The sequence below is a fragment of the Hyaena hyaena genome, unplaced genomic scaffold (genome assembly GCF_003009895.1).
Source record: "Hyaena hyaena isolate Hyena2069 unplaced genomic scaffold, ASM300989v1 scaffold_2018, whole genome shotgun sequence".
Classification (NCBI taxonomy): Eukaryota; Metazoa; Chordata; class Mammalia; order Carnivora; family Hyaenidae; genus Hyaena; species Hyaena hyaena.
In genome coordinates, this window is record NW_024082651.1 from 57,116 (window position 1) to 128,873 (window position 71,758).

The following is a 71,758-nucleotide window of genomic DNA, read 5'->3' on the forward strand; positions in this document are numbered from 1 at the left end:
CCCACACCCCAGGCCATGAAGATCAACAGGTTGCACCTCTGCCGGTTCATGATGACCAGGTAGTGCAGGGGCTTGACAATGGCAACATAGCGGTCAAAAGCCATGGACACCAAGATGAATATCTCCACACCTGCCAGCAAGTGGGCAGTGAAGAGCTGGGTCATACAGTTGTTATAGGAAATGTTCTTTCTTGCTGCACCCAAGTCCCTGATTAGCCTGGGGACCACGGTGGAGGTGTAGCAGAGATCCATGAGGGAAAGGTGGCAGAGAAAATAGTACATCGGCTGTTCGATTAGATGGCTGCAGGTGATTGTGAGTAGGATGATGAAGTTTCCCATTAAGATTGCCAGGTAACAGAGCAGGAACAAGAAAAAGAACAGTAGCTCCATTTGCTTATTTCCCCACAGACCCATGAAAACAAATTCTGTGACATTGTTCTGATTTTCCATGAGGTCGAGGTGAGTCCAGAGTTCAAAAAGAAAGTTAATTCATCTGAAATGATACAGAACATATGACTATTTTTAACAGCACTTTTTAAGTTTTGGAGTATTTATACATTAAAAAGATGTAGGTTATAGTTGAAACAATGCTCAGTGTCTCTCATCATCAGGAAAATACAAATCAAAACCACACTGAGATACCACCTCACGCTGGTCAGAGTGGCTAAAATGAACAAATCAGGAGACTCTAGATGCTGGCGAGGATGTGGAGAAACAAGCACCCTCCTACACTTTTGGTGGGAATGTAAACTGGTTCAGACACTCTGGAAAACAGTGTGGAGGTTCCTCAAAAAATTAACAATAGAACTCCCCTATGACTCAGCAATAGCACTGCAAAGGATTTACCAAAAGGATACAGGAGTGCTGATGCCTAGGGGCACATGTACCCCAATGTTCATAGTAGCACTCTCAACAATAGCCAAATCATGGAAAGAGCCTAAATGTCCATAAGTTGCTGAATAGATCAAGAAGATGTGGTCTATGTATACAATGGAATACTGCATGGCAATGAGAAAGAATGAAATCTGGCCATTTGTAGCAACGTGGATGGAACTCAAGGGTGTTATGCTTGTGAGATAAGTCAGGCAGAGAAGGACAGATACCATATGTTTTCACTCATAAGTGGAACAGGAGAAACTTAACAGAGGACCATGGAGGAGGGGAAGGGGAAAAATTAGTTGGGAAGAGGGAGGGAGGCAAACCATGAGAGACTCTTGAATACTGAGAACAAACTCAGGGTTGATGGGAGTGGGGGAGAGGAGAAGAGGGGTGATGGGCTTGGAGAAGAGCACTTGTTGGGTTGAGCACTGGATGTTATATGGAAACCAACTTGACAATAAACTATAAAAGAAAAAATAAATAAATAAATAACAAGATGTAGGTTATAGAGAATTTGTCATAGACTTAATCTTTTAAATCCTTTTAGGTTAAGGGTGTCATTATACTTCAAATGATACTATTTATGTTTTTCGTTCTTCAAATTTTTATTTACACTCCAATTAGTTAACATATAGTTAACTAATATGTATATATACCACATCTTCTTTATCCATTCATCAGTCAATGAACATTTAGGCTCTTTCCATAATTTGGCTATTGTTGATAAAGGTGCTATACACATCAGGGTACATGTGTTCCTTCAAATCTATATTTCTGTATCCTTAGGCTAAATACTTAGTAGTACAATTGCTGGGTTGTAGAATAGTTCTGTTTTTAACTTCTTGAGAAACCTCCATACTGTTTTTCAGAGTGACTATACCAGTAGGGATTTTAAATGATATTTAATGAAAGCATATTTTGTGTTTGAAACTATTATAAACACTTTGCAATGTTTGCAAAGCCCAATGGTTACTATGCTGATACTCATTTTACATAAGTGGAAACAGAAAAGTAGGTGGATTCAGTTAATCCCACCAAATCATTAAAGTATAAAGTAGCAACCAAAGATATGAACCTGTTTCAGATGCCATTTTCATGCTCTTAACATCTATGACACATTACCCACTGACCAAAAGGATTTCCAGCTGTTTTCCAACTCCTTAAAAGGTATGGGTTTTACTCTATCTCTGCCATTTACTACCTATGTAACTTTAAACAAATCCCTACATACAATTATGCTACAAATATGCTGCATACAATTTATATATAATATCCCAATCACACACAAACATTTCATGTATCCAGTAACTAAAGATATATTCTTGAAATAAGAACAAAATCAAGGCTCTTAATCATAGCAGAAAAAGGTCCTTAATTAGTTGATAATAGTTTCAATGATTCTCCTTTTTAACAGGATTGGTCAAGATTTAGAACAGGGAATGCAGGGAATAGGGAATTGGAAACACAACTGTGCATCTGAAAATAGGAACACGGTTTATATAGAATCATTCTAAAGACACTTATTAGAGGTTGCTGTTAACATGTTAGAAACACTGTGGAGAGGTAGTTGTTTCCTGTTGCCATATTGAAGAACCCAGTGTGATTAAAGAATGCCCTGCGTATTTAACGATGCATTTAGAAAAATGCAACCACTTAGATGCAGTAGAATCAGGAGCAGAAAGTGAACATGTTGAAACATCACCTTTTACCCATAACTAAGTGTCCTCCACAGCAAAATCATGATTTGCCCAAAAGAATATTAATGTCTATGAATTATTTTAATGGTACCAACGGGGGAAGAATATGATGTAGTGGACAGATCATTCATCTTATGATCACGAAGATGAGCATCCAGAATCCCATGTCTTGTCAATTTTTTTTTTGTTCACATAAGCAATTCATTCTCTCTGCTCCTACTCTTTCAGCTGGCAAGTGGAATTTAGAAAACTAGATCCATTTGCCTTATGCCAAGAGCAATATGAAGTTCATTAAAGAATATTCAATAGAAGGCCCTACGGTTCTAATTTGTCAAGTCCCAGATATGTTTTCAGGGAAACAAACTGTTGTATAAAAAATAGATATCACCACTTTTGTTAGCTCATTGGATTATCTGTGGATTTTCTTTATTTGGCTACAGTAGGATGGGTTGAAGAACTCATATTAGACATACATTAAATACAAGGGAAAAACTAGTGTTGGTATTTATTTGTTCCACGTTCAGAACAACAGAGCTACATAAAATATTTATTTTTGTATAAATTGCGAATATCCAAACTTAGCCCTTGTTTGTGGAAGACTATGATCAGTTTAAGGGCATAAACGCATCTATTGATAATTTTTCATAAAACTGTAGAATGGACCCATAGGAAGTTCAGCCCTTGGTTTAGAATATGTCCTGAACAAGACTCAACTTGCATTCTTATGCGAGACTCAACATCTCTCAACATTTGGTTCATTGTTGCTTAGACAATGATTGAACATCAGTTGGGAAAACACAGGCCCATATAGAAAATATTCTTCAAAGAAGAATATACATATATAATGTACGCTTAAATGCACAGCGGTTTTGGAGCAAAGAATTTTGAGTCCACCTTTTTACATACCTTTTATTGAAAGAATTTATTTCAAGAATATCTTCTTAAGTTACTTGAGAAAAATCTCTGTGAGGAATTGCTTGCAAAGACAAAACTATAGGTTGAAAGGGAAAAAAAAGTTTCATAACATGATTTTGAAGATGGACTAAAGGACATGAGAGGCTGTGGATAATGTAAACATCCACCAAAGACAACCTGACAGGATTTTTCTGGCTTTTAAAAACCGTTTATCACATCCATGGGGCACTTGGGTGGCTCAGTTTGTTAAGCATTCGACTCTTGATTTCGGCTTAGTTCATGATCTTACAGTTCATGGGTTTGAGACCTGCATAGGGCTCTGCACTGACAATGTGGAACTTGCTTGGGATTCTCTCTCTCCATGTTTCTCTGCACCCCCCCCAAAAAATATATAAATTTTAAAACATCACATCTACAATAAAGGAAAATATGTGAAATAGAAAGTTAGGGTCTTAACCGTGTGATGTATAGACTAAAATGTTTAGACGCCAAATATTCTAGGCACTTTAGTAACCATTTTTCACTTAACAACCATTTCATCTACAGTATGACCTGATTAGGTATATTATTATACTACTGTCCCCATTTGGCAAATAAGGAAACTTCAACTCAAGATTATACAAGTACTAAAGGGAAGTCTATGTAAACCTTTCCCGTAAGACTTAGAAGTTCATATTTCTTCATTTTGCTTATACCCTCTCACAAATACACATAAAAGCTTTAAAACCTTAATTTTCCCTCAAATTATCCAGATTTTATCCTGAATATCCTGAATGCCCTCTCTTGCAAATAACCACAAAGAAAATGTATTTCAGAAGAGTTTAAACTTAAAAATAGGATCGCTTTTTGGCCTTTTGGCTAAGATCAAGTGTAGTAAACTTAAAAATAGGAATTTCATAAGATCAAATTTTTATATAATATGAATTATTGTGAAAAATCCCATTCATTTTCCTTCAATTTAACTATATGTATTTATATAACATGAATATATTAAATACACACACACACACACACACAACATTCAGGATGCTTACTTCCACCGGATTTTACCTCTCTTTGGAATGTGAAGATGATCCTTCAGGCTGTTTTGTTTTGTTTTGTTTTGTTTTACTTTCTCTTTTATAGCCTGAACTATAAAACTGCAAACAGATGTGGAATGCCTCTGACTTTCCTGTGAAATTTCTATCCCAAAGAACCTTTCAGGAAAGCATTGTTGGGAATTTCTTGATGTAAAAGCCCAAGAGGGACCTGAAGTGAAAACTCCCATAGGCATTGTACAGTGGCCAATGGACGTGTGGTTATAATTTGAGAAACAAAGCCTATATTTTTATAAGGTCATATAGATGGGCTTGAGGCTTATTTCATTTATCTCTTGAGAGTTATTACCTAAGTGATTCAATACTTCTGTAATGTTATAACACTGATGTAATATTATGGGTATTTGTTTCTCTCCCTCTCCTCTCCTCAAATAATTTCCTTGAAGACTGAAGTCTCTATTGTTTATCATGATTCACAATAATTTAATAAATGTTGAATTATTTATCATTCTAAATATAATCCTTTCGTGTTACGGGATATACCCTACTTAGGATACTGGCTAGAATTTGGAAATGTCACAATGCACATTTCCTCCCCTTGTTTTGGTTTGTTTTTGTTTTGCTTTGTTTTGTCTCCCTCCCACCTTGGGTGAGAGAGAAACAGAGTGTCAGTGGAACCTAATGGGAACAGACTGAATAAATCATAGTCTTTAGTTCATAGCAGATGATCCTCATAGGTCCCTGCAAGGTCCAGCTGAAGTTTTATTACATAACATATGTTTCCTTTCTGCATTACTCTTCTCCACCTCTGCTCGTCCCTTCTGTGCACCCACTATACCCTAACACACTCAAATCCACTAACCTCAGGCATCGCACATTCCTTGGGTTCTCCTATAGCCGTCCACAACATGAAAATTACCACTTACAAACTGCCCTTAAATTACAGCATTTGTCTTCTCCTTGCTGCATGACCATGACTAATACATGCACTTAATAATACAGTCTCAGAAGGCATGAAACAAAATTGAGTCCATATGAAAAAATATGAATCTACCTTCACAGTGGAAGATTTCAATGCTTCTTTTCATGTTATTGATGAGCAAAGAAGGCAATATGTCAGAAAAGATCTAAACAATGCAGTTTCGGGGCACATGGGTGTCGCAGTAGATTAAGCAACTGAGTCTTGATTTCAGCTCAGGTCATGATCTCATGGTACATGAGATGGAGCCCCACATTGGGCTCTGTGCTGACACTATGTAGCTTGCTTGGGATTCTCTCTATCTCCCTCCCTTTCTCTCTGCCCCTCCCTTACTTGTGCACATACACTCCCTCTCTCAAAATAAATGAATAAAGATTTTCAAAAAGACAATTCAAATTAAAAGTATGTAGATGCATATATAAAATTATGCAAATAACAAAGAATACACATTATTTGCCTGTAGCAATGGAAGATTTACACAATTAAGTATTAGATCATTAAAAAAAAAAAGCCTCAACATATTGTGAAGAAGTGACATTACACAAAAGTCTGAGGGCAACCAAAGATGAATCTAGACCTATGTTATCATCATTTTTGTGTGAATTGTTCAAAGATGTCTCTGTCAAACAACTAGCTAACCACTAAGCTAATAGAAGTTACAGTTCAGGGTGCTTAGATGGTTCAGTTGGTTAAGTGTTCGACTCTTGATCTCAGCTCAGGTCTTGATATTAGGGTCATGAGTTCAAGCCCTGAATTGTGTTTCACCGTGCATGTGAAACCTACATAAAAAAGAGACAGAGACAAACAGAGAGAGAGAGAGAGAGAGAGTTCCATAACCACACATATCAAAGAATATAGATTTTAGAAAAATAATTTAGACAAATCACTAAGTAAACAACCACATCCCACAAAATATTTCTCTCACAAAGTCAGAACAGTACCAGGATGCTCACTCCCACTCCTTATATTCAATATTTTACTAAAGATTACTACTAGAGAGAGGGATGTGTGGGTGGCTCAGTTGGTTAAGCAAATAACTTTTAATCTCAGCTCAGGTCTTGATCACAGCGTCATGAGTTCAAGTTATGCATTGGGCTCCATGCACAGTGAGGGGGGAAAAAATCCATGTCATTTGCAGATATCTCTTCCAATCCCATATGCTGCCTTTTAGTTTTGTTGATTGCTTCCTTTGCTGTGCAGAAGCTTTCTTTCTTGGTGAAGTCCCAATAGATATGTTTTCTTTCATTTCCCTTGCTACCAGAATCGTGTCTGGTGAGAAGACCTTGCTCTGGGCAAGGTCAAAGAGGTTGGTGCATGTGTTTCCCGCTATGATTTTTATAGTTTCTTGTTTCCCATTCAGGTCTTTCATCCGTTTTGAATTTATTTTTGTGTATTGTGTAAAAAAAAAGTGGTCCAGTTTCATTCTTCTGCATGTTGCTGCCCAGTTTTCCCAACACCCATTTGTTGAAGAGACTGTCTTTTTTCCATGGATATTCTTTCCTCCTTTGTTGAAGATTAGTTGACCATTGAGTTGTAGGCCCATTTCTGGGTTTTCTATTCTGTTCCATTGATCTATGTGTCTGTTTTTGTGGCAGAACCATAGTGTCTTGATGACTACAGTTTTATAACATATTTGATAAAGGTGTAGTATCCAAAATATATAAAGAATTCATTAAACTCAATTCCCAAAAAGCAAATTACCAAATTAAGAAATGGGCAGAAGACATGAATAAACACTTTTCCAAAGAAGACACCCAGATGGCTAGTAGATACATGAAAACATGCTCAATATCACTTATCATTAAGGAGATACAAATCAAAACCACAGTGAGATACTATCTCACATCTGTCAGAATGGCTAAAATTAACAACACAAGAGACAACAACTACTGGTGAGGATGAGGAGAAAGAAGAAGACTCTGGTTCTGTTGGTGGGAGTGCAAACAGATGTAACCACTCTGAAAAAGAGTATGAGGTCCCTCAAATGACTTAAAATAGAATTACCCTATGACACAACAATTGCACTGTTAAGTCTTTACCCAAAGGATACAAAAATACGGATTCGAAGGTGTACAAACATCCCAACGTTTATAACAACATTAGCAATATCCAAACTATGTAGTGTGCCCAAATGTCCATCAATTGATGAATGGATAAAGGAATTGGATAATATACACAATGGAATATTAGTCAGCCATCAAAAGAAATGGAATATTGCCATTTGCAATGCAATGATGAGGATGGAGCTAGAGAGGATTATGCTAAGCAAAATAAGTCAGTCAGAGAAAGACAGATAGCATATGATTTCACTCATATGTGGAATTTAAGAAACAGAGCAAATGAACATTCAGGAAGAGGGGGGGAAGGACACTGGGAACCAAACCACAAGAGTCGCTTAGCGATAGAGAACAGCCTGAGGTTTGATAGAGGGAGGTGAGTGGGAGTGGAGTTAGAAGGGTGATGGCTATTAAGGAGGGCACTTGTGGTGAGCACTGGATGTCGTATGTAAGTGATGAATCACTGAATTCCATTCCTGAAAATGGTATGCTAACTAAATAAAGTTTAAGTTAAAAATAAGTAAGTAAATAAATAAATACATATCTTTAAAAAATTTTAAGAGAAATTGGGTTTAAAAATAAATAAAAGGAATTCTATTGAGAAAGGAAGAAATAAAGAAGTTTCAAAACATTTTTGAAAGACATTAAAGAAGCCCTATGATAAAAAATAATCTCATATTCACGGATTAGAAGATTAGTATAATTAAGACATCAAGACCTCTCAAAGTGTTCTACAGATTTAGTGTAAATTCTATCAAACTATCAATAGCCTTTATTGGTAGAAAGAGAAAGTTGATCATAAAATTCTTCATAGTGTCTCTCAGAAATAGAGGAAAGAGCACTAAACCCATTATTTTATGAAGTAGTACTGCCTAACTTCCAAGTCACATTACAAGAAAGAAATTGGCAAACAAATATCTCTTCAAACATGTACAAAGATTTTAAACACCATATTAGTAAATGAAATGTTGTATTTTTAAAAATAATAATAATTTACCATGACCACGTAGAGTTTCTGCCAGGAATAAGACATCTAACATTCAGAAATAAGGAAAAGAATGACATGATCAATTTATTTATTTTTTTATTATTATTTTTTTTTTACAAATAGTTTATTGTCAAGTTGGTTTCCATATAACACCCAGTGCTCATCCCCACAAGGCCTTCATCCATACCCATCTCCCCCATCCCGCCCCACACCCATCAGTCCTCAGTTTGTTTTAGCATTCAAGAATCTCTCATGATTTGCCTCTCTCCCTCTCCCCCACTATTTCCCCCTTCTTCTCACCCATGGTCCTCCGTTAAGTTCCTCCTAATCCTCCTATACATGCAAACATATGATATTCGTCCTTCTCTGCCTGACTTATTTCGCTCAGCATAACACCCTCAAGGTGCATCCATGTTGCTACACATGGCCAGATTTCATTCTTTCTCATTGCCGTGTAGTATTCCATCATATAGATAAGCCACATCTTCTTGATCCATTCGTCTGTTGATGGACACTTAGGCTCTTTTCCTGTTTTGGCTATTGTTGAGAGTGCTGCTATGAACATTAGGGTACATGTGTTCCTATGCATCAGCACTCCTATATCCCTTGGGTAAATTCCCTGCAGTGATAATGCTGGGTCATAGGGGAGTTCTATTGTTAATTTCTTGAGGAACCTCCACACTGTCTTCCAGAGGGGCTGCACCAGTTTGCATTCCCACCAACAGTGTAGGAGGGTGCCCGTTTCTCCACATCCTCATCAGCATCTAGAGTCCTCTGATTTGCTCATTTTAGCCACTCTGACTGATGTGAGGTGGTATCTCAGTGTGTTTTTGATTTGTATTTCCCTGATGAGGAGGGATGCTGAGCATCGTTTCATGATATGATCATTTTAATAGATGCATATAAAATGACAAATTAAAGTTTAGATAGATGATTTTTAAAAAATATTTTAGCACATAAAGAATAAAAAGGAACTTGCTCAATATGATAAAAGTATCTGTTTAAAATCCACAACTTCCATAATACTTTATGGTGGATACTAAAGTTGGAAGCAGGGGCGCCTGGGTGGCTCAGTTAGTTAAGTGTCCAACTTTGGCTCAGGTCATGATCTCACAGCTATAGATTTGAGCCCCACGTTGGGCTCTGTGCTGACAGCTACCTCAGAGCCTGGAGCCTGTTTCAGATTCTGTGCTCTCTCTCTCTCTCTCTCTGATCTTCCCCTGCTCATGATGTCTGTCTGTCTGTCTGTCTGTCTCTCACTCTCAGAAATAAATAAAACATTAAAATAAACAAACAAATAAATAGATAAATAAAGCTCGAAGCAAGGGTCTTTCCACTCCTCATTTCATTTCTGCATTGTACCCTAGGCTCCACCCCTTGAAATAAGATAAAGAAAGGAAATAAAGGACACACAGGTTAGAAAGAAAAATATTGAAATTGTAAAAATAATATGTATGTGCAGAGTACATGATTGTATAAGTAAAAATGTTAAGTGCTCTACAAAAACACATAATAGATCAAATTGGTTAACAAGGTTATAAAATACAGTGCCAAACAAAATATGAAATGAATTTTATAACAATTATAAATAAAATGCTATATAAAATACTATTAATATCATGACATTTGAAAATTACATTTTCAAAATATATTCAAGACCTGTATAGGAAAATCAGAAACACTACTGTGTGAACGTAAATAGACGAATAAATAAATAAATAAATATGACATATTAATGGATTCAAAGACTTGATATGTTTACTACATTAATTTCATAAGTTTAATAGAATTCCAGTAAAAATCCTGACAGAATACTTGGAAAAACTGGCAATCTTAATCTGAAATTATATTCTATTGTGTAGAAATATACAATATTAAAGGAATCTAAAATAACAAATCAATCTCAATAAAAAGAACACAGGTGGAGAGCTTATCCAATCTAAATAGAGACTTTAACTACTGGGGCACCTGGGTGACTTAGTCGTTTAAGCGTCTGACTTCGGCTCAGGTTATGATCTCACACCTTGTGAGTTCGAGCCCAGCGTCGGACTCTGTGCAGGCAGCTCAGAGCCTGGAGCCTGCTTCAGATTCTGTGTCTCCCTTTCTCTCTGTTCCTCCCCCACTATGCTCTGTCTCTGTCTCTCAAAAATAAAAAAATTAAAAAAGACTTTATTAAGCTCCCATAAAAACAACACCGTGGTATTAATATAAAGATGCACATATAGATCATTGGAACAAACGAGACTGTCCATAAATACACCAAAATGTGTTAAATTTTTTACAAACATATCAAGCTAATTCATTGGCAAAAGAACAGACTTTTTTCCAAAAAATTATGCTGGGTCAATTGGATATCCATCTGAGAAAAATCCAGCCTCAACTACTCTCTCACACTACACACAAATATTAACTCAAAATGAGTCACAGTCCAGGTGTTAAAAGCTAAACATCTAAAAATACTAGAAAACTTATTTTTAACATGAGGGTGGATCAATATTTATCAAATATCACACAATAAGCATGAACTATAAGAAAAACTGAAAGGTGAAACATTAATGTTTTAACTCTTCTACTCATTAGATGTCATCTTTTTAAAAACGAAAAGGCAATCCATGGACTAGGAGAACACTATATAAGTATATTTATGTATAAATATTTTATATTATGCTCAACTTATATACATGACCTAATATATAAATTATATATAAATATATCTGTGTATATGTATATATTTAAATGTTTTTATTTATTTCTGAGAGAGAAGGAGAGACATCATGAGTTCGGGAGGGTCAGAGAGAGAGGGAGACACAGAATCTGAAACAGGCTCCAGGCTCTGAGCTGTCAGCACAGAGCCCCATGCAGGGCTCAAACCCATGAACTGTGGGAACATGACCTGAGCCGAAGTCGGATGCTTAACCAACGGAGCCACCCAGGTGCCCCTATAAATGTATATTTTTAATATATAATTTATTGTCAAGTTGGCTAACATACAGTGTATACAGTGTGCCCTTGGTTTTGAGTGTAGATTCCCATGATGCATCTCTTACATACCACACCCAGTGCTCATCCCAACAATTGCCCACCTCAATACACATCACCTATTTCCCCCTCTCCAGCCCCCCATCAAATCTCAGTTTGTTCTCTCTGTTTAAGAGTCTCTTATGGGAGGGAGACAAACTATAAATATATTTTTATATTTATTTTTTATGTATAAATAGATATGAAAACAGATCTATACCTAGAATATAGAAAGAACATTTGTAGTCATAGAAAGCCTACAAATACCTTTTTAAATTGTACAAAGGACTTATACATATTTTTAAACAGATGTACAAATGGTCAATAATAACATGAAAAAATTGCTCAGCCTCATTAGTCATCAGGAAAAGCAAATTAAAACCACAATAATATAACACTATAACCCCCCAACCCAAGACTGACTAAAAGGAATATAACTAACAATAGTAAGTAACAAGAATGTGGAACAATTCTGGTGATTAAAATTAGAACTTTCTACTTGTGTTTTGATATCACTCCACAATTTTAAAGTTGCCTAGTATTCCTTACTGACCAGATCATAAGTCCCAGCAACTATTAACTGGGAAGACATGGAATTTCTGTTTACTTTCCATAGCCCTCTGAGGAATGTGTCCAACAGCTTTTGGAGTCCAGTTTTTAATGGCTGCCATTCCATTGATTTTATGCCCTCACTGCTCTAGCTCTCAGGCAATCAGGACAAGTTTCCAGAAAAGTTGTAATATTGCTACAAAGGCAAAAGTTCTATCTGTGACATGAGGCAACAGATTAACTACGTCACAGGTCCTCACTCTGGACTTAAGTCATTTTCCTATTCACGTGATATTCAGCTTTCTTAGAAGCCCAGGTTTACATAGAGAAAGGGAATTCTTGAATGTTTTGGTTCCGAGTAGAGGGAATGCAATTCCCTATTCGAAATTGGATGTTTCTCAAACATGTCTCTTCAGGATACCTGCTTCTAAGACACATCCTTTCTGTCATAGGGGATAATTAATTCCAGAGAGAGAAACCAGCAGCTAAAAGACAAGGTCCTTGAGCCTTTATGAAAACCTCTTTAAATATCCATGCAGTGCAGGGTGAAAATGTTTTGGTGATGTTACATATCCAGAGCAAGTTTCATTATGGTACCAATGAATCATTTGAAAGAGTTTCCTCCACACTCCCTGCCCTGTCCCTATAGGACCAGAGACACCTCTAGGTCACTTTTCCATAGTTTTTCAAAAGAATTCATTCTAAATTCAAATTCCAGATTTTCTATGAAAACTGTTGGGGCTTTAGGCTAGAAGGAAAGATTTAGACTTCTAGAAACACTTTCTCAACAACTGTTGATATGTTACTGAATTACCTAAGTAGTTTTGGTCTGAGGGTGCTATATCTGTCATATTGTAAATTACTTATCCAAGAAGAGGTCAGTTGGAAGACGGGATTATTTCTGAAAATCCCCAAACATCATTAAGATCATCTAAGGCTACAAAGTAAGTTTTTCAATAGCGTTGAAGCATCTTAAAATTGTTTTTTTATCTTCTCTATATAGTAATCATGATGTTTCAATACTTTTAAGTATAGTAATATTAGTTATCCTCACCCCAGTTCTTAAGAAGTTCTCACCCTATCTTCTTAAGAAGATAGTTGGTAAATGTCATTAACCTAACTTGGCAAATGAGTAATCTGGCTCATAGAGATTATGAAATTTTGTAGGAGCCAGCTCTGTGATACCAAGCACTTTCTATTGCATAAGACAACTCCTTTAAGATTCAAGAAATCATGAGCATGAAAATCAAATTTAAATATACCCCACACACAGAAAAGACACACATATGAGTAGTAAATGAAATAAATCATCCATCACTTTGCTCAAGCATGAACAGAGACAGCTCTCCCTGAAATTAACTGCTATGGATAATTGGGTCTCTGTGGCTTCCTGAAAAGTAAAATTAGAGATTAATCTTCCTGAGCTTGTTGCATGGTCAAATGTTTTTCTGTACTTCGCTCAAAATACCAATTCTTCCTATCTCCTAGGTGCAGGCACAGTCACAAAAATAAGTGAAAGTTTTTTGTGTGCCCACAGCAATGTGATGGCTATGTTCATGTATGTTCCCTCAATCAATTTTAAGAACACCCGGGACATGGATATTATCATTCTCACTTTATACATGAGGAAACAAGGATGTGGGGTGCCAAGAAATGTATCCTGGGTAAAAGAAGTTTCAGGTGGAAAAGACTAGATTCCAATCTGGTCTCTCTGGTTCTCAAACCAATATAGTACACTTAATAACTGTGATAGTCATTTTCAACACTGCAGAAAAGTCCGAGGATCCATGCTTGTAAACAGATTGGGAAGGGAGGAAATGGAGCTGCGTAAGAGTTCAAGGTCAGAGGGATATTCAATAAAAGCAGAATCACATTTTTGTTAATATTTAGTGATTCTGGTGTGTGTGTGTGTGTGTGTGTGTGTGTGTGTGTGTGTGTGTTGATGAAATTGCTTCATGTACGCTTGCCTCCAAAAAAGTATTAAAGTCGTTACAATTAGAGGCACCTGGGTGGCTCAGTCAGTTGAGCATCTGAGTTTAGCTAAGGTCATGATCTTGCGGTTTGTGAGTTCAAGCCCCATGTTGGGCTCTGTGCTGACAGCTCAGAGCCTGGAGGCTGCTTTGGATTCTGTCCCTCTCTCTCTCTCTCTCTCTCCCCCCACCTCTATCTGTCTCTCTCTCTCTCCATCTCTCTCTCTCTCCCTGTCTCAAAAATAAATAAAAGCATTAAAAAATAAATAAGAATAAAAATAAAGTCATTATAGTTATTATGGTCATATCAAAAGGAGATTGGTAGTTCAACATTGTTTTTGATAACATAACAATGTAGACAACAGATTAAAAATTTGGAGGAAAAAAATTAACAAGTTACTGTATTATAATCTTGGCTCTGTCCTTCAATCTCTGCTTGATCTTGGACAAGACCCTTAACTTCTCTATATTGTATTGCCTACATTATAAGTATAAAATTATAGTAGTAATCATCTTGTAGGTTTTTGGTTTGTTTGTGAGAGAGAGAGAATGAGCAGTAGATGTTCACGTAGAGAGGGAAACTCAAGCAAGGATCCCCGCCCAGTGTGGAACCCGACATGGGCCTCGATCTCACAACTGCCAGACCATGACCTGAGATGAAACCAAGGGTTGGATGCTGAACCAACTGAGACACCGAGGCTCTCCATCATCTCATAGGTTTGTAGTGCGGATTAAACAATCACGTTTCTACCAAAACTGAACACAGCAAGTATCCAGTAGTTTTAGCTTATATTATCATTATTATTGTCATTATTCAGTCTCTGAGATTGCTTCTTCATTTGCAATTGGATGAAATAATGCTAACCACACAGATTAATACCATGCCATGCACATAGCAGTGAATCATTTAAAAATATATTTGTCAGCTATTAGAATGTTATTGGATTTTGACAACAAGTATTAGCAGTTATTTTGTAGTAGCTCCTGGGCCCTTTATTACATTCTAATGAGAAATACCCTGTTACACTTTTTGTCAACTATTTTAAATAGTCAGATACTGGGCTTTCTTTTTCTGACCTCCATCCCCTTACTGAACCTCAGCCAACTTCATTCAAGACACGCAAAGACCTTGACCAGAGTTATATCCAAGATTCACCCTTCCTCCAACTTCACTTCATCCTTTCATTCATATTCTCAATTACCTTCCATTGTTCTCCATCTCCTAAAATAAAGGGAAAATCCCTAGCTTTACATTCAAAGCCTTTACATCTATTTCCTACCACTCTTTTCAAACTTAGCTGCAATATGACAACTTCAAGATAGGGTGTAAATCATCTCAAGTGAAGAGGTGTGCACAGGTGATCTCCTGCCTGTGTGTTGACAAAGTTCCTCATGTCTATACTCTTAACAGAATCTTCACCCATGAGGTAATGTAAGTAATCTTCCAGAACTCAGATATTAGTTTCTTTTTCAAAAAAGAAAGAAAACTCCATGAGAATCCACAACTCTATAGAATCTAGTCCTTTATTATTTACTAGATGAAGAGACTTAAAAATTCAAGGTTGCATTAATCAAAAAGGATTTTTTTTTTCAGGTAATGTAATGAACCATAGTATGGATTAATGGAGAACAGGAAAAATGTGACAGAGTTTGTCCTACTAGGACTCACAGAGAATCCAAAGATGCAGAAAGTCATATTTCTTCTTTTTTTGGTCATTTACATCGTCTCTGTGGTAGGAAATGTGTTAACTCTGGTCACTATCACTGCCAGCCCATTACTGAGGTCCCCCATGTACTTTTTCCTGGCCTATATCTCCTTCATTGATGCCTGCTATTCCTCCGTCAATACCCCTACACTGATTGTAGATTCACTCCGTGAAAAGAAAACCATACTATTCGGTGTATGTATTACCCAAATCTTTGGGGAACATTTCTTTGGAGGTGCTGATGTCATCCTGCTTACTGTGATGGCCTATGACCGCTACGTGGCCATCTGCAAGCCATTGCACTACACGACAACCATGAGTCAGCGAGTGTGTGGCCTGCTAATGGAAATGGTGTGGGTGGGAGGCTTTCTTCATGCAATGATACAGATCCTCTTTATCATCCCATTACCCTTCTGTGGCCCTAACGTCATAGACCACTTTATGTGTGATCTGAACCCTTTGCTCAATCTTGCCTGCACTGATACCCACACTCTAGGGCTCTTCGTTGCTGCCAACAGTGGTTTCATCTGTGTCTTAAACTTCCTTCTCTTGATGGTCTCCTATGTGGTCATTCTGCACTCCCTAAGGAACCACACTTTGGAGGCAAGGCGCAAAGCCCTCTCCACCTGTGTCTCCCACATCACAGTGGTCGTCTTATTCTTTGTGCCCTGCATATTTGTGTACATGAGACCCACAGCTACTTTATCTATTGATAAAGCAGTGGCAGTGTTCTACACTATGATAACTCCCATGTTAAATCCCTTAATCTATACCTTGAGAAATGACCAGATGAAAAATGCCATTAGGAAATTGTGTAGTGGGAAAGCTATTTCAGGGGAGAAATAAATATTCCTGGAGGACAACATTGATTCAACTGAAGCAAGGATCTAAAGGACATTTTGGATGATCTCAGCAAGGAATACCTACCAAATTAAAAAACCCACTATGAATTATAGATTCTGCATTGAGTGGAACAGGAACATGTGCAAGAGAGAGAAGCCATAAACATGGACTATACTATATATATGTATGTATTTACCTATAAACTCCTGCATATTCTTATTAATAATTCTCTTATTTTTATATGTCTGGGTGGACAGTAATAGTGTGTCTATAACATTATGTCAAAAAACTACCATAGGGTTTTATAAGCAAAGGGCCATTTAACCCCTGGGGGGTAACAAAGATCACCCCAACTTTCCATTTTCCTTGCATGTTGGGAGTCATTCTGGGCCCACTAGTTGAGAAAACTCCTGGTGAGGTTAAAGCAAGTTTGCATGGTCTCTTGCCAATCAGATGACGACCAATATCCACCCCCACTCAATTATTTCTGTTTGAGCACCAACCCCCTAAGGTACTTTGTTGATTAATATCAGGAGTGACTTGTCCCCTTATTCTGAACCTGGTATGATGATTGCACCTTGTGAAGGAACTTATTGTGGGAACTTCTTCTTTCGATTATGGAAACAGACATCGTGTCTCCAGCAGGCCCTGTTTCCCTTGAACTATGATCAGACTAATGACCCTTACTCATGAAAGACTGACCTTTACATGCACAATTCTGTTTCTATGGTTGCGTTAGTCCAAGATGTTCATATAGTTCAACATGTAAATCAACTAACCAAACATGTCTCTCATGCCCTAGCTATTCTAGAAATCATATGGTCCCAACACCATTTGTTGGGTGCTAGAATCATATTCTAGAAATCAAAAGTCCCAACACCCATTTGTTGAAGAGCCTGTCTTTGTTCCATTGGATATTCTTTCCTCCTTTGTTGAAGATTAATTGACCATTGATTTGTAGGACCATTTCTGAGTTTTCTATTCTGTTCCACTGATCTATGTGTCTGTTTCAGTGGCAGAACCATAGTGTCTTGATGACTACAGTTTTATAACATATTTGATAAAGGTGTAGTATCCAAAATAAATAAAGAATTCATTACATTCAATTCCCAAAAAGCAAATTACCAAATTAAGAAATGGCAGAAGACATGAATAAACACTTTTCCAAAGAAGACACCCAGATGGCTAGTAGATACATGAAAACATGCTCAATATCACTCATCAGTAAGGAGATACAAATCAAAACCACAGTGAGATACTATCTCACATCTGTCAGAATGGCTAAAATTAACAACACAAGAGACAACAGGTGCTGGTGAGGATGAGGAGAAAGGAGAAGACATTGGTACTGTTGGTGGGAGTGCAAAGTAGTGTAGCCACTCTGAAAAACTGTATGAGGTCCCTCAAAAGTATGAAAATAGAACTACCCAATGACACAACAATTGCACTGTTAAGTCTTTACCCAAAGGACACAAAAATACGGATTCGAAGGTATACATACATCCCAACGTTTATAACAACATTAACAATATCCAAACTATGTAGTGTGCCCAAATGTCCATCAATTGATGAATGGATAAGGAAATTGGATAATATATGCAATGGAATATTAGTCAGCCGTCAAAAGGAACAGAATATTGCCATTTACAATTCAATGATGAGGATGGAGCTAGAGAGGATTATGCTAAGCAAAATAAGTCAAGCAGAGAAAGACAGATAGCATATGAAATCACTCATGTGTGGAATTTAAGAAACAGAGCAAATGAACATACAGGAAGGGAGGGGGGGAGAGGACAGTGGGAACCAAACTACAAGAGTCGCTTAGCGATAGAGAACAGCCTGAGGTTTGATAGAGGGAGGTGAGTGGGAGTGGAGTTAGAAGGGTGATGGCTATTAAGGAGGGCACTTGTGGTGAGCACTGGATGTTGTATGTAAGTGATGAATCACTGAATTCCGTTCCTGAAAATGGTATGCTAACTAAATAAAGTTTAAGTTAAAAATAAATAAGTAAATAAATAAATAAATAAATAAATAAATATGTTTAAAGACTTTTACCAGAGAAATTGGGTTTAAAACATAAATAAAAGGAATTCTATTGAGAAAGGAAGAAATAAAGAAGTTTCAAAACATTTTTGAAAGAAATTAAAGAAGCCTTATGATAAAAAATAATCTCATATTCACGGATTAGAAGATTAGTATAATTAAGACATCAAGACCTCTCAAAGTGTTCTACAGATTTAGTGTAAATTCTATCAAACTATCAATAGCCTTTATTGGTAGAAAGAGAAAATTGACCATAAAATTCTTCATAGTGTCTCTCAGAAATAGAGGAAAGAGCACTAAGCCCATTATTTTATGAAGTAGTACTGCCTAACTGCCAAGTCACATTACAGGAAAGAAATTGGCAAACAAATATCTCTTCAAACATATGCACAAAGATTTTAAACACCATATTAGTAAATGAAATGTGCTATTTTTCTAAATAATAATTTACCATGACCATGTAGAGTTTCTGCCAGGAATAAAACATCCAACATTCAAAAATAAATCAGTGAGTTTCACTAAATTACTAGAATAAAAGAGAAGAATGACATGATCCTTTTAATAGATGCATATAAAATGATAAATTACAGTTTAGGTTGATGATTTTTAAAAAATATTTTCGCAAATAAAGAATAATAAGGAACTTGCTCAACCTGATAAAAGCATCTGTATAAAACCCACAACTTCCATCATACTTTATGGTGGATACCAAAGTTGAAAGCAGGGGCACCTGGGTGGCTCAGTCGGTTAAGCATCCAACTTTGGCTCAGGTCATGGTGTCACAGCTGTAAGTTTGAGCCCCACGTTGGGCTCTGTGCTGACAGCTAGATCAGAGCCTAGAGCCTGTTTCAGATTCTGTGTGTGTCTCTCTCTCTGACCCTCCTCTGCTCATGCTGTCTGTCTGTCTGTCTGTCTCTCTCAGAAATCAATAAAACATTAAAACAAATAAATAAAATTAGAAGCAAAGGTCTTTCCACTCGTCATTTCATTTCTGCATTGTACCGCAGGTTCTACCCCTTGAAATAAAATAAAGAAAAGAAATAAAAGACTCACAGTTTGGAAAGAAAAATATTGAAATTGTAAAAAAAATATGTATGTACAGAGGACATGATTGTAATAGTAGAAATATTAAGTGCTCTACAAAAACAAATAATAGATCAAATCAGTTAATTTAACAAGGTTATAAAATAAAATGCCAAACAAAATATGAAATGTATTTTATAATAACAATTAGAAATAAGATGCTATATGAAATACATTAATATCATGATATTTGAAAATTACATTTTCAAAATATATTCAAGACCTGTATAGGAAAATCAGAAAACACTACAGTGTGAAAGTAAATACACGACTAAATAAATAAATATGACATGTTAATGGATTCGAAGACTTGGTATGTTTACTACATTAATTTCATAAGTTTAATAGAATTCCAGTAAAAATCCTGACAGACTACTTGGAAAAACTGGCAATCTTAATCTGAAATTATATTCTATTGTGTAGAAATATACAATATTAAAGGAATCTAAAATAACAAATCAATCTCAATAAAAAGAACACAGGTGGAGAGCTTATCCTATCTAAATAAAAGCCTTTAACTACTGGACTTAATATATAAATTATATATAAATATACATGTATTTATATATATATTAAATGTTTTTATTTATTTCTGAGAGAGAAGGAGGAACAGCATAAGGTGGGGACGGTCAGAGAGAGAGGGAGTCACAGAATCCAAAACAGGGTCCAGGCTCTGAACTGTCAGCACAGAGCCCAACGCCGGGCTCGAACTCATGAACTGTGGGAACATGACCTGAGCCTAAGTTGGACAATTAACCAACTCAGCCACACAGGCGACCCTATAAGTATATATTTTAATATATAATTTATTGTCAAGTTAGCTACCATACAGTGTATACAGTGTGCACTTGGTTTTGAGGGTAGATTCCCATGATGCATCTCTTACATACCCCACCCAGTACTCATCCCAACAAGTGGCCACCTCAATACACATCACCTATTTTCCCCTCTCCCAGACCCCCATCAAACCTCAGTTTGTTTTTTCTGTTTAAGACTCTATTATGGGAGGGAGGCAAACTACAAATATATTTTTATATTTATTTTTATGTATAAATAGATATGAAGAAAGATCTACATCTAGAATATAGAAAGAACATTTGTAGTCATATAAAGCCTACAACTACCATTTTTAAATTGTACAAAGGACTTATACATATTTTTAAACAGATGTACAAATGATCAATAATAACATGTAAAAAATTGCTCAACCTCATTAGTCATCAGGAAAAGCAAATTAAAACCACAATAATACAACACTATAACCCTCCTAGACTGACTAGAAGGAAAATAACTAACAATAGCAAGTAAAAAGAATGTGGAACAATTCTGGTGGTTAAAATTAGAACTTTCTACTTGTGTTTTGATATCACTCCACAATTTTAAAGTTGCCTAGTATTCCTTACTAACCAGACCATAAGTCCCAGCAACTATTAACTGGGAAGACATGGAATTTCTGTTTACTTTCCATAGCCCTCTGAGGAATGTGTCCAACAGCTTTTGGAGTCCAGTTCTTTAATGGCTGCCATTCCATTGATTTTATGCCCTCACTGCTCTAGCTCTCAGGCAATCAGGACAAGTTTCCAGAAAAGTTGTAATATTGCTACAAAGGCAAAAGTTCTATCTGTGACATGAGGCAACAGATTAACTACGTCACAGGTCCTCACTCTGGACTTAAGTCATTTTCCTATTCACGTGATATTCAGCTTTCTTAGAAGCCCAGGTTTACATAGAGAAAGGGAATTCTTGAATGTTTTGGTTCCGAGTAGAGGGAATGCAATTCCCTATTCAAAATTGGATGTTTCTCAAACATGTCTCTTCAGAATACCTGCTTCTAAGACACATCCTTTCTGTCATAGGGGATAATTAATTCCAGAGAGAGAAACCAGCAGCTAAAAGACAAGGTCATTGAACCTTTATGAAAAACTCTTTAAATATCCATGCAGTGCAGGGTGAAAATGTTTTAGTGATGTTACATATCCAGAGCAAGTTTCATTATGGTACCAATGAATAATTTGAAAGAGTTTCCTCCACACTCCCTGCCCTGTACCTATAGGACCAGAGAAACCTATAGGTCAATTTTCCATAGTTTTTCAAAAGAATTCATTCTAAATTCAAATTCCAGATTTTCTATGAAAACTGTTGGGGCTTTAGGCTAGAAGGAAAGATTTAGACTTCTAGAAACACTTTCTCCACAACTTTTGATATGTTACTGAATTACCTAAGTAGTTTTGGTCTGAGGGTGCTATATCTTTCATAATGTAAGTTACTTATCCAAGAAGAGATCAGTTGGAAGATGGGATTATTTCTGAAAATCCCTGAACATCATTAAGATCATCTAAGGCTACAAGGTAAGTTTTTCAATAGCGTTGAAGCATCTTAAAGATTGTTTGTTATCTTCTCTATATAGTAATCATTATGTTTCAATACTTTTAAGTATAGTAATATGTTACCCTCACCCCAGTTCTTCAGAAAATAGTTGGTAAATGTCATTAACCTAACTTGGCAAATGAGTAATCTGGCTCATAGAGATTATTAAATTTTGTAGGAGCCAGCTCTGTGATACCAAGCACTTTCTATTGCATAAGACAACTCCTTTAAGATTCAAGAAATCATGAGCATGAAAATCAAATTTAAATATACCCAACACACAGAAAAGACACACATATGAGTAGTAAATGAAATAAATCATCCATCACTTTGCTCAAGCATGAACAGAGACAGCTCTCCCTGAAATTAACTGCTATGGATAATTGGGTCTCAATGGCTTCATGAAAAGTAAAATTAGAGATTAATATTCCTGAGCTTGTTGCATGGTCAAATGTTTTTCTGTACTTCGCTCAAAATACCAATTCTTCCTATCTCCTAGGTGCAGGCACAGTCACAAAAATAAGTGAAAGTTTTTTGTGTGCCCACAGCAATGTGATGGCTATGTTCATGTATGTTCCCTCAATCAATTTTAAGAACACCCGGGACATGGATATTATCATTCTCACTTTATACATGAGGAAACAAGGATGTGGGGTACCAAGAAATGTACCCTGGGTAAAAGAAGTTTCAGGTGGAAAAGGCTAGATTCCAATCTGGTCTCTCTGGTTCTCAAACCAATATATACACTTAATAACTGTGATAGTCGTTTTCAACATTTTGCAGAAAAGTCAGGGGATCCATGCTTGTAAACAGATTGGGAAGGGAGGAAATTGGGCTGCATAAGAGTTCAAGGTCATAGGGATATTCAATGAAAGCAGCATCACATTTTTGTTCATATGTAGTGATTCTGGTGTGTGTGTGTGTGTGTGTGTCTGTGTGTGTGTTGATGAAATTGCTTCATATACACTTGCCTCCAAAAGAGTATTAATATCATTATAATTAGAGGCACCTGGGTGGCTCAGACAGTTGAGCATCTGACTTCAGCTTAGGTCATGATCTTGCGGTTTGTGAGTTCAAGCCCCATGTTGGGCTCTGTGCTGACAGCTCAGAGCCTGGAGGCTGCTTTGGATTCTGTCTCTCTCTCTGCCGCTGCCTCTCTCTCTCTCTCTCTCAAAAATAAATAAAAACATTAAAAAATAAATAAAAATAAATAAAGTCATTATAGTTTTTATGGTCATATCAAAAAGAGATTGGTAGTTCAACATTGTTTATGATAACATAACAATGTAGACAACGGATTAAAAATTTGGAGGAAATGAGTTAACAAGTATATTGTGATATAATCTTGGCTCTGTCCTTCATTCTCTGCTTGATCTTGGACAAGACCCTTAACTTCTTTATATTGTATTGCCTACAATATAAGTATAAAATTATAGTGGTAATCATCTTGTAGGTTTTTTGTTTGTTTGTGAGAGAGAGAGATTGAGCAGTAGAGGTTCACGTAGAGAGGGAAACTCAAGCAAGGATCCACGCCCAGCGTGGAACCCGACATGAGGCTCAATCTCACAACTGCCAGACCATGACCTGAGGTGAAACCAAGGGTCAGATGCTTAACCAACTGAGACACCGAGGCTCTCCATCATCTCATAGGTTTGTAGTGAGGATTAAACAATCACATTCCTGTCAAAACAGAACACAGGAAGTATCCAGTAGTTTTAGTTAATATTATCATTATTGTTGTCATTAATCAGTCTCTGAGATTGCATCTTCATTGCAAATTGGATGAAATAATGCTAACCACACAGGTTAATACCATGCCATGCACATAGCAGTGAATCATTAAAAAATATATTTATCAGCTATTTTAATGTTATTGGATTTTGACAACAAGTATTAGCAGTTATTTTGTAGTAGTTCCTGGACCCTTTATTACATTCTAATAAGAAATACCCTGTGACGCTTTTTGTCAACTATTTTAAATAGTCAGATACTGGGCTTTTTTTTTTTTTTTTTCTGACCTCCATCCCCTTACTGAACCTCAGCCAACTTCATTCAAGACACGCAAAGATCTTGACCAGAGTTATATCCAAGATTCACCCTTCCTCCAACTTCACTTCATCCTTCCATTCATATTCTCAATTACGTTCCATTGTTCTCCATCTCCTAAAATAAAGGGAAAATCCCTAGCTTTACATTCATAGCCTTTACATCCATTTCCTACCATTCTTTTCAAACTTAGATGCAATATGACAATTTCTAGATAGGTCTAGATCATCTCAAGTAAAGAGGTGTGCACAGGTGATCTCCTGCCTGTGTGTTGACAAAGTTCCTCATGTCTATACTCTTAACAGAATCTTCACCCATGAAGTAATTTAAGTAATCTTCAAGAACTCAGATATTATTTTCTTTCTCAAAAAAGAAAGAAAACTTCATGTGAATCCACAACTCTATAGAATCTAGTCCTTTATTATTTACTAGATGAAGAGACTTAAAAATTCAAGGTTGCATTAATCAAAAAGGATTTTTTTTTTCAGGTAATGTAATGAACCATAGTATGGATTAATGGAGAACAGGAAAAATGTGACAGAGTTTGTCCTACTAGGACTCACAGAGAATCCAAAGATGCAGAAAGTCGTATTTCTTCTTTTTTTGGTCATCTACGTCGTCTCTGTGGTAGGAAATGGGCTTACTGTGGTCACTATCACTGCCAGCCCATTATTGGGGTCCCCCATGTACTTTTTCCTGGCCTATCTCTCCTTCATTGATGCCTGCTATTCCTCCGTCAATACCCCTACACTGATTGTAGATTCACTCCGTGAAAAGAAAACCATACTATTCGGTGTATGTATTACCCAAATCTTTGGGGAACATTTCTTTGGAGGTGCTGATGTCATCCTGCTTACTGTGATGGCCTATGACCGCTACGTGGCCATTTGCAAGCCTTTGCACTACACGACAACCATGAATCAGCAAGTATGTAGCCTGATAATGGAAATGGTGTGGGTGGGAGGCTTTCTTCATGCAACGATACAGATCCTTTTTATCATCCCATTACCCTTCTGTGGCCCTAACGTCATAGACCACTTTATGTGTGATCTGAACCCTTTGCTCAATCTTGCCTGCACTGATACCCACACTCTAGGGCTCTTCGTTGCTGCCAACAGTGGTTTCATCTGTGTCTTAAACTTCCTTCTCTTGATGGTCTCCTATGTGGTCATTCTGCGCTCCCTAAGGAACCACACTTTGGAGGCAAGGCGCAAAGCCCTCTCCACCTGTGTCTCCCACATCACAGTGGTCGTCTTATTCTTTGTGCCCTGCATATTTGTGTACATGAGACCCGCAGCTACTTTATCTATTGATAAAGCAGTGGCAGTGTTCTACACTACGATAACTCCCATGTTAAATCCCTTAATCTATACCTTGAGAAATGACCAGATGAAAAATGCCATTAGGAAATTGTGTAGAGGGAAAGCTATTTCAGGGGAGAAATAAATATTCCTGGAGCACAACATTGATTCAACCGAAGCAAGGATCTAAAGGACATTTTGGATGATTTCAGCAAGGAATACCTATAGAACAAAGAAAAAAAAATGACTGGTATGAATCATAGATTTGCATTGAAAAGAGCAGAAATGGGTGATAGAAACAGACAAAAAAACCTAACCCAGGATCACTCTTTGTGTATTTGGACAATTCTACCAAATTGGGACTTAGTTTTACTATCTTCACTTATGTGTATGGATTCATAAACTTTCATTATAATTTAAGAAACTAAAAATTATATTCTAATTTAAAATTAATTTGGTATTGAGCACCAATCTCTATAATAATCCAAAGTAGGCACTATTATTTTGCCCACTTTATAGGTGACAAAACAGAAGGGGGAAGTATCACAATAGGTATATGAAGAGTCAGTCATCAGAATCTACCTGATTTATAAGACCATGCTCTTAAATGCTTGATACAGCACCAGGCAAAGATGTTAGAAAGATAATTATAATAGTTGCCATTTATTGAACAAGGGGATATGCTAGATGCCACATATGTAATATGTAATATATGGTAGACATATGCATGTTATATTGTTATATACATATATATCATAATTATACAGTTATGCATATTATTGCATATGATATTTATATTAATTCATTACCTATAACTAAATTCTAAGAACTTTTTATTAATAACTCTGCTCAATTTTACATATAACTATAACATAGTTTATGATAATAAGTTCACTGTAATATTGTGGTATGTACCCATTTAACCTCTAAGAGCTAAGTGAAGAATATTATACCATGTGTCCAAATTTCCTTGTAGGCTTCAGAATCATTTTGTATTGTTCACGTCACCCATCTTATGCTGATAAGCCATAGAAAATTCAATGACTCAAATAAAAGATTATTTTAATGTCATACAAGAATTCTTATTTATACTCCATAAAGCACTTTCCTGCTCACTAAGAATAGTTTCTACACGTAGAACAATGTATAGTGAATGACAAATAGTGAATAAAAAAAAGTCTAAAAGAAGGTGAATAAAGTCAATAAAATGTAGAGAAAAAATACTGATGGGTAGGCTATAATTTTCCTGCTTTTATCTGATTCAGACTCGGAATTCTAGCTAGGTCTCATAGAGAAACCACAATTTGTCTTTTTACTTCTGCTTAAACTGTGTAGTGAGAAAAAAATGAAACTGAAATTCTCAGTGAGAGAATAACTTACCTTGACATTCTCCCTGTTGTCAGCAAGATTCATCATCTTATGAATGTGAGCTGTTTGTTATTTTTCTCTGTCAATTACAGTACTTTTTTTAACGTTTCATTATGAAAAGGTGTTTTAAAAATATGTGGCTCTCCCTACACACAAATAAATTTCAGGATAAATATATTCCATTTATTCACTTCATCCCTCACTCATTAATGAACAGTTATTTCTTGAGCCCAAAGAATAGATCAAATAGATCAATAGTTACTGGGGCTTCAATGGTGAATAGAGAGGAACCCGGGTATTCCTTCACAGAGCTTATGATCCACTGAGAGACACCCAGAGGGGAGCAAAAAGTTACAGCACCATGTTATAAATGATAAGATAGTGGCAACACATGGTGCTATGAAAGCATATTTGAGGGACACACGACAAAGACTCAGGGGTTCAAGAAAGGTCCCAAGATGAAAGGACATAAGAAATGGAACCTCAACTTGAAGTCATGTTTGCAGTATGAATATTTATGCTTCAGTGGGGGTGGAAGCATTCCTACCAAGGAGAATATATAACAAGGGCCAGGGGGAGAAAATCAGAATGCAGGGAACCTCATCTATTCAGATTCATCTCTTCATTCAACAATTATTTATTGAACTCTTACCATGTGCCAGACAATGTGCTGGACAATGAGCTTATAAATATTAAATGAATGAATGGTATGAACCTGTATAGACAGGATTAGAGAGGATGAAGACTGGTCTCATAATCATGTTAAATCTTACTGCTAAATACCAGGGGGTTAATACTGGAAGACCTTTTAAACCAAGGAGCAATGCAGTTAATATGAGTTTGAGATAACTCCAGTGTAGGAAAATAGGGGGAACAAGAGTGGCTGCAGAAGAGAAGTTAGGATGTTGCTGTAATAATTTGAGTGTGAAAGGATGGAGGCCTGAACTCTGGTGGTGCCAGTGGGAATACAGAATGTGGCGGGCACTGCTGTGTCCATCTCCATTTCTCTTCAATCTTCCAGTGCCCCAGCTGTTGTGTTTCTGGGCTACTAACAGCTCAGAGCTCAGAGCCCCATATTTTCTGTACATTTGCACCAGAGAAAATTGTAGGCTATGCCCCCCATCCCAGAACCCAGCAGTGGCCAATGAATGATAAGAACAAGGGTGAAAAAGGCAGGTTCCTTTGACTCAAGGTGGAACTGATCCTGTATTACAACATATACTTCAGAGCTCTCATGGCTCAAGGCTGGAGCCAAGCTCCAGTTGGGACCACAAACTTCTTCTTCTATAATCAGCTTCCCTCCCCCCTTCTCCTTATTAGTTATTTTTATAAAACTCTCCATCTCAGAGTCTGCATTTAGGGTGACCCAAACTGACACTGAAAGATAGAAAAGAGTTTAAGAAATATTTAAGAGTATAAACAAAAGAACTTGGTACAGAATGAAGATCTGATGGATGAAATCCAGATTCTGCCTGAGATTACTGGGAGCATGAGGGAACAGAGAAGGTGGGTCTTTTTTTCTAGTTGAAGTGGCTTCTTCCTCTTAGTCTAAAGGATTAACTGGGCATTTTCTGAAGAAACTGTAATGTCCCCCCGCCCCGAGGCAGTTTCTCTGAAAGAAGTGACTGTTTCTCCTCAGGACCCGCCCCACCACCCTCTTTGTTTCTAGACCTATAACCAGACTTGACTCCTTGCAGGCCTCTGAAGGTGCGGGACAAAATGTCATCCATGAGGAGCACACTACACCCCAAAATAACAACTTGAGTTTTCTAATTTTTAGACAGAAATTTGTGGAATACCTGTGGGAATGGATAATAAATATATAGGATGGGGCGCCTGGGTGGCTCAGTGGGTGAGCATCTGACACTTGATTTTAGCTAAGGTGATCCCAGGGTCATGGGATCTAGCCCCATGCTGGGTCCCACACTGGACTCCACGCTGGGTGTGAGGCCTGCTTACGGTTCTCTCTCTCACTCTGCCTCTCTCCCCTGCTCTCGCTTTTTCTAAAGAAAAAAAAATATATAGGATAATCATGGGAGAAACAAAGTTCAATCAAGCCAAATTTATTTGTTTGTTTATAGACAGAGCAGTAGAGTGAGAGAGAAACAATCTTAAGCAGGCTCCACACCCAGCACAGAGCCCCACAGAGGACAAGACACAGGACTTGTTCTCACAAATTGTGAGATCATGACCTGAGTCAAAATCAAGAGCTGGACGCTGAACTGACAGAGCCACCCAGGTGCCCCAAACCAAATTCACTGATATGGGTTCACTAACTAGAGATTCTTCATTTAATGTTGCAGCTGGAGGACTGAGGGAAAGCTGACAGCTTTTCAACATGGTGACTAAAACATGAACCAAAAGGTGGCCCACAGTAAGCAAATTAGAAACCCAGATCTGCCTTGGCTTAGTGTAGAGGGAGAGATTTAAAGGTATAGAAAAGGGGCGTCTGGGTGGGGTGGCTCAGTCGGTTAAGCGTCCTACTCTTGATAAAGGTTTGAGTCATGATCTCACGATTCATGAGATTGAGCCCTATCGGGGCTCTGTGTTGACTGTGCAGAGCCTCCTTGTGATTCTCTCTCTCCCATTCTCTCTTCCCTACTCCATGATCTCTCTCTCAAAATAAAATAAATACACATTTAAAATTATAAATGATAGGTTGGAGGCAAGATGGCGGAGAAGTAAGGAGCTCCGTACATTTCGCCTGCACCCATCTCTCAAACAGAGAAGGCCTGAAGTCGTAGGACACTGAGCCACAGGAGTTTGGGAAGAGAAAGACACAGAGTACACTGGGAAGGAAACCTCACAAGTGCGTGAGTGCGAACTGGGGAAGATAAAAGCGGGTTGGGACCCAGAGATACGGAGGGAGGGGAGGGACCCCGGCTTGCGTGCAGCTGCGGTGAGTGAGAAACCGGCGAGTGGGGGCGAGCTGCCGCGAGTCCAGGGGAAAGGAAAGCAAAGCTGAGATGGCTCATAGAACCGTCCCTGGAGAAGAGAAAAAGCCTCGGCTGGGAAAGAGTGTTTTGTAGCTCTGGCTGCGGTGCTGACTTTAAACTAGGTGCCCTGGTCCCAGAAGGCGCCAGGAAAAACTGAACTGCCTTACGACGGGCACCATCCAGGGTGGTGGCGGCCCCGGTGAACCAGGAGCAACGCCTGCGGAGGCGGTCCCGGCGCCGGGTGAAGCGGCAGCAGCGAGCAACAGCGGCCTGCTGAAGCGGCGGCGGTGGCAGCGACCCTGTTAAGCAGTGCCAGCGCCCAGTAAAGCGGCAGTGGCGCACTCGGGTTGTATCCCTGCTTGACCCCAGCGGATCAGAGGCTGCGACACTTCCCCCACCCCCCACTCAACCCCCAGGCAACAGGGAAACAGCGACCTGCGGGACTATTCAGGGCAGTGTAACAAAGCCCGCGGACTGGGACCTGGAAACAGGCGGGGTGTGGGGCATAGAACTCAGCTCACCTTGGCTACATCCTCAGCACAGGGAGATCGGACCAAAGAAGTGAACTGCAACGCTTGGTTGAGAAGGGACTGGGGCAATGCCATTCTTCTCCCCACAACCACCAAGGAGGGGCCTCAGGGAGACCAGCGGACACAGTGGAGACGAGACCTGCCTACACCACACCACTCCCATCCCCTCCAGAGAGCTGTTTTGTTGTTGTTGTAGCTGTTTTTACCTGAGCCTGGGTTTCCGTGTTTATTGGTTTTGTCTGTGCGTTTGTGTACCTGTGTTCCCTCTGTGGTTGTCTGTTATCTTTTTCCAGGGTTGCCTCAAGGAACAAGTCAAACTACACATAGTGGAGAGTCCCAAATACCACTACCAGTAGGGAAAAAAATAACCAAATGCTCAACAAAGGAAACCAAGACACACCATCCAAAGAACACTTCCTGAACAGACAGGCCCTGAACAGTCAAAAGAGCCCTCTCTAATTCAGCAGAACTCACAGGGGCCGTGTGTACAACAAGCTTTTAAAATTAACAAGAGATAGAAAACTAACCAAAATGATGAAACAGAAGAACTCTCCTCCAAAGAAACTCCAGGAAGAAATGACAGCTAGAGAACTGCTCAAAACCGATATAAGCAACATAACTAAACAAGAATTTAGAACAGTAATCATAAAATTAATCTCCAGGCTTGAAAAAAGCATGGAGGACATCAGAGAAGCAATGGCTACAAACAATATGGAGCTTAAAAATAGTTACGGTGAATTAAAAAATGGAATAAATAAGATACATAATAAACTGGATGCATCCAATGCACGGATTGAAGAGGCAGAAAGGAGAATAAGTGATTTAGAAGACGCTATTAGAGAAAAAGAAGAAACTGAGAAAAAGAGAGATAAACTGATCCAGGAACATGAAAGAAGAGTTTGAGAGCTCAGGGATACAATCAAACGGAACAATATCCGTATCATAGGAATTCCAGAAGAGGAAGAGAGAAGGAAAGGTGCTAAAGGAGTCCTGGAACAAATTATAGCAGAGAACTTCCCCAACCTGGAGAGGGAAGTAGGAGTTGAAATTCAAGAAGAACAGAGAACTCCCTTCAGACGTAACTTGAATCGATCATCGGCACGACATATCATAGTGAAACTGGCAAAATATAAGGACAAAGAGAGAATTCTGAAAGCAGCTTGGGAGAAAAGGTTCCTAACATACAAAGGGAAACCTATCAGAGTGGTGACAGACCTATCAAATGAAACTTAGCAGGCCAGAAAGGAAAGGCAGGAGATCTTCAATGTGATGAACGTAAAACACATGCAGCCAATAATCCTCTATCCAGCGAACCTGTAATTCAGAATAGAAGGAGAGATAAAAGTCTTTCCAAATAAACAAAAATTGAAAGAATTTGCCACCACTAAGCCAGCCCTACAAGAAATCCTGAGGGGGACTCTCTGAGGAAAGTGTTGGAAGGAATGCAAAATACCAGAGACGCCACCAGAAGCATGAATGCCACAAAGGACACAATGACTCTAAACCCACATATTTCCATAATAACACTGAATGTAAATGGGCTGAATGCTCCCATCAAAAGACATAGGGTAGCAGAATGGAAAAAAAACAAAATCCATCTATTTGCTGTCTCCAAGAAATGCATTTTAGACTGGAAGATACTTTTGATTAAAAGTAAGGGGATGGAGAAATATATATCATGCTACAGGAAGTAAAAAAAAAAAGCTGGAGTAGCTATACTTATATCAGACAAACTGGAATTTAAATTAAAGACAATAACAAGGGATGAAGAAGGGCATTATATAATAATTACAGGGTCTATCCATCAAGAAGAACTAACAATTATAAGTGTCTACGCACCAAATATGGAAGCACCTAAATATTTAAAACAATTAATCACAAACAGAAACAATCTTATAGATAAAAATGTGCTTATAGTAGGGGACTTTAATACTCCACTTACAGCAATGGATAGATGAACCAGACAGAAAATCACTAAAGAAACAATAGACTTGAATTACACATTGGACCAGATGGATCTGACAGATATATTCAGGACTCTACATCCTGAGGCCAGGGAATTCACTTTCTTCTCAAGTGCGGATGGCACATTCCCCAAGATAGATCACATACTGGGACATAATGCAGGCCTCAAAAAATATAAATGAATTGAGATCATACCATGCACCCTTTCAGATCATAATGCTTTGAAACTTGAAATCAATTACAGGAAGAAGTCTGGAAAACCTCCAAAAACATGGAGGTTAAAGAACACCCTACTAAAGAATGAATGGGCCAATCAGGCAATTAGAGATGAAATTTAAAAAAATATGGAAACAAATGAAAATGAAAATACAATAATCCAAACTCTATGGGATACGGCAAAGGCAGTCCTAAGAGGAAAGTACATTGCACTCCAGGCCTATTTCAAGAAATTAGAAAAAGTGCAAGTGTAAAATCTAACAGCTCGCCTAAAGGAACTAGAGGCAGAGAAACAAGAGCACCCCAAACCCAGTAGAAGAAGAGAGATAGTAAAAATCAGAGCAGAAATAAACAACATAGAGACCAAAGAAATAATTGAACAGATCAATGAAACCAAGAGTTGGTTTTTTGAAAAAATAAACAAAATTGACAAACCTCTAGCCAGGCTTATCAAAAAGAAAAGAGAGAGCACCCAAATAGACAAAATCGTGAATGAAAATGGACTTATTACAACCAACCCCTCAGAAATACAAGCAATGATCAGGAAATACTATGAAAAATTATATGCCAACAAATTGGACAACTTAGAAGAAATAGACAAATTCCTAAACACACACCCACTACCAAAATTCACACGGGAAGAGATAGAAAATCTGAACAGACCCATAACTAGTGATGAAATCGAATCAGTGATCAAAAATCTCCCAACAAATAAGAGCCCTGTACCTGATGGCTTCCCTGGGGAATTCTACCAGACATTTAAAACAGAATTAATACCCATTCTTCTAGAGCTATTCCAAAACAATAGAAATCGAAGGAAAACTTCCAGACTCATTTAATGAAGCCAGCATCACTCTGATTCCCAAGCCAGACACAGATCCAGCAAAAAAAGAGAACTACAGGCTAATATCCTTGATGACTAAAAATGCAAAAATCCTCAACAAGATACTTGCAAATCAAATCCAACAGCACATAAAAAGAATTATCCAAAAAGATCAAGTGGGATTCATTCCTGGGTTACAGGGTGGTTCAATATTCGCAAACCAATCAATGTGATCCATCACGTCAACAAAAGAAAAGATAAAAATCATATGATCCTGTCAATAGATACAGAAAAAGCATTTGACAAAATATAGCATCCCTTCTTAATACTCTTGAGAAAGGATAGAAGGAACCTACTTAAACGTCATAAAGCCACCTATAAGAAGCCCTTAGCTAACATCATCCTCAATGGGGAAAAATTGAGAGCTTTCCCCCTGAGATCACGAACACGATAGGAATGTCCACTCTCACCACTGTTGTTTAACATAGTGCTGGAAGTCCTAGCATCAGCCATCAGACAACAAAAGGAAATAAAAGACATCAGAATTGGCAAAGAAGAAGTCAAACTTTCACTTTTCGAAGACGACATAATACTCTACATAGAAAACCCGACAGACTCCACCAGAAGCCTACTAGAACTGAACCAAGAATTCAGCCAAGTTGCAGGGTACAAAATCAACGTGCAGAAATCAGTTGCATTCTTATAAACCAAAAATAAAGCAACAGAAAGAGAAATCAAGAAACAGATCCCATTCACAATTGCACAAAAAACCATAAAGTACCTAGGAATAAACCTAACCAAGGATATAAGAGATCTGTATGATGAAACTATAGAAAACTTACGAAGGAAATTGAAGAAGACATAAAGAAATGGAAAAACATTCCATGGTCATGGATTGGAAGAATAAATATAGTTAAAATGTCGTTACTACCCAAAGCAATATACACATTCAATGCAATCCCAATCAAAATTGCACCAGCATACTTCTGAAAACTAGAACAAACTATCCTCAAATTTGTATGGAACCACAAAAGACCCCGAATAGCCAAAGTAATATTGAAGAATAAAACCAAGATGGGAGGTATCACCGTCCCAGACTTTAGCCTCTACTACAAAGCTGTCATCCTCAAGACAATATGGTATTGGCACAAAAACAGACACATAGACCAAATGAATAGAATTGAGAACTCAGAATTGGACCCAAAAATATACAGCCAACTAATCTTTGACAAAGCCAGAAAGAGTATCCAATGGAAAAATGACAGGCTCTTTAACAGATGGTGCTGGGAGAACTGGACAGCAACATGCAGAAGAATGAAACTAGATCATTTTCTCACACCATGCACAAAAATAAACTCCAAATGGATAAAGGACCTGAACGTGAGACAGAAAACCATCAAAACCCTAGAGGAGAAAGCAGGAAACAACCTCCTTGACCTCAACCGCAGCAATTTCTTACTTGACACATCCCCAAAAGCAAAAGAATCAAGAGCAAAAATGAACTATTGGGACCTCATCAAGATTAAAAGCTTCTGCAAGGCAAAGGAGACAATCCATAAAACTAATAGACAACTGATGGAATAGGAAAAGATAGTTGCAAATGACATATCAGATAAAGGGTTAATATCCAAAATCTATAAGGAACTCACCAAACTCCACACCAGAAAAACAAACAACCCAGTGAAGAAATGGGCAGAAGATATGAACAGACACTTCTCCAAAGAGGACATCCAGATGGTCAACAGACACATGAAACGATGCTCAGCATCCCTTCTTATCTGGGAAATACAAATCAAAACCACACTGAGATACCACCTCACACCGGCCAGAGTGGCTAAAATAAGCAAGTCACAGAACTCTAGATGCTGGCGAGGATGTGGAGAAACGGGCACCCTCCTACACTGTTGGTGGGAATGAAAACTGGTGCAGCACCTCTGGGAAACAGGGTGGAAGTTCCTCAAAAAATTAACAATAGAGCACCCCTATGACCCAGCATAGGACTGCTAGGAACTTACCCAAGAGATATAGGAGTGCTGATGCATAGGGGCACATGGACCCCAATGTTCATAGCAGCACTCTCAACAATAGCCAAAACATGGAAAGAGCCTAAGTGTCCATCAATGGACCAATGGATCAAGAAGACGTGATTTATCTATACGATTGAATACTACATGGTAATGAGAAACAATGAAATCTGGCCATGTGTAGCCACATGGATGGACCTTGAGGGTGTTATGCTGAGCGAAATAAGTCAGGCAGAGAAGGACAAATATCATATGTTTGCACGTGTAGGAGGATTAGGAGGAACTTAATGGAGGACCATAGGGGAGAAGAAGGGGGAAAATAGTGGGGGAGAGGAAGAGAGGCAAAGCATGAGAGACTCTTGAATGCTGAGAACAAACTGAGGACTGATGGGTGTGTGTTTTTTTTGGGGGGGGAGATGGGCATGGAGGAGGGCACTTGTGAGGATGAGCACTGGGTGTTATATGGAAACCAACTTGACAATAAACTATTTGTAATAAATAAATAAATAAGTAAATAAATAATAGGGAAATTGGAATGTTAGAATAGATTTGTCATTTAAGATACTCAGTCACCCTGGGAGTGCCCGGAAGATACATCTTTCATCATGACCATAAGAAATAAATTTGTCAAGTGAGTGTCAGCATCCTTTAAAAGCTCTGCAGCCACTGCTTTCTAAAAGTCAAAACTCTAGTGGGAGTTCAGGTCACTGAACTGGGAAATTCCAATGCAGGGGAAATATTTTGATCCCAGGTAACCATGGCCAAGTGGTAACACTCAAACTTCTTATTTTTTAAAAAAATTTTAAAGTTATTTATTTATTTATTTATTCATTCATTCATTCATTCATTCATTCATTCTGAGAGAGACAGAGAGAGAGCATGAGAGTCAGAGGAGCAGAGACAGGGAGAGACAGAGTCCCAAACAGGCTCCATGCTGCCAGCACAGAGCCCAATACGGGACTCAGACTCATGAACTCTGTGAGATCACAGAATGGTCCAAGCAGGAACTGAAGGCATAGTTACATGAAATAATAGCCAAATGTTACGGTCCCCACTTTTGCTACAATGCCTTCTCTCTCCCAGCTTTCACCCAATGCCTTATGGGGTGGAGGGGTTCACTACGATCAATTGACAGAAGGTCAATAGACTTAGGCCTAGTATACATAAAATTTTGCAGTGATATGTGGGCACAGCTCAAAAATGAACAGATGCTGCACTACAGCCCCATTATGAAAATCCCTGAAGATCAAGGGCATAGGGAGATTCTTTCAAAGAGTAGAATTTCAATGAATGTATCTGGTTCTTCACTTTCATAGAAGGAGAAATGGTCAGATGTGCAATATATACCTATTTATAGGTTTTGACCAATGGTTTGGCTAAATGGTCAGGGATTTACAAGAAATATTATTAGGAAATTGGTAACAAGAAAATTTGAGGAAGTGGCATATTTATATACCAATATGAATGAGCAAAAACACATGAAGTTATTTACATCCCTTGTGAATCCTTACCAAACACTGACCAGCAAGGGAGGATTTTAATAATCAAGTGGATAGGATAACCATTTTGTGAATATCAGTCAGTCTCTTTCCTCAGCCTCTTCCAACATATCCCAATGGGCTTATGAACAAAGTGACCATGGTAGCAGGGTTGGAGGTTATACATGAGCTCAACAACATGGACTTCTACCCACAAAAGCTAGCCTGGCCATGACCACTGCTAAGTGTCCACCAGCAATAGAAACAACATTGAGTTTTCAATATGGCACCATTTCCCAACATGATCAGCCTGGTTGCAGGTTGATTACATTGAACTGCTTCCATCATGGAAGGCTAATATTTTGTTCTTGCTGGGATAGACACTTCATTTGGATATGGATTTTCCTTCCCTGCATACAATGCTTCTGTCAAAACTACCATCCATGCACTTAGAGAATTTTTTATCCACCATCATAGTATTAAATACAGCATTGCTTCTCATCAATGATTTCACTTCACAGCAGATGAAGTGCCACAACAGACGCATGCTCATGGGATTCACTGGTCTTACCATATTTCCCACTATCTTGAAGCAATTGTCCTGATAAAATGGTGGAATGACCCTTTGCAGAATTAGTTACAGTACCAGCCTCGTGGCAATACCTTGCAGGGATGGAGCAAGAGTCTTCAGTTCTCTGGAAGGCCATGTATGTTCTGAATCAGCACCCTTTATATACTGTTGTTCCTCCTATAGCCAGGTCCTGTAATCAAAGGATAGAAATAGGAGAGGCATCATGCCTTATTACCCTTAGTGACCCACTAGCAAAAATTTTGCTTCCTGTTCCTGTTAACGTAGGCTCTTCTTGCTTCAAAGTCTTAATTCCAAAGGGAGAAAGGCTTCCAGCAGAAGACACAAGATTCTATTGAACTGAGAGTTAAGATTGCTGGCTGACAACTTCAGGCTGCTCATGTCTCTGGATCAATAGGCAAAGTAATAAGTTGCTGTGCTGGCTAGGATGGTTGATCCTGGCAAACAAGGGGGAAGCTGGACTATTACTCCACATGGAGACAAGCAAGAGTATACCTGAAAGATAAGAGATCCAGTAGGACCTCTCTTAGTATCACTATGCCCTGTGACTAAGGTCAATGGAAAACTACAACCCAGTCCAGGAAGAACTACTAATGACCCAGACCTTTCAGTAATGAAAGTCTAGGTCATCCCTCCAACTAAAAACTCATACCAGCTTTGGTGCTTACTGGTGGTACATTGAACACAGCACGAGGGGTGCGTGAAAGGGTCAGCTGGTTAAGCCTTTGACTCTTTATTTCAGCTCAGGTCTTGATCTTGCATTTCATGGGATCAAGCCCGACTTCAGGCTCTGTGCTGACAACCCAGAGCCTGCTTAGGATTCTCTCTCTCCCTTTCTATATTTTCCACCTCTGCTCACACTTTCTCTCTCTCTCTCTCTCTCAAGAAATAAATGTCCACATTTTTAAAAATAATACAAAACAGAAGAAAACAGTTATAAATATCAACCATGACCATGTGACTGTTACACAAATGAAGACCATAATTATTGTATTTACTCCTTATATTCTGTTTAGATGTTTTTATTTACTTATTTATTTATTTATTTATAATATTTTTAATGTTTTATTTATTTCTGAGAGACACACACAGCATGAGCAGGGGAGGGTCAGAGAGAGAGGGAGACACAGAATCTGAAACAGGCTCCAGGCTCTGAGCTGGCTGTCAGCACAGAGCCCTACGCGGGGCTTGAACCCATGAACTGTGAGGTCATGACATGAGCTGAAGTCAGATGTTCAATTGACTGAGCCACCCAGGCACCCCTATATTCTGAATACTTTTACATGTGTGAACTTCCCTTTCTTATTACCTTATCATGTAACAAGCTATGTTGGCTTTCTATAATGCCATTTTAGTATTTCCTATTTTCCATCACAGTATTTAACTTACTGATTATCAAGAAGAAAATAAAAATCACCCCAAAACTTTACATTCCCTTCTCGTGGAGGGTTTAGTGGATTTTCAGTTGTATGTAGGACAGTTGTATAATGTTAGGTGGAATGATGACCTTGTGTTGTCTTTCTTTAGAGATTAAGTACGGCTTAAGGAGATGTGTATAGGTGCTGGGATGATAAACAATGGACTTGTGTTGGCTAATTTTATATGTTAACTTGCCTGGGCCACAGGGTGCACAAATATTTGACTACTGTTTTGTGCCATGATTACGAGGTTTTTCTGGCTGTTATTAACACTCGAATTAGTAGACTTAATAAAGCAAATTGCTCTCAGTGATGCAGGGTCCTCATCCAATCAAGTGAAGGCCTGAAAATTACAAAAGGTTGATCACCCTGAGTAAGAAGGATGTTTCCAGCCTATGAGCCTTTGAACTGAACCATTACCTTTTTGTCTGATGGCTGGCACACTGACACATTAGTCTTCCTCATTCTACAGCAGCCTCCAGCCTATGGACCCAAACTGGGACATCAGCTCTTACTGGTTTATAGCAGTTTCTGGTCTTCAGACTCAAAATGGGACATTGGGTTTACAGCTTTTGCACTTGCTTGCTCCCATACACACTAAAGCCACATCTTGATAATAAATCTCTTCGTGTGTGTGTGTGTGTGTGTGTGTGTACTCTGAAAAATAATCACATTTTCATCGATCAGGAGATTCAATATTGTTTAAATGTCAGTAACATCTAAAACAATACATATTTAATACAGCCCCTATAAAACCCTAATGATAAGTTTTACAGATATAGAAAAATTAGCTGATTCATATAGAATCTCAAGCGATCTTTAGCTTAAAAAATTTCTTGAAAATAAAAAGTTGTAGGCCTCACATCTCTTGATTTTAAATCTTATTATAAAGCTACAATAGTCAAAACAGTGTGGTACTGGCATAAATACAGGCGCATAGACAAATGGAATAGATTAGAGAGTCCATAAATACACCATCATAAGTATGGTGAAATGACAAGGGTGCCAAGATTATCCAAGGGGAAAAGGATAATTTTTTCAACAAATGGTTTTGGAAAAACTAGATATTCACTTGCAAAAGAATGAAGGTAGATACTAAACTTATATCCAAAATAAACTCAAAACAGATCAAGACCTAAATATAAGAGCTAAAACTATAAAATGTTTAGAAAAGAATATAAATGAAAAAAGTTTTAGGATGTTAGCTTACACAATAATTTCTTGAATAAGACACCAAAAATACAGGCTCAGAAGAAACAAACTAATTAATTAAACTGCCTCAAAATTAAAAATTTCTATGCATCAAAGACCATAATCAACAGAGTGAAACAACAACTGGTGGAATTCTGACACCTCAGTATCAACTTGAATAAATATTTCTCAAAAAATATGTGTATATATAAATGGGTAAAGAGCATATGCAAAGATACTCAACATCAGTAATAAATTGTGCACATTATTTATCAGAATATAAAAATGGTGCAACCACTGTGAAACACACTATGACATTCTTCAGAAAGTTAAAAATAGAATGACCATGCGATCCAGCATTTCCACTCCTGGCTTATAACAAAAGAATTGAAAGCGGGGACTGGAAGAGATATTTGTAAACTCATATCCATTTCAGCATTATTCACAATAGCCAAAATGTGGAAGCTGTCGAAGTGTCCATCAATATATGAATAAACAAAATGTGGTGTACATACAATGGAATATTATCCAGCATTGAAAAGGAAGAAATTTCTGAGCCATGCTAAAACACAAATAAACTTTGATGATGTTTTAAATGAAATAAGCTGTTTATTTTTAATAAACTTTATATGTTATAAAAGGTTTACATTTACATGGAAATTATGCAAATGATACAGAGAATTCCCATATATCCTGCACTCAGTTTCCCTTATTGTCATCTTATATAGTATGGTACATTTGTCACAACTAATTCACTTGATGTGAACACATTCTTTTTAACTAATATCCATACGTTATTCAGGTTACAGTAAAACCTTGGTTTGTGAGCATAATTCATTACCAGAAACATGCTTATAATCCAAAGCACTTGTATATCAAAGCAAATTTCCCCATAGGAAATAATGGAGGGGTGCCTGAGTGTCTCAGTCGGTTGAGCGTCTGACTTCGGCTCAGGTCATGATCTCACAGTTCATGGGTTTGGGCCCCCCTCGGGCTCTGTGCTGACAGCTTGCTCAGAGCCTGGAGCCCGTTTCAGATTCTGTGTCTCCCTCTCTCTGACCCTCCCCTGCTCACGCTCTGTCTTACTCTGTCTCTCATAAATAAATAAAATGTAAAAAACATTTTTTAAAGAAATAATGGAAACTCAGATGATTCATACCACAAACCAAAAATATTCATATAAAATGATTACTGTACTGAAATATAATGTGAAATAATTAAGAAAACACAAAATATAAGAAAAATAAACAAATTAACTTGCACTTACCTTTGGAAATCTTCATGGCTGTGTGAGGGTGATCAGAGAGTGGAGAATTATTGTGTAGGACAACTTTCAGTGTCAATAACAAAGTCCCTGCTATCTATTGGCTCAGTGGAATCTTCTCCTGCATCTTTCACTAGCACAGATGTTGACTATACAGTACAGTATTAATAAACACTTGTCATATACTGTATTTACTGTAACTGTCAAAAAGACATCAGAGGAAAGGGTCTATATCTACAGGCAGCCTGACCTAGAATGAAACCGCATTCCTAAACTTATTCTTGTATGGAAAAGTAAAGGACTGACCATAGATGCTCTGAAGTGACAAACATACACTAGTGCTAGTTGTAAGCATCTTCCAACCTTCTGAAAAATCACTGATTTCTCCCAAACACCATGGCCTGAGACCAAGCATCGGAGCATGGGAGACAATCACCCACAATCCCACAGTGAGAGAGAGAGAGAGAGAGAGAAGAACCATTGGCTCAGTTGTGATCATGTGATGTTCAGAGTGATGTAGTACTCATATTGCAAGGCATGGCTCGTTTATCAAATTAAAATTTATTAGAAATATTTGCCTATCTTGCAGAACACTCACAGAACAAGTTACTCGCAATCCAAGGTTTTATTGTACTTTTTTTTTAAAATTTTTTTAAAATGTTTTATTTATTTCTAGGAGATAGAGAGAGAGACAGCATGAGCAGGGGAGGGTCAGAGAGAGAGGGAGTCACAGACTGAAACAGGCTCCAGGCTCTGAGCCGGCAGTCAGCACAGAGCCTGATGCGGGGCTAGAACCCACGAACCGCGAGATCACGACCCAAGCGAAAGTCGGACGCCCAACCGACTAAGCCACCCAGGCGCCCCTATTGTACTTTGTTTTTAACTAATGCCATTTTTCTTCTCTAGGATGTCATCCAGCATAACCCATTACACTCCATTGTCATGTCTTCTACAGCACCTCCAGACATTGACAGTTTCTCTGACTGTTCTTTTATTTATTTATTTATTTCAAATATAACTAACATTCGGTTTCATACTCTATTATATATTAGTTTCAGGTGTATAATATAGCGATTCGACAATTCTATAACTTCCTCAGTGCTGATCATGGTATGTGTATGCTTAACTTTTCTTGTTTCTGGTGAACTTGACAGTTTTGAGAACTAGCCAGACATTTCTTTATTTTTTTTTTTCCTCTGAGAGAGAGAGAGAGAGCGCATGATCAGGGGAGGGTCAGAGAGAGAGGGAGACACAGAATCAGAAACAGGCTCCAGGCTCTGAGCTGGCTATCAGCACAGAGCCTGACGCGGGGCTCGAACCCACCAACAGAGATCATGACCTGAACTGAAGTCGGACGCTTAACCGACTGAGCCACCCAGGCACCCCCAGACATTTCATATAAAACTTTCATTTGGGGTTTGTCTGATATTTTACTCAAGATTAGACTGGGGTTGTGGGTTATTGGGAGAAAAGCCACAGAGGCAAAGTGCCACATCATACCACTGAGTCTATACTTTAAATGTGACTCATCACCATTGATGTTAACCTTGATCATCTAGTTGAGCTAGTGTTTGTAACATTTCTTCTCCTCTGTAAATTTATTCCCCCACCCTGCCCCATTCCACAATGTGCCTTTTGGAAGGAACTCTCTTATGTACAGCCCATAAATAACAGATTGAGAGTTATTCTATGACTCTTTGAGAGCAAAGTACCTACATAATCATTAGGAATTCTTTTTCATGGGAAATTTGTCTATGATCCCCTATTTATTAGTTATTTATTTAATTGTCTATATCATTGTGAACTCATAGATTTTTAATAGTATTAGTTATGTCCCAATTCAGTGTCATTTATTTTGTTGCTCAATTTTTTTCCAGCTCTTGGCACTGGGGGTGCTTTTGGTAGGCTCCTGTGTCCCTTTGGCATATTTTCATCACAGTGTGAGTGGACATGTGTGTATACATTAGCACTTCCCTACCTTCTAACATTACAAGGTGTTCCAGTTAATCTTGTACATTCCCTGCCTCAGACCTAGAATCATCCATTTCTTTAAGAAGTCCTAATTCATTTTCTTGGATAATGGTTTCAGGAACCAAATTTTGGACACTAGATCATAGATAATATTTTTTATTCTAGTCAAAAGATGACACTTGTGGTTCAAATGAATAGCTTCAACTGCAAGAATATATTACCTTTTTGTCATAACCTAATCATATATATTGAAGATGAAGTTCTTTATCACATCTAGCTCATGCTTCTTAATTAAAAGGGAAGGGACACTTTAGGGAATGACCTTCCCCAGGCTCCTATATTTTGCATCATTCATATTTAAATACCACCACAGGAAAAGCAAAAGAAAAGCATTTTCCAGTCAAAATTCTGTGTGACAGTGGATTTCAGAGAGTGTGGAACAAATCTGAGACTAGATTTGTCTTCTGGCATGCAAGTGAGAACCTGAGTCTTAGTGACATCGAAGAGATCTTAGTTCCAAATAATCAGACAGAATTTTAGAAACACTTTTTTTTTAAATTCTCATTTGAGTAAAGAGTGGACAAATTATCTTTTGAAGAAAACAGAACAACTGAACGTCCTAACCTTTACATAAGCTCTTATCAAAACAGGTAAGATTTGTGTTGGGGATTAATTTAGTTGTATTTTAATACTCGGAGAAAATTAATCTGATTAATGCCACAGTGTGCATCTAATACATAAAATGCATTTGTGGAAGGATAGAAAGTTTGGTGAATTTTCTGGAAGTACTTTACACTCTAAACTGAAAAGATGGAAATGAAAAATGCACAGTGGCTCCTGATATAGAGATAATCAATAGGAAATAACATCTACTGAGTGTTCCAGTAAACGCTCCATGGAGATGATGATTTTAATTTGGATGTAGTAGGCTTCCCTTTTCAGTGGTAACTATGTATTGAATAGGACCAAACACTATTCAGTTGTATCAATAGGAAATTCTCTTAATTCTTGCATTTCCTTAAGGAATACTTATTATTAAATATATACTTTTTTCCAGGTGCTTAAATTCAGAAGCGAACAGATAAAAATTACCTACCTATGTTGCCTCATTCCAATGTAATTCACTCATATTTATTTTTATATTAACTATATAAATGTCTCAGTCTATATCTCTCTCAGATAGATGATAGATAGATGATAGAGGATGATGATAGATACATACATACTTAGATGATAGATAATGGAGGAGGAATATAGATAGACGACAGACAGATAGATAATAGATAGGTATCTTTTTATAATACTTAATTGTTAGAAACCAAACAAGTTTTCATTACCGTTTGCTGAAGAGTTTGCAAAGAGCATATCTAGCAAACTCCTAAGACTTCAGGGGCACATGTAGTGAACGGCAGTGAGGTGGTGCCTGTGTGGTAAAGAGCCTTATGTCCAGAACTGTCCCTATAGCCAACTCACCCTGTTAGACTCCTAACTCTAGCCCTAAGAGTCTTGCTGCCCCCCACAGCCTACATCAGAAGACAGCTGTTATGAATGAGTAATATGCCAGTGTGAATAACAAACCTTCTACTAAGATACGGTTTTTAAAACCTAATGCAGCATGATTATGTATATTTTCACTTACAAAAGAGAATACTTTAAAAAACAGGTCATCCTCCTAACTTTGATACCAAGAATTCAATTTCCCTATCCTGAGGCCACAAATATTATGCTATTTTGGTACTCTCTTAAATACAATTAATTTGTATGAGTCTATGAGTGTGTGATATTGTTAATAACAATATTACTGTCCTCGGCAGACAGTCCTGAACAGTCCTGAACTCTTTCACTTTACAGTGTATTTTAGAAACCATTGCATATATTTGTTGACAATCTCATTTTTATTAATAATTGCACAAAATATCATTCCCTGATTCATTTGACTCCATTCTGAGAGGCATTGAAGTTGTTTCTCCACTGTTTGCAAATATGAGAAAGATACTCAGTTTCATTTTTTATTAAGAAGAGTTTCTTTTGAAATCAGTTCTTTTGCCCATTATTCATCTGTGCTGTGTTTTTAAAATTGATCTCTGAAATCCACTTATATTTGGCAAAACTATGCTTTGTCTGGAGTATATGCTGCAAATATACTTAAATGATTTGGCACCTTCTAATTATCTTTTAGTTGTGCTACTATTTGGAAGATATATGTGATGAGAACAGAAAAGGATTTTTCCGTTGTTTGGTGTATGTAAGTAAATATTAGTTTCCTTCCTATTTCTATCTTCTCTTACTGAAGTCTGGGTACGGGACACTCAAGAATATAGAATTCTTTTCAAAAGAATTGTTATGAAAAGTTTTGAAAATGTTATGAAAATGTTTTGAAAAGTTTCAGCTATGATTTGGAGCTTCCTTAGCTAATTTTCTAAATCCCTGGTGCTTAACATAACATGAAATTTAAAAAAATATTTTGATTTATGCCAAATGTTCTCTATCCTGTATTTTAGTCTCAATCTTTCCTGTTTCTTAATGAAATTGGGGAGCTGAGTGGTTCAGTTGGTTAAGTGTCTGACTCTTGATCTCAGCTCAGGTCATGATTCCACACTTGACGAGTTTGAGCCCTGTATCCTGCTCTGCACTGAGTGCAGAGCCTGATTGGGATTCTGTCTCTCCTTCTGTCTCCCTACCATCACTCAAAATAAATAAATACACTTTAAAAAATAATTTAAAAAAGAATATATGCTGAAAGACCCATAAGAATTCTGAATGAGGAGACAACATAGTATAGTATAATATAATTATAGTATAATTTTAAAAGCACAAAGTTTAATGATAGATGCCAAATGTAGAACTGTAAACAACTAGAAATTATTGACAGTTAAAGTAACAGGAAGTAAATTTAGTCAAGGTAGCAGTTTAAAATAAGTTTTACAATAAAGTGGACCAATTGATTGAATATTCACTGCCAGGACTTTCTCTCTCTCTCTCTCTCTCTCTCTCTCTCTCTCTCTCTCTCTCTCTGTGTGTGTGTGTGTGTGTGTGTGTGTGTGTGTTTAGGTTTTAAGGAAAACACTGTCAATGTTTCTATATCATTCCTTCAATGTTCAGAATATTTACTAGAAGATACTTTATAGCTGAACCACCAGGTTCAAGTAATAGGAAAGCACATTATGTAAATTATGCATGAATTTTCTCCATTTTGCCATATTTTACCCTCATAGACTTTGTTGTAAACTAAAGAAAAACATTCAGCTCAAAAAGATACCCTCTCGTAACAAATCCCTGAAGTTAATGTTTATTATGCCTGAAGAATCAGGTGCCCTTTCATTATTGACATATTCCATTGTCTCCATAAGCAATCAGGTGAATAGACTGAGAGTAAATATTGTGATTTCCACTTTATTCAGAACAAAACAAGAGATTACCCACTGGTAATTGGCACTATCATGTTCAAGCATATAGATTGATCTCCAAATGGAGTATTCATTTCATATTTTTTTCTTTGCAGATTAATTATTTCTAAACTGCTTTCTCCAGTTTGCCTGAAATAATGCAGCAAAATAACAGTGTAACTGCGTTTATACTGTTAGGATTGACTCAGGATCCTATGATACAGAAAGCGGTATTTGTAATCTTCTTCATTTTTTATATGGGAACTGTGGTAGGTAATTTGCTTATTATTGTGACCATCAAGTCCAGTCGGACACTTGAGAGCCCCATGTACTTTTTCTTATTTTATTTGTCCCTTGCTGATTCCTGCTTTTCAACTTCCACAGCCCCCAGACTAATTGTGGATGCCCTCTCTGCAAACAACATAATCTCTTACAATGAATGTATGACTCAAGTCTTTTCATTACATTTATTTGGCTGCATGGAGATCTTTGTCCTCATCCTCATGGCCGTTGATCGCTATGTGGCCATCTGTAAGCCCTTACGTTACCCAACCATCATGAGCCGGAAGGTCTGCACCATCTTGATTGTTCTTGCATGGATAGGATCTTTTATACATTCTATAGCCCAGATTATCCTGGCCTTGAGATTGCCTTTCTGTGGACCGAATTTGATTGATCATTACTGTTGTGATTTGCAGCCCTTGCTGAAACTTGCTTGCATGGACACTTATGTGATCAACACGCTGTTGGTGTCTAACAGTGGGGCTATTTGTTCAAGCAGCTTTATGATACTGATGATCTCATACATTGTCATCTTGCATTCACTGCGAAACCTCAGTGCAGAAGGGAGGAAAAAAGCTCTCTCTACTTGCACTTCCCACATCATCGTAGTAGTCTTATTCTTTGGCCCATGTATATTTATATATACACGCCCCCCAACCACTTTCCCCATGGACAAGATGGTGGCTGTATTTTATACTATTGGGACACCTTTTCTCAACCCACTCATCTACACACTGAGAAATGTAGAAGTGAAAAATGCCATGAGAAAGCTATGGCATATCAAAATTACCTCAGAAAGCAAAAGATGAATCGAGGGTTTGGGTTGATTACTTAATCTGTATGGATATCAAATATGATAGTGTATATTCTGACTTCCCCAATGCACTCTAATATAATCCACCTTATTTCCTTACCTTTTTCAGTACTTCTTCCCACAAGCTTGTAGCTTCCCACATATTGCCAGCCTGGTTCTTTTTTTTCCTGAGAGCTCAGTTATGACATTGCCAATTGTGAAATACTCCTCACATCTCAGTCTACACTCTGGTTTGGTAAGAAGAAAGATATTGACACAATCACAACTGTGATTCAAACAGTGAGCATCCATAAAGTATAGTAATTCTCTCCATAGCACATTTCAGATAAGATATACTGCTTTGTCTTGAACACTTCCAGAGCAAAGGAACTAACTTTGTGCATCAAAAAGTTCTTTTAGTTATATCATTAGTTTAATTTTTTAAAGTTCCAAATTAGTGAGCCAAGTCTCTCTCTCATATACATATATGTATGTATATATCTAAAATAATTTTCTTATTGTTTTCTTTGGTTATTAAGATAACTAAGGAATTATGTATGAGAATTTTAAAATATAGTATTACAAAGGGCTTGAGATAGTCTGCTAATTTGTATGATTGGTATACAGGATCTACAAGAAGAGAATTCTATAACTCTAAGAGGGAAAGAAGGAAAATAATGTATGTTGTCAGGATGAAATAAAAATGTCAGAATACACCAGAGATATAACATATTTTCTGAGCTTGAAGTGCAGAAAGGCAGAATCTAGTTTGAAGGAAAAGGAAAGTTAATGATGGTATCTCATTTAAAATTGGGTTGTGTCAATGGAACAAAAGAAAGCATCAGAGGCATTCAGAAAAACTCACCAGACATGTCTCTAGTTAATGGAGGTAGACAGAACCCATTTTTGCAGTAAGAAGTCACTTTCTTTCTCTATTTGTGCTTCCCTAGAAAGGAGTAGTATGAAGTCTCAAGTTAGAACTGCAATAGAATTTTGATGTCCGTAGTGGAAAGATCAGATTAGCAGCTGTGCCTTGAATATTTGCCAAAGATTATATCATGAACTTTTAAGATTCATTGATTTCAGAGAATACAAAAGTACTAATTCAAAGGGATACATGCACCCCAATGTTTATAGCAGCATTATCTACAATAACCAAACTATGGAAACAGCCCAATTGTCCATCAACTGATGAATCGGTAAAGAAGATCTAATACACACACACACACACACACACACACACACACACACTGGATTATTACTCAGCCATTAAAAATAATTAAATCTTACCATTCGCAACAACATGAGTGGAGCTAAAGAGTATTATGTTAAGAGAAATAAGTCAGTCATAAAAGAGAAATACCATACGACTTCACTCATATGTAGAATTTAAGAAATAAAGCAAATCAGTTTAGGGGCAAAAAAGAGAGAGATAGAGGCAAACCAAGAAACAGACACTTAACTATAGAGAACAAAGTGATGGTTACCAGAGGGGAGGTCAGTGTATGTGAGGTGGGGCGGGGATGGGTCGAATAGGTTATGGGGATTCAGGAAGGCACTTGTGATGAATACTGGGTGTTGTATGAAAAGTGCTGAATCACTATATTATCCACCTGAAACTAATTACACTGTGTATTAAATAACTGGAATTTAAATTAAAACTTTACAAAACAAACAAGTAAATAATACATGTATTGATTTCAGTGTATTAAAATGTACCACATCTTGGTAACTGTTACAAGATTTCATTTCATTTTTGGGGTACCTAGGTGGCTCAGTCAGTTGAGAGTCCAACTCTTGATTTTGGTTCAGGTCATGATCTCATGGTTTGTGGGCTGAACCCCACATCAGGCTCTGTGATAAAGTACAGAGCCTACTTGGGATTCTCCCTCTCTGCATCTCCCCTACCTGTGCTCTGTCTCTCTTAAAATAACAAACTTTTAAAAATTCCATTTCATTTTTAATGTTGTTTATTATTTAACTGTGAAACCTGTCCAATATTAATATTTTCTTCCTGTTGAATTTATTTTAAAATAAATTCAGTAAAATAGTTTTCAGTGTTCTCGCTACTTTTTGTTTTCTGGAATATTATGAAACTTCATGACTGTACTAGTGGTCCCAAAATTGGCATGTTGACATACAAAAATTATATATATTTGGGTGGTAGAACTTAATTTTTTGATATACATATCCTGTGAAAAGATCACCACAATCAAACCAATAAGCACATCTATCTTCACTGTATAATTACCATTGTGTGTGTGTGTGTGTGTGTGTGTGTGTGTGTGTGTGTAAGAAAGTTTAATGTAAGATCTATCCTGTTTGTAATTTCAAGTATACATTACGGTCTCACTAGCTATAGTGACTGTGGTATATAATAGATCTCTAGAATTTATTCATTCTACATAACTGAAACCTTGTACCCTTTAGCCAACATCACTCATGTCCTCCAATCCCTGGCCCCTAATAACTACCATTCTACTCTCTGCTTCTGTGAATTGTACTATATAATTTCCACATATAAGTGAGATCATGTGGTATTTCTCTTTCTGTGTCTTCCTTGTTTAGCTTAAGATAAAGTCCTCCAGCTCCAGCCATGTTGTTACAAATTGTAGAATTTCCTCCTTTTTAAAGTCTGAATAATATATGTCTCACAGTTTCTTTATTGATTCATCATTCAGGGATGAGATTGTATCCACACCTTAACTATTGTGAATAATGATTCAATGAACCTAGGAATGTAGGTAGCCCTTCACAGTTTTGATTTCATATACTTTGGATATATATCCAACAGTGAAATTGATGGATGGTAGTTCTATTTTTAATTTTTGAGGAACCTCCGTCCTATTTTCCATAATGATTGTACCAATTTACATATGCATCAATGGTACACATGGGACCCCTTTTCTCCACATCCTCACCAACATTTCTTATCTCTTGTCTTTTTGATAATAGTCATTCTAACAGCTATAAAGTGATTTATCATTATGATTTTGATTTGCATTTCCCTGATGACTTGTGATGTTGAACACCTTTTGATGTACCTGTTGGCCATTTGCATGTCTTTGGAAAAATATCTATTCAGACCCTCTGCCTATTTTTTAATCAGGGAAGATGAAATTCCATATGAAAGCTTCTGTCCAATTTTCCTGTAACCCTAAAATTTCTCTAAAAAAAAGCCTTTTTAAAAAAGATGTTAAAAGAAGATAAAATTGAATATTAGATGAAAACCATCTACTCAATTAGCTCAAAATAATATAGAAAAGAAATAAAATAAATTATAAAGGGAACAAAAAAGTAAACTACAATAAGATGAACTTATTCCAAAAAAATTAACAATTACATTAAATGTAAATATACTGCACTTGAAAGATAGAAGTTGTCAGCATCGACAGAATAGTCTTTATCAAAGAAAAGTAATGGACTAATGATACACACCTCAATATGATGAATCTCAAAGAGACTATGCACTATGAGTAAACACTGGGATTCAATTTACAGGAAGCTATAGAATAGACACTAAACACTAAAACAGAATGACACAAATTATAGTTGCATCTGGGGTAGTTAACTGAAAAAGAACATGACAGAATTTTCTAAGTTAATGAAAGTATTCTAGATCTTGATTTTTTTTCTTTCACAGGTTATTGTCAAGTTGGTTTCCATATATAGATCTTGAATTTTTAATGGCTATGTGTCTGCATACATTTATCAAAACTTATCAGACCATATACTTAAAAGGTCTTCATTTCATTGTTTGCAAAATTAATCTCAGAAAAAGAATTTTATTACCAAAAAATAAATCAATCTATATCTTTAAGTCCTACATCCCCCCACCCAAAAGGCCTATCAAATCTAGTGATCATTTCTACAGGAAAAAAGCAGAACAGCGATGGTTATTAAAAATTTCATTCCTGGGGCATCTGGGTGGCTCAGTCGGTTAAGCACCTGACTTCAGCTCAAGTCATGATCTCACAGTTCGTGAGTTCGAGCTCTGCATTGTGCTCTGTGCTGACAGCTCAGAGCCTAGAGCCTGCTTCGGATTCTATGTCTCTGTCTCTCTCTGCCCCTCCCCCACTCATATTCTGCTTCTCTCTGTCTCAAAAATAAATAAAAACATTAAAAGAACTTTAAAAAATAATTTCATTCCCATGAGTGGAAGATATAAAATATTTTATTGAAAATTAGTACATAATATTGACTTTGAATAGCTGCATTAGCTTCACCAAAATCAAAAACTTTTGTACTGAAAATTATGTCATCAACAAAGTGAAAAGCCAATATACAGATTGGGAGAAAATACTTGCAAATCATGTATCTGATAAGGAACTTCTTTTCAGACTATAAAAAGAACTCCTACCACCTTAATAACAAAAAGTTAATAACTTAAAAGTTGGTAAGATAGCTGAATAAATATATCTCCACAGAGACTATACAAATGGCCAAAAGCACATGAAAAAGCGTTTAACACCTTTGGTTAACAGGAAATGCAAACCTCAGCCATAATGAGATACCACTTTATACCTAGTAGGATGTCTAGAATCAAAAAAATAGACAATAACAAGTGTTGATGAGGATGTGGAGAAATTGGAGTTCTTGTAAATTGCCAGTAGAAATGTAAAATGGTGCAGCCACTTTTCAAAGCAATTTGGCAATTCCTTAAAAGTTTAAACACATGATAACAATGATCTAGGAATTCTACTTTTAGGCATCTACCCAGGAAATGAAACATATATCCACAGAAAAACTTGCACACCAATCTTCACAGGAGCAGTATTCCTAACAGCTGAAATCAAGAAACATTCTACGTGTCAGTCAGCTGATGGATGGATAAATTACATATTCTTCAGATAGACTTTTATTCTTCAACAAAAAAGAAGGAAATACTGATATTTGTCACAATGTAGATGACACTTATGCTAAGAACATTATGCTAAACGAAAGAAACAAGTTACAAAAGATAACATAGTGTAAAATTCCTTTTAAATGAAATGTCTAGAAGAACAAATCTATAGTGAAAGAAAGCGGATTAGTGATGGTGAGGGAGAAGAATGAGAAGTGAGTGTGAATGGGTACAATGCCGCTTTTCAGGTGGCAGAGATTTTATAAAATTAGATAGTGTTGATTGTCTCACAGTCTTTTATGCTAATGACCATTAATTATATACTTTAAGTAAAGTATTAGTGAATTGTATACTATGTGGATTATATCTCAATAGAGCTATTAAAAACAGATAAATGTTAACTCTAGTGCTCATTTGTACCAAATAAAATGCCTTACAGCAACATTATTAAAATTTTATTTCCCATAAATAGAAGGTATGTAAATGACCTATTAAAAATTAGTACAAAATAGTGACTTTGGATCTCTATTTTGATTAAACATTTAAATGGTCAACATTGTATTTGATCATTTAATTTGTATAATTCATACAGAATGAGAAATTTTATTATTGGGAAATAAATAGCATGTGGCATAGGAAAAGGCCATATGGGGCACCCAAGTGGCTCAGTGGTTTGTGCGTCCAACTTCAGCTCAGGTCACGATCTCATGGTTCATGAGTTCAAGACCCACATCGTACCCACTGCCATCAGCATGGAGCCTGCTTCAGATCCTCTGTCCTCCTCTCTCTGTGCTCCTCCCCTGCTCATGCTCTCTCTCTTTCTCTCTGTCTTTCCATCTTTCAGAGAGAGAGAGAAGGAAAATCCATCTCTAATCTGCAAAATGATGCCTTATGAACTATACCAAGGATATCTACTTCAATAGCCAAGTGCAGATCACTATGTGGCCCATTAAAGGCAATGGTTCTTTGTGCTACTTGAAAAATCCATGATCCAGGTTCTTGAGGAGCATAACACAAAACCCCAAGTGGGGCAGCGGTGTGTAGGTTGGGGTACAAACATAGTCAGAAGATCAGGACAGGTCCAGCTTTAATTAAACAGTTCCAAATTTCTGCTCTCATAAAAATGAGATATTGTTCTCCGTTTGAGTATCGCCATTTGCAACAATGTGGAAGGATCTTTATGGTCATTATGCTAAGTAAGTCAAACATAGGGATGGATGCCTGGGTGGCTCTGTCGGTTAAGCATATGACTTCGGCTCACGTCATGATCTCGCTTTTAGTGAGTTTGAGCCCTGCATCAGGCTCTGCTGTCAGAACAAAGCCTGCTTGGAACCCTCTGCCCCGCCTCTCTACACTTCTCCACAGCTAGTTCTCTCTCTCTCCAAATAAATAAATAAATAAATAATGACTTATAAAGTACTCAGACATAGAAAGACAAATACTGTATGATGTCACCTATATGTGGAATCTTAAAAAAGATTTCAATAAACTGAACTCATAGATACAGAGAAGAGATTGGTGGTTGCCAGAGTGGGGAATAGGGCGACTGGGTGAAATGGGTGATGGTCAAAAGGAAGAAACTTCCAGTTATAAAATAAATATTACATTATGAGAATGTAATACTGTATAACATAGTACTACAGTTAATAATATTATATTATTTATTTGAAAATTGCAAAGAGTAGCTCTTAAAAGTTTTCATCACAAGAAAAATTTATAACTGTGTTTGGTGATGGATGCTAATTAGACTCATTATTGCAATCATTTTGCAATATTGAATTGATGCAATATTAAATCATTAGGTTGTACAGCTGAAACCAATAATAATGTTATGTACTAGCGGTATATCAATTAAAATAAGTGGAATCTATCTCTCCATACTTTTATCTGGGCTAACCTTGTGACACAGATAACCTTCAGCCACATGAGCAGAATGTGGCAAAAGTGATGTTGATTAATCCCTAAAGCTTGGCTTGACAGGTCTTGAAGCTTTTACTTTTGTGAAACAACCATTGCCCTAAAACAACTGTGGTATCGTAAACTTCAATCTATGCTCCTGGAGAATGAACGAGAACTGACATATCAGAGCCAATTGCCGAATATATGAATGAGGCCATCTTGGACCGTGTACTCCATTCAAACTCCATTCTCATCATTCACAGTGTTTCCAGGGGAAACCACAAGAAGGACCACCCAACTGAATGCCAACAGCAGAATCAAATCAACTAAACTGCTTTCATTTTAAGCCTTTAAGTTTTGGTTTTGCAATTTAAAACTACTAATTTGTGGGTTAAGTTTTGTGGTTGTAAGCCACTAATTTTTGGCCTAGTGTTGTTTGCCAGTGTGTTGCAGTAGATAACTTACACAACTACTAAGTTCACACAAGGCAGAAAATGGTAGATAAACACTGTGAGGTGTCGGAGAACTGTCACATGGATAGTGTTCTTAAGACTCCTGTGGTCTGGGGGACACAGAGATTTCCTCAACTAAAATAAGAAAATGTTTTCTGTTTACATTTCTTACAAGTAAGAAAGAGACACAGTATTTTATGGGCCTTTCAATTTGGGAAGTAACTGTATGTGAGGGTGCTATTCCAAATCTTTTATCTTGTGACTATAAAGGTGATTCATTTTCAAGGGGATCCACTGATAAAGGCAAAGCAGGAAAGAGTCAAGTCCCTTTGGGGTGAAAGTGAATGTCACTTGAGCAGTCAAGCAACCGAGAGCTAAGTGCTGAGTGTGAGGGGGATCAAGAATGATTCCAACATTGTTATGTCACCCAGACTCCTGTAGTTCTCTTGCTTGTATCCCGAGATGCCTTAACAATGGCCTGCATTTTCCCATGATATTAAGATCCCATTGATGAAGAAATTTCTGGAAACTCTTCTCCATCTTTAGGTTATTTGTGAACCTGACATGATAGGACTTTGACTCACATCTCTGTGGGCACTTCTGAAATCCTACCTATCAATATTTCCTTTTGCTGCTGAGGTAGAAGAGACTGTGTGACATGATGGGAACCTAAATACACCCAGTAGTTTTCCCACAAAGCTTGTCTCCTGATCTGAATGCCCCCACTGCCAGTTTGGGCTCTGTCTTTTCCCACAGCTGCAGGAAGGGTCTAGTGACATGACCAGATGTAGGGCGAACTTTGGCCAGTGGGAAAGGGAAGCCAAGGGCTACATTTCCCCCCCTTCGTGGCTATTTACAGATTGGAAAAGGAACATAAAGTCTCCCATAGAAGGGTCAGTGAGATCAAGAAAGGCGCTTTGGAAGTAGATACACTCCATATAAAAGTAGAGACATGTAAGAGTCTGGAATTTTGGACGTTGTATGGAAAAGGAAGAAGGAGGTTTGATGAAAGTAGGAAGGCAAAAGAAAGAAGAGCAAGAATGAGGAGAAAGGAAAGAGTAAGGAATAGGAAAGGAACAAGAAAGAATATTAGTGATCAAGAGTCAACAGTAATGGCTTACAGTCAAAAGGTAAAAGACATTTGTCTGAGGTATGAGCTAGAAGTAAACTTTCCACCAATTTCTCCCAGAAATCAGAGATTCAATCAAGAAGGAAAGAAGTGAATCCCCGTGTCACTACTTAATCAAGTATTTTCCAATCTAAAACTTTCAAAGGAGTAGAATTAAAATTCAATAAATAACCCCCAAATTGATATTTTAACATATGTGTTACATTAAATATTTAAAATCTTTATATATTTAAACATAAAAATCTCATGAACAAGATATCAAACATACACAATTACTTCTGTTTAGTGAAATGCTTTGAATTAGTAATATGGTCCTAAATGCAACAACTGACTGGTTTTTAAATTTAGCAAGTAAGGAAAATTAAAACAAAATTTTTAACACGTTGATGAGATCACTGTTAGTTCTCTATTGTGGTTCTGAGAATGGAGGGAGACTTTGGGAGGAAGGCTTTCCCCAAGGTCATTAACATTTTGCATCATTCTCTTTGAATAGACCTAATAAGAAGTAAAGAAAGGAGCATTGGTTGCCAAAGCCACTGTGAAATTGCAGATTTCCACAGGTGAGAGATAGAAGCATGAATGAGGAAGACTTGACTTTTACCAGCCCTTGAGTTTTGGAGGTCAGAGATTCTCTGATACTCATCATTCACAAAGCAATTCCTAAGGCTCTCTTATGGGTAGCTGCACCCAAATTATCTCAGAAGAGATACAAATACAAAACCAAATTCAAGCCCTGGACAGTACTGGTGAGATGTTTTTCTTCTAAAATTGAAATAGAAGGAAAGGAAAAGTTATGGAAAAGGGGAATTAAATAAAATTGCTATATTTTGAACACCTGTAAGATAATTGCAAGACACTGTTCTCAGAAATAAGGGAAGAATAACTTTATTAAGATGATGATCAGAAAGTACAGTGCATCTACACATGATTATAAGTTATATACATTTAGAATCATGTATAAATTATAGCAACATGATTGTGAAAAAGAATATAACAATACTTTCAAAAGAAATTGAGGAATTGTCATGTTTGAAATGCTCAGAAGGAAGAGGAAGAAATTCTTTGAGATGAGTCTTGATTCAAAGAGAAATAAGAGTTCCTCTAGGACCATATTGATTGAATAAAGGAAGGATAATATCCAGGCTTCTGTTTAAATGCCAGTTTCTTCTAATTGCAAACCGAGCTACATAATTCTCAGTTATCAAAAACTATTATGGAGCCCTCTTAAATTGAAGGGCTCTCTCCAGGGGAAAATAGTTGTTTTTGTTTGTTTTTGGTTTGGTTTTTTAAGTCAGAAAGAAAAACAAAGGAGAATAAACATGTAAAATCAAGGGGGTAATCTTTAGTCTGAATCTGAATTATTAATGCTACTATGATTTTTTACCATTATTATGATTATCATTATTTTGTGCTGAATAAGAGAAGACACGTCTATAATGATCATTCTATTAGCTCTAATATACAGACTTGAGGAAGTACAGACTTGTAGTTTCCCAAAAGCTGGAAGAAACAGACACAATGTTGCTTCAGAGACCTCTGAGAGCACAGAGTTAGGTAGAAGACAAAAGTACTAGGTGTGACAGATTGTGAGGGGATTTGGCCTCAGATGGACAAAAACTCTAAAACACTGTGCAACCCGTCCTAACCTACAACTAAAAGAATCCTTTCCATCTATGGCTCAGTTTGAGGAAGAACTTGTACGTTTGAATCAAGACTATTGCACATACCCCTTTCCATACACACATTCCGGTGTCTTACTACAGTGCCTGAAGTCCCAGCACTGAAGCTGCATCTGACATTATCCTCTTCCTAAAGTGATATAAAGTATCCAGTGATGACCTCTTTGAAATATGTAATGCTCCTCAGTGGGAGAACAGATATAAAGCTAAGATTAAACCTGAAAGATTAAAAGGACACATGAGGGATTACCGAGATTAAGAGCAAGTCTTTCCTTTTTTTTCTCTTTATCATTTACTGTTTTCTAATTAACAGACAAATGTTTAAATACTAGGACAGGGGCCCCTGGATGGTTCAGACCATTGGTTACGTGGCAGATGTTTGATTTCAGCTCAGGTCATGATCTCATGGTTAGTTGGCTAGAGACCTCAGATGGCTCTGCACTGACAGTGTGGAGCCTACTTGGGATTCTCTGGCTCCCTCTGTCTCTGCCTCCCCTCCACCCCATTTTTCTCCCTCTCAAAAATAAATAAATGGGGAGGGCACTTGTTGGGATGAGCACTGGGTGTTATATGGAAACCAACTTGACAATAAACTATTTAAGAAATGAATGAATGAATGAGTGAATGAATGAATGAATGAATGAACAGATAAGTCTATGGCAAAATAATTCCCAGGGAAGCCTCAAACACTGAGTCTAAAGAAGAGAACTTACCCCCAGATTTCATTTCCCCTCCTTTCGGATTCAAAACATCTTGATGTGTCACTAGCAGAATGAATGAATGAATGAACAGATAAGTCTATGGCAAAATAATTCCCAGGGAAGCCTCAAACACTGAGTCTAAAGAAGAGAACTTACCCCCAGATTTCATTTCCCCTCCTTTCGGATTCAAAACATCTTGATGTGTCACTAGCAGTTCCTTTTATTGCTTTATCTTCTTTTCTTTTCTTTATTTTATTTTTTTAATTATTTTATTTTTATTTTATTGCTTTTATCAGGGTTTCATGGCTATTCCAGCTGACAGAACTGAATTAATTTCATAGTAGATGTAACCGTTCATGTGATAGAGAATAATGAAATTGAAACTTTTTCATATCACAAACAGGAGAGCAGAAGCCCCTGAAACTAAATGATTTTTCTAGAGTTATAGCACCATTATCTCAGAATGAGATTGGGATAATTTTAGTCCTCTTTTTAACTTCACCCACCACCTCTTGGCTATAAGAGCTTGATATCAAATAGCAGACCATAAATTCATGAACACAAAAATCAGTTTCCTAAGAAGATCCTGCAGAGGACAACCACATTCAACTATTTGAACACTCATGGAAATATTCAGAAGGGAAAATACGGTACATGTTTTCATTTCTGTGACAAAAATAAAGCGTTTTTCCAGATATATAAATATTACCATATCCCCCCATCACTGAGTTGTTTCAAAAATTGAGTTGGTGGCTTATACAGGATTAGCACTAATAAACTAAAAACTATTTAGAAACAAATAGATTTTTAAAAACTTTTAAAAAGGTAAGATTCTTGATTAGATGTATAGCTTAGAGAATTTGCTTTATCTCTCTGGCCTTTGTTTCTTCATCTGAAGTGAAGGAATGGACTGTCCGACGGAGGTAAGATGATCAAAATATGGACACCTCAGTTTCTTTAAGGATGCATGCCAAGCAGTTGTGAGTACCTATTTTTCCATTTTCAACTACTATCATTCTCCATTTATCCTGAGTCAGAAATAAATGTCTTTTTTGCTTGTTATGTTCTTCTTTCAGATAATTTCCTTGTCTCTTGGGAATCTGGCATGTTAGACTAATTCCATGGAAAAAATAAACAATGTAACTGAATTCGTTTTCTGGGGTCTTTCTCAGAACCTAGAGGTCGAAGAGATTTGTTTTGTGGTGTTTTCTTTCTTCTACATGGTCATTCTTCTGGGAAACCTCCTCATCATGCTGACCGTTTACACGGGCAAGCTTTACAAGACTCCTATGTATTTCTTCCTCAGCTACTTGTCTTTTGTGGATATTTGTTACTCTTCGGTCACAGCTCCTAAGATGATAGTTGACCTATTGGCCAAGAGCAAAACGATCTCCTATGTGGGGTGCATGTTACAGCTCTTTGGGGTACATTTCTTCGGGTGCACTGAGATCTTCATCCTTACCGTAATGGCCTATGATCGTTACGTGGCTATCTGTAAACCCCTACACTATACGACCATCATGGACTGGGACAGATGCAATAAAATGTTGCTGGGGACCTGGATAGGTGGGTTCTTACACTCCATTATCCAAGTGGCTCTGGTCGTCCAGCTACCCTTTTGTGGGCCCAATGAGATCGATCACTACTTTTGCGATGTCCATCCTGTGCTGAAACTTGCCTGCACGGACACATATGTTGTTGGTGTTGTTGTGACAGCCAACAGTGGTACCATTGCTCTGGGGAGCTTCGTTATCTTGATAATTTCCTATACCATCATCCTGATGTCCCTGAGAAAGCACTCAGCAGAAAGCAGGCGCAAAGCACTCTCCACCTGTGGCTCCCACATTGCTGTGGTCATCATCTTTTTTGGTCCCTGTACTTTCATGTATATGCGCCCCGATACTACCTTTTCAGAGGATAAGATGGTGGCTGTATTTTATACCATTATCACCCCCATGTTAAATCCCCTGATTTATACACTGAGGAATGCAGAAGTAAAGAATGCAATGAAAAGACTGTGGGGAAGGAAGGTTTTCTCCGAGGCTAATGGTAAATAGTTGAATAACAATTTAAGCCGGATGATCTTAAATGTTCTGATATGTTCAGTGAAGACAGCAATAACAACATCACAGGATTTTTGGAGGGACAAGGGAGAGAATAACACATTCTACACAACTGGGGTATTATTTGTCATCGTTATTATTATATTTGTTCTAATATTTCAAAATCAGATAAATTTTCTGCAATATGCAGGCCAGAGGAAGTTTATTAAACTCACAAACTCAGCATGCTCATACTCAGCACCATTATTTCCTCCTCCCCATTTTGGCCTTTCTGCGATTTTCTTTAAAGAATGAGAGCCTACTCTGCAGCATTTAAGGCTGTTTTCTAGCATTTAGAACTGTGATTGAAAAATATTGAGCACTCAGTTTGAATGTGTTGCATCCACAGAAGTATACTTGAAAAATAACAGAGATCTGAGCTACAGTGCTCCGATATAAGTTTTCCAAAATGCAGTAGAAATTAACCTAGTGAGGCTACAAAGGGAGATGAGATGTGTTCAACATGCGAAAGGTAAAACACGCTTGAAAATGAAAGACCTGTTCTCATCTTCCGCTCTTGCGTAAAAGCTTTCCGTTCTCTAGGACACACTTTCTTTACCCAAACAATAATTAGGGGACAACTACCTTCAAGATCCTTATTGTAATTCTAACACCCCATTAATATGCTTCTGCTAACTGACTAATTTTGACTTGCACATAGCCAGCGGTCCCCATTACTATAAAGTGACCAAAAGAAAAAACTAAAGAAACTCAATGACACTAAAGAAAGACATCTGTGATGAGTAGGTGATCTGACTCAATCAAAAGGGCAAACCCAGTGCTGAAATGTCTGGTTTGGAAACTGTATTTCCTCCAATGTTTGAACCAAGCAGCTTTACTGAGTACAGTGAGACATTCATCACACATCTCTCCTTCACATCAAACAAACTGAGCTTTATTTTCCTATAACAAATGTACACATCACTGATTATCCCTTTCATTGTTTTATTGATTTTGCACAATTTTGATTATTCAAGTTACTACCTATACTTGGGTAAGTGTTTACAGCTGTGGAGTGTGTGTGTGTGTGTGTGTGTGTGTGTGTGTACGTTATGTTGAAAACTGTACATAGTGCTTTAAAAAATTATCTCTGATGTTGATACATTCATAAAATTAAAGATAAGAAAGGCGGCACCATAATTAGAAATTTTAATTTAAAAACCCTGGCCATAGGACCACACAAAGCCATGTTTATTGCTTCAGCTTGGAATCTCCATGCACTTCCATTTGCTCAGTTTTGAATGATGATTATGTCAGTGCTTCTCAAACTTATCCAATCATGGGAATCACCTTGTGAGAATTTTGAACAGATAACACAGTCTGTGCTAAGAGTTTCTAATATTCTAGGCCATGGTAAAGAGGTAGTCAAAAATCTGTATTTTTAATAAGCTCTTGCCATAATTTTTGTATAGTCAGTGGCACATCTGAGCACTTAGATTTGGAAACACTGAAATTAGATGATATTTGATGTTCTTAAAGCACAAGAGGTCTATGAGCCAATAAAATCCAAGGAACCCTACATTTGAACATATGTCCCTGTTGGTGCCTGGGTGGCTCAGTCCTTTGGGCTTCTGGCTATGGCTCCAGTCATGATCTCGCAGTCTATGAGTTCAAGCCCCATGTTGGGCTCTGTGCTGACAGCTCAGAGCCTGGAATCTGCTTCAGATCCTGTCTCCCTCTCTCTCTGCCCTTCCTCTGCTCACACTCTGTCTGTCTGTCTGTCTCTCTCTCTCTCAAAAATAAAATAAAAACATTTAAAAGATTGAATATATGCTCTTATCTACTCGACTTAACAATGCAAAGGGAGCTAAACTTGAACCAAATTTATGAACCAGTGGAATAAATAAACATTATCCATTTGAAAATCTCTTCCACAGGGGCGCCTGGGTGGCTCATTTGGTTGAGCACCCGACTTCGGCTCAGGTCATGATCTCAAGGTTCATGGGTCCGAGCCCCGCATCGGGCTCTGTGCTGACAGCCAGCTCAGAGCCTGGAGCCTGTTTCGGATTCTGTGTCTCCCTCCCTCTCTGACCCTCCCCTACTCACGTTGTGTGTCTCTCTCTCTCAGAAATTAAAAAAAAAAAAATTCCCTCCACAATATTCTTTCCTTCATGTCTTTGCACTAATAACATCTTGAATACCAAGCAATGTTAGATCTATTACAGGTCTGACATCCTTAAGATGGTAAAAACTGACAGGTTTATTATTTTCAAAGGCCAAGAAGCAGGATATATGAAAATGTATTCAAGTTTCTACCAGTGATTTTATACACTTCTGTCTGTTCACAAAAGTCCCCTGGGGTGAATCCAATCAGAGGAGCTCAGAGAGACTACTCTTGATTCCTTGGAAAGAGATAAACAAGAATCATTAGAACCTACCTCTCTTCCTTTCTGATAGAGGTGAGTCTGGTTTATAAGATGATTATTATCTCATAGACATACAACCACAACTTTGACTTCAAAACACTGGAGTTTTATAGTTTTCATAGTTTTACAACCTTGTTGTTACAAACGACAGATATGACTGTGAGTAGAGCCTTCATTGATGAACATAAATGGCAATGTTTCTCATTTACCAGATGGATAAACTAGTTTATTTCATAGCAGAAAATAATAAAAGTATGTCCTCTTATGTCTTCTAACCAGTGGTTACACTTCTGCCCCCAAACACAGCAAAAATATTTTAAAACATGTTTTCTTAACACTGTTCAATTTAATACATAAAGTTACTTTTCATGTTTCTCCATATTTCATCCTTCTTTTCCATTTTATTTATTTCATTTTTTATCTTTTTTTTTTCATTTTTAATCTCCAGGAGATTAAAACACTTGTCAAATGTCTGAGCCTCTGGAATTCACCATTTTTATAATAACTGAGTGGGAATGCCTCATTTTGACAGTGTTTTCATTCTGTTCATATCTTACACAATGACCAGTTTTGTTCTGAGATACAATGCAACTTCATCACTTTATCAAAATCTTCAAAATAGTCTTTATTTCACACTTTAGTATTAGAAAAATCCAGAAGTTAAGTGCACCAAGGTAAAAAGAGAGACAGACAATGTCAAACTTCTGTAACAATCAATGGTGATGACAAACATCACATGTATAGAACATAAACTCTCAATTTCAGCAAAGACTAATATAACATTTCTATTTTATGCATGAGAAAAATAGAGCTGTGTGACTACAGTAAACCTACCCTTAGATCAGCCGAACCCCAGCTTTTGCAAAGACATTTTAAATGCTTATTGTGTAAACTACAAGTAATGTTACACAGCATTATTGAGCTGACTGAGTTAAGAATCAATAGCATGTTTAAGCTGCAGAAGTGGGAATTTTGAACTGTACTCTTGAATTAATAAAACCTCCAGTATATTTAGTGTATGATACCTTGAGAGGAACAGTAAAAGGCCAAGCAAGAGAGATTGGCTAAGCACAGCACATAACCTTGGTTATACACATAAAGGACAAATTCTAAATACCTAAGCATGCAGCCAGTCTCCCTCCCACTATTTCATCCATGGATAATATGTAGGAAAACAAGAAAGTATGTATTGTTCTTGGGTAGGTTCCTTTCCACCCCTCCTTTGTTGATAAATTATAAGAATGTTAACAAAATATAAATAAGAGCCATTTTCAAATAGACTCTGAAAGGCTTGCCTTCAGAGAAAAACCAAATAATGAATTTGTCACAAAAAGCAATTTTAATTCATTACCAAATAATATGGCCTATATATGTGTCCATAACAGGCTTATTAAAAAAAAAAAAAAAAAAAAAACACCAGAATTGGGCACTAGCCCATGGGATTGTAGACATTTCTGTTCCCTTTCACCTCTCTGATTGGAGAATCCCATCAGGAGATAATCACCACCAGATCAACATCAAAACAAAATTCTCACTTAATCTGCTTTTGTCTTTCTTATCTCCCTTTCAATATAGTTCATTATTTTTCTGCCTTCCCTTATGTTCTAAATTCGCTAATTTGCAGGCATTACACATGTCAGGGTCTTTGGGGAAGAGAAAAATTGTTGCTGAAATCATCAACTGTGGCTAATTTCCACAAATGTACTCTGCACCTTAAAACCCAGATTCCTTCAGACTGAAGGAAATACAGGAAACAAACTGATGGTTGTCAGAGAGAACATGAGGTAGGGGGTTGGTCAAAATGGGTGAGGAGAAGTGGAAGATACAGGCTTGCCATTATGGAATGAATGTGTCACAGGAATAAAAGGCATACTTTAGTGATTATAGTCAATGGTATTACAGTAGTGATGTGTGGTGATAGATGGTAGCTACACTTATGATGAGCACAGCAAAATATATAGATTTGGCAAATCACTATGTTGTATGCCCAAAGCTAATGTGACACTGTATATCATGTATGCTCAACAAACAAACAAACAAACAAACAAACACAAAAACACCCTGAATTTTTGTGCACAAGAGACAATAATACTTCAAGTAAATACAATTCTATTTCTCTGTGAATAATTGGTGAAAAGGATGGAGCACCAGAAAATAACAGGTCTGTGTCTCTCATATTTGAAAGCTTCATCAACCCACTCTTCTCTGAGCCTCCATTCCTCCTAGCATGCTAGTAGATGACCCTCAATGATCTCAGAGACCCCTTCCCTTTCACAAAGCTCGAATATTCATGTCTAAACTGAGGAAACACCTCAATGCACCAAGGCTGGTCTTGGCCAATGCCCCAGTTTTCAGTGAGTTACATCTGCTTCTCAATCTAAACTTTTTTATTTCTCATTGATATGGGGCCTGCCTGAGTAGAAATGAGACAGTTTTGCATTGTGTGAAGAATTGGGAAGAAAACATCAAAATATGCTATTTGTATAAGGAGCAGTGATGATTAACAAAATGCACTCCAGGGACGTCCATCTATTTGGTTAAGAGGCTTCCTAAGCTTGGGGACTTCTACAGGGGGGGAGACTTTCCATGTTGCACATGTACAGAAAGCATCAATTTGTATACTTGTGGAGGATTTTTAGATGAGGTTGAAAATACGTCATGGATGGCAATGAGAAAGAATGAAATCTGGCCATTTGTAGCAACATGGATGGAACTTGAGGGTGTTTGTTATGCTGAGTGAAATTAGTCAGGCAGAGAAGGACAGATACCATATGTTTGCACATATAGGTGGAATTAGAGGAAGCTAATGGAGGACCACGTGGGAGAAGAAGGGGAAAAATAGTTGGGGAGAGGGAGGGGGACAAACCATGAGAGACTCTTGAATTCCGAGAACAAACTGAGGGCTGAAGGGGGTGGGGGGGACGGGAAAGGGGGTGATGGACATGGAGGAGGGCACTTGTGGGGATGAGCACTGGGTGTTAGATGGAAACCAACCTGACAATAAACTATTTTAAAAAAAGAAAGAAAATACATCATGGAATTACATTTAAAGGAGTGCAAAGTGATATCATGATCCAATTTGAAAGTTCTAATTCCTGGAATACACCATTAATAGAGTACTAAGAGTTAATTACAATAACCTCCATAAGTACAGTTTGACTTGCATATGACACTGTACTACACTATTTGAGAAGCCTTGTTTGTTTATGTAAAGAGGTAAAATATACAATAGCACTTGTAAATTTGGGACATTGCTATATTCCATTGTTGCAATGAGTACCTTCAGAAAATGGTGTGCTCAGGTCCTCTCTCTCTCTCTCTCTCTCTCTCTCTCTCTCTCTCCCCTTCTCTTTCTGTGAGGTGTCTCATTCAAGAATCTGTTTCCTAAAGCAGGGCACAACTGTCAAACCATGCAGTCCTTACAGTGTGCCTGGATAAAAGTACTATAATGCCCACTATGGCTGGGATCATGAAGGACAGAATGTTCCAGATACCAGGCATAAGTTCCAGAGTGTCAAAGCAGGAAGGGACCTGGAGGTTGTGTGATTCATTCCCTTATACAAGTTCAGAAAAAGAAAATAAGAAAAAGAGTGTGGCTGAGGCCTTTTCTCTTCAAGTCTTGCAATGTTTTTGTTAAATGTATATTTCTTTTTGCAAGAGAGAGAGCAAGCTGTGGAGAGGAAGAGAGAGTAGGGCACAGAGGATCCGAGGCTCAAACTCGAACCATTAGATCATGACCTTAGCTGAAGTTGGACGCTCCACCGACTGAGCCACCCAGGGCACCCCAAGTCTTGTAACTTCTGATGACAGCACACCATCTCCCTGTACCTGTTGTATTTGTTGACATGAGGATTCTGTATATGGAAAGATCCAGGAAAGGGTTTGAATACCAGACACTTCATTTCCCTTCAGACCGTTTGTGCCAGCACCACACTTTCCTCATCGCGTTCTTCATGTCTGTGTTTCTCAGCGTGTAGATGAGAGGGTTGAACATGGGAGCAATCATGGTGTAAAATAGGGCAAAAACTTTGTCATTACTGACAGAATCAGCCATGGGGACATACGTGAAGATGAGGGGCAAGAAGAACATGAACACGACAGTGATGTGAGAGCCGCAGGTGGAGAGAGCTTTGCGGCGGCCCTGAGATGAGTGGGTCTTCAGAGTGGACAGGAAGATGATGTAAGAAATTACCAAGGCAACAAAGGTCAAAATGGACATCACTCCTGTGGTGGCAATGATCGCAATAACCAACAGGCTAGTGTCCATGAAGGCCAGCTTCAGCAAAGGGAAAACATCACAGAAATAGTGGTCTATCCGATTGGGGCCACAGAAGGGAAGCTCAACAATAATCAATACATGGAGGATTGAATGGATAAATGCTCCAATAATTGAGGCCACCACAAGGGTATAGCACACCTGTCTGCTCATGATGACCATATAGTGAAGGGGTCTGCAGATAGCTGCATAACGGTCATAGGCCATGGCCACCAAAATGAAGATCTCTGTGGCACCAAAGAAGTGGGCATAAAACATCTGGGCCATGCAGCTGTTGTAAGAGATAGTCTTCCGCTGGGCCAGGAGATCTGTGATCAGTTTGGGGGCCACTGTGGAGGTGAAACAGACATCCATGAAAGACAGGTAGCTTAGGAAAAAGTACATGGGCTGTTCACTGAGGCGGCTGCCCCTGATAGTAAGAAGAATGAGCAGGTTTCCAGAGAGAATTGCAATATAGCAAAGTAAGAACAGCACAAAGCAGGCAATCTTTGCATCTTCATCACTGAACAGTCCCAGCAGGATAAATTCTGTGACGTTTTCATGTCCCATTGCTTCTGTGGGTTTTAGCAGAGCAGAAAGTTAACATACTTGAAATATCCAACTATGTTAAATTATTGATTTACCTTAAAAGTTATCCATTTGTTATACATATATATAATTAAATAATATATACATATATATTATTATGATATGGCCATTCCAATTAGTGCTAAGGGTCATGCAGTGCGAAAGCTACATACAATCTCTGTCCACCAGTGGATAGAGTTCATTAGAGTAGACATATACTAACAATAGCACAGATAATTGATTGAAGTTACAATAAATCTCAGTCTCACACTTACTATGAGCAACAAAAGTAAACTAGTTTTTAAAAAGAAGAACAAAAAGAATAGACATACTTTTCAGAATTCACATATATTACAACACTATGACAATTAAAAAGTTGTAGGTAGAGACATATTGCTGGACTTGAAGACAGCCAATAAAAAAACACACACATATTGGAATTTAGTCTATATTTAAGTTGGCATTTCAAATTGATATGAACTCCAGTGAATTCAGAGTGATGTGACTTTAGTAACTAATGTTAGGGCTTTGAATTTCCCTGTTAAAAAAAAAAGTGTATCTCACAAGGTGCAAGAAATTATAATCCAAATGGTTGAAAGATACAAACAAAGCTAGGAAAAATATTTGAGAAATAATTAAAATGGGTTTATAGCTTATGTAGGAACAGTTTTTAAGCAAAGCACAAAAAGCAAATTTATAAAAAAAAATCTATTTAAAATTTCTAAATGACAAAACTTCCTCTAAACCAAATATTTTTTAAAGTGGCCAATGGGAGTAAATATTTATATCTTGTGAATTGATCATATAAACATTAGTAACCCAAGGTTTTCTATTTTGCTCTAAAAGAGCAAAATGTTTCATAGGCACTACACAGAAAAGAAATTACTCTTTGCCAAAACCGTATATAAAAACATTCAACTTCATTAGAATCAGGGAAATTCAGATTAAACAAGAATGAGATACTATATTCCCACTCATCAACCTCATAAAAAATAAAATTTAAAAGGCTGTCCACATAAAATTTTGATGAGTGCCCCAGCAAAACTCCCCCAGAAAGCCTCCAAAAGGACATTCTTTGCAGACTTTTAAATTTGGAAAATAGATGTGATCTAAAACCCGGAAATAGAATGGAAATAAGGGGTGGTATGTTCTTGTGATGGAGATCCCTAGGAGACAAGCTTAAATGTTTGATCCCTAGGAGATATCTACCATGATACAAATCACTAAGATATACTTTGGAGTGGAAAACATAATCAGGGGCATAAAAATAATCACAGTACAATAGCATGCGTGTTGAAGAAGAGAAAGAAGAAAGAAGAAAGCAGTAGTAGGAGGAGAGCAAGAACAAAAACAAGAAGAACAAGAATAAGAATAAGAACAAGAAGAACAGGATGAACAAGAACAAGAAGGAGTAGTGGTGGAGGAGGAGGAGGAAGAAGAAGGATCACAGCCACAGAAGAAGAGCATGTGGTTTCTAGGAGAACCCCTGTGCTTACAAATTAATAACAGAAAGCATGGAAGGAAAGACTTACTTCTCAGAAATAAAGGGGGTGATGGACAACAAAGGGGATTTTATTATTATACAATGTTTTAATTTCCTTATCAAAGAGATTATAGTTCATTATTACTTCTGTGATTTAATTTTAGAACTCAGCATTGTATGGCCACCTCAGTGGCTCAGTTGGTTGAGCATCTGACTTCAGCTCAGGCCATGATCTTCAGGTTCATCAGGCTCCCTGATGTCAGCATGGCAGCATGGAGCCTGCCTCAGAACCTCTGTCCCCGTCTCTCTGCCCCTCCCCAGCGTGCACCATCCCAAAAAATAAATAAATATTATTTTAAAAACTCATTTTTAATATGGTTTAAGAAGAACACAATACATAATGAATGAAATTAAACAAAAAGTAAACCTTTACCAGAATTCAGTAAATGTATGACTTATTACTAATTACTGCATTGTTTCCTCAATGACTTTAGCAAGTGTAGATATAAACACTCCTCCTCAAGCATTTTATGTCATTAACTGTCATAAAAAATGTAAATATAACGAGATGGACATATACGCACCCATTTTTCATGCTCCTCCATGAGGATATATTTGTTAAAAGGAAACAGGAAACACATTTACATCTGCACCTACATTCATACTAATATCTTAATCTCTTACACCTAAATGTGGATTCTGTCTTTATATCAGCATTAGAACATCTACTTCTACTGTTATAATCCTGATAACATTTAAAGACATTTCAAGACAATTTGTTAACTCTATTGCTGTTATTGTTGAGGATTCAAGTTCATAGTTTGCTCTTTTATGCTCCTTGTTTTGCTGAACTGACACTAGCTTTTATTTTAGTTTTTACAGAAGGAAACAATAAATTTGCAACAGAGATTGATGAATAATCACGGTTTGCTGCACAAAAGGTTAACAGCTTTCAATATGTGTATACTCAACAGAATGCCACAATATTTAAAATTTCTGATTACCTGGTATCTTCACCTCTGCTGCAACAAGTTCAATAAGAAAATCTACACCAGACAGCATCATAAAAAGGACACTGCAGACACTGAAATTTACTCTGCCTTATCACAACCTCTAAAAAGGAATGTAAAGGGGGAATAAAAAACCACTCAACCCTTGACTGCCAGAATCATCTTGGTATCCTTGGTCTCACAGAAACTGTTTCTTAGAATGCAAGACTGACTGGCTAATTCCTAAAATAAAATTGGCAATTGTATTTGCATGGGAGATAGGTTATCATGGGAGACAGTACTTGAATTAGGCTGAATGCATTCCAACATATGGTCCACTAAACGTGAATAATCTTCGCCAAGTTACCCACTGAGCCTTATTTTTGTTCATCTGTAAAAGAATAATAATAATAATAGTACCCACCAAATAAGATTCTTGGAAGAATCGAATTAATATATTCATATAAAACACTTAAGTACAGATATGTGCATTTCATGTATTGTAAAAATTAACTAAATATTAACTTATTATTAATTTTAGAAGAAATAATATTCTATAAATACTTCACCAATCATAAGACAAGGGGAGCTCTGGGAATAATTTTTTTCAGTGAGTTTAACACGCCACTGGATATAGATTTCTACGGAAGTTTTGACAACTAACCACTACTGAAAATACCAAACTAATGACCAAGACTTGGAGTAGGTTAATAGGATCTTCCATTTCATAGATAAGAGAACTGAAATCAAAGAAAAAATTTATTCATGAAGACCTCCAATATCTTACAAAAGATAATATCTTATTATTTAGGAAAAAAATGAATCAAATCCTTCAAGAAAATATTTATTTTATCACTCTATTTAACTTAGGTCTTTTTGTACTTTTCTGTTGGTGTTTTTTTTTTTAATTTTTAGTAATATATGTATGATCTATCTTTGTTAAAGAAGCATTCACCAATTATATAATTTGAACTTCCCTAACTGTGGTCACTAACAATTTCTTCCATACTACTCCTATTCATTTCATATATCAGGGATTCGTGCTCAGTATTACATACCTGTGGCCAGTAAGGCAAACAATGGAGATTCTGGTCCTGATCTGCTGCCCTCTGCTAAATTGTTTGGGTATCTATTTCCTCTTGAGAAAATAAGGAATAGTAGTTTTCATGGATTCTTCCAGCTGCAAAGAACTACTTTTTTTAATCAAGTGCTTTACTAACTCATTTACCAGTTTGTCAAAATGATCAATTAATTCCATCATTTTCTTACTATTTTTATTCTAGTTTTCTAGTCTTACCTGATTATTTGATTGTTTCCAAACTTTTATGGGTTTTTTATTATCATTGCTTTTCTATCCAAAGGAGAGCATACAATATTCCACATTTCTCATATCCTCCTGACCTGGCAGCTAAACCATTTCAAGTTTGAAACCAGGATTTCAAATTAATCTTCCTATTTTTCATTTTCTATTAGAACAGACCTCTTTAAATTGTTTTGTGATCTCTTAAAATGCAAAATTGTTACATAAATTAGGAGCCTTAAAGGTTTTAAAATAAATTCT

General features: G+C 37.3%; 5 protein-coding genes across 5 annotated transcripts; 4 read left to right on the forward strand and 1 right to left on the reverse strand.

Moving 5' to 3' along the window:
* Positions 1 to 6,682: 6,682 nt before the first annotated feature.
* Positions 6,683 to 16,640, forward strand: LOC120227135 (olfactory receptor 4C46-like). Its single transcript, XM_039225297.1, has 2 exons — positions 6,683 to 6,700; positions 15,702 to 16,640. The coding sequence occupies exon 2, from the start codon at positions 15,711 to 15,713 to the stop codon at positions 16,638 to 16,640; it is 930 nt and encodes a 309-aa protein (XP_039081228.1). The 5' UTR covers positions 6,683 to 6,700; positions 15,702 to 15,710.
* Positions 16,641 to 24,692: 8,052 nt separating this feature from the next.
* LOC120227136 (olfactory receptor 4C46-like) lies at positions 24,693 to 25,622 on the forward strand. The gene has a single exon (XM_039225298.1). It carries the CDS (start codon positions 24,693 to 24,695, stop codon positions 25,620 to 25,622), a length of 930 nt encoding a protein of 309 aa, XP_039081229.1.
* Positions 25,623 to 46,794: 21,172 nt separating this feature from the next.
* On the forward strand, positions 46,795 to 47,727 carry LOC120227137 (olfactory receptor 4C11). Its single transcript, XM_039225300.1, has one exon. It carries the CDS (start codon positions 46,795 to 46,797, stop codon positions 47,725 to 47,727), a length of 933 nt encoding a protein of 310 aa, XP_039081231.1.
* An 11,793-nt stretch (positions 47,728 to 59,520) lies between these two features.
* On the forward strand, positions 59,521 to 60,471 carry LOC120227131 (olfactory receptor 4S2). Its single transcript, XM_039225294.1, has one exon. The coding sequence runs from the start codon at positions 59,536 to 59,538 to the stop codon at positions 60,469 to 60,471; it is 936 nt and encodes a 311-aa protein (XP_039081225.1). The 5' UTR covers positions 59,521 to 59,535.
* Positions 60,472 to 66,780: 6,309 nt separating this feature from the next.
* On the reverse strand, positions 66,781 to 67,707 carry LOC120227139 (olfactory receptor 4P4-like). Its single transcript, XM_039225302.1, has one exon. It carries the CDS (start codon positions 67,705 to 67,707, stop codon positions 66,781 to 66,783), a length of 927 nt encoding a protein of 308 aa, XP_039081233.1.
* Between the last annotated feature and the right edge of the window lie 4,051 nt (positions 67,708 to 71,758).

Excerpts from the sequence above, each read along its gene's own strand:
- LOC120227139 (XM_039225302.1), bottom strand. The coding sequence starts at position 67,707 with ATGGGACATGAAAACGTCACAGAATTTATCCTGCTGGGACTGTTCAGT.
- LOC120227136 (XM_039225298.1), top strand. The coding sequence starts at position 24,693 with ATGGAGAACAGGAAAAATGTGACAGAGTTTGTCCTACTAGGACTCACA.
- LOC120227137 (XM_039225300.1), top strand. The coding sequence starts at position 46,795 with ATGCAGCAAAATAACAGTGTAACTGCGTTTATACTGTTAGGATTGACT.
- LOC120227135 (XM_039225297.1), top strand. The coding sequence starts at position 15,711 with ATGGAGAACAGGAAAAATGTGACAGAGTTTGTCCTACTAGGACTCACA.
- LOC120227131 (XM_039225294.1), top strand. The coding sequence starts at position 59,536 with ATGGAAAAAATAAACAATGTAACTGAATTCGTTTTCTGGGGTCTTTCT.